This window comes from Oncorhynchus tshawytscha, linkage group LG31 (assembly GCF_018296145.1).
Source record: "Oncorhynchus tshawytscha isolate Ot180627B linkage group LG31, Otsh_v2.0, whole genome shotgun sequence".
NCBI lineage: Eukaryota > Metazoa > Chordata > Actinopteri > Salmoniformes > Salmonidae > Oncorhynchus > Oncorhynchus tshawytscha.
This window is the reverse complement of record NC_056459.1, coordinates 12,498,609-12,562,537: the sequence shown is the minus strand read 5'-3', so window position 1 is coordinate 12,562,537 and position 63,929 is coordinate 12,498,609. Positions and strand designations below refer to the sequence as shown.

General features: G+C 42.4%; 1 protein-coding gene across 1 annotated transcript; it reads left to right on the top strand.

Annotated features, from left to right (window-relative positions):
* The first annotated feature begins 4,840 nt into the window (after positions 1 to 4,840).
* Positions 4,841 to 41,051, top strand: LOC112229327 (immunoglobulin superfamily DCC subclass member 3-like). The gene is made up of 14 exons (XM_042309825.1): positions 4,841 to 4,952; positions 17,483 to 17,794; positions 20,232 to 20,376; positions 21,184 to 21,314; positions 23,525 to 23,662; positions 25,851 to 26,009; positions 35,417 to 35,582; positions 36,633 to 36,883; positions 37,134 to 37,298; positions 38,109 to 38,297; positions 39,299 to 39,409; positions 39,663 to 39,792; positions 40,050 to 40,185; positions 40,947 to 41,051. Exons 1-14 carry the CDS (start codon positions 4,841 to 4,843, stop codon positions 41,049 to 41,051), a joined length of 2,250 nt encoding a protein of 749 aa, XP_042165759.1.
* The last annotated feature ends 22,878 nt before the right edge of the window (positions 41,052 to 63,929 follow it).

The following is a 63,929-nucleotide window of genomic DNA, read 5'->3' as shown; positions in this document are numbered from 1 at the left end:
GTGGTGTGATGGGTCAAATCTGCAATGAAGAGAGGACATTCCTGAATAAACTGTGTGGAATCAGCTGGCTAAAATTATTTCCATGGTACTAGTTGAAGTTTGTCAGTTATACCTTAGATATGTCTACTGAAAAGAGCAACTTGCTCAGTACATACTTCTCATCCTTCTCCACCATTTTAGGACTTTCCAGAGGGCCCGCAACACATCAACATCCTGAGTTCTCTGGCTTTTTATGACACTTACTGTAAGCATAAAAATATGATAAAATACATTTGTGATTGGCATAATGTGGATATGCAAGACAGAACAGTAACGTACAGAAAAATATCTTGAACAGAATCTACAAAAAATATCTCATTGCCTCCCCCATTTCTCTAAAACAGGCTATATGCTAAATGTGCACCACCAACTCAGAACAGTAGGCTGAGTTATGAGGGGGAAAGGGATCCAATTATTAGGGTGAGGCACATGGGCTACTAACAGCTTACTACACAACATACACTTAGTATTACTTTCTTAGCTACAGTCTACATCTCTCTCTAGCATATCACATAATTTATGCATCATTATACAATACATTTTTGGACTCACATGGTTGTGCTGTGCTTACTTGAATAGGAATGTGGCACGCCGATCCTTTGGCCATGATTACTACAAGCTGGCTAGACAGCTTACCTAGCAATATAAAAAAAATGCTGACATGAGGTTGTGTATTCTACTATTCTATCTCTCAACAGTTAGTTGAGACCCCGACTGAGTTTTTTTTTTTAAATCAAGTTGGGGGCCCCCCTACCGGCCTCGGGGCCCTAAGCAGCCGTTTATGTCACTTATTGGTAGGGCTGGCCCTAGAAAAGATAATTACCAAAATATGACATTTATTCTAGATGGTTGTAAACTGGTAATCTGACGTCTCTGAAACACAAACAGCAAGATCATCGTCTTCAAAACAAATGTAAAATCGTTCCACCTCTTTAGCTGCGAAACCTGGATAACCACACAACCCCTAATCAATAAAATATAAGTCTTCATCAACTACTACCTACGTTACATACTGAGGATATGGTGGCAAGATAAATTAACCAACCATGACCTGGAAGAAAACGAAAAACAAGAGGCCATAAGCAGTCTGATCAGGAGAAGGAAATGGAGATGGATTGGACAAACACTCAGGAAAAACACAATGAAACTCACAAGGAAAACCCACAAAGGAAAAAGAAAAGTAAAGCGGGGATCTCCTGGTAAGAGGAAAAAGCCCTTGTACAGAAGAGAGTAATGTGGAGAGCCATGGTGGATGCCCTATGCTCCCAAGGGGGCCAAGAGGTTTAAGTAAGTAAGTCAATCTGACGTCTCTACAACCAAAAAATAAATTTACAACCAGAAATAACTTAATTATCATGTTCAATGGCATTTTTTACTGCTCTGTATACTGTAGCTGTCTGCACTGTACTTGACACTACTTGGGCTGTGTCACGAGAGAAGTGGGAGTTGGAGGAGGTACAAGGCAACTCGTCAATCATGCAAAAAAGACCAGCTCTAACAATGACTGAGGGTAACACCAGGAGGTCTTAGCCACATGTCACATGTCAATACCCATATTTTTGAATCGTTCTCCATTAAAATGGCGCGAGTGAAATGTCACCGTCCCTTTATTGTTTTGTTGCCATGTCTGGATGTGCCTGTCTTCATTGCACCCCCTCGGTTGATGAGCCACTATTGACCTGCAAAGGATTAGAGTTGTCCATGTCACTCTTGTCTGTCACTGTGTTCTCAATGTGTCCAGAGGTGCCATACAGAAACGCGGGGGTGCTAAGATTACACCCCTATATACATGTGATCTAAATGACTTAATGAGGGGACAACAGTCTTGGATATTAGATGGCTATAACATAGCTGTAGGTTTTAAATGTGTAAATATAACCGGCCGCAGCGTAATAGCTCGGCATATAGTGCTGCCTCAATTAACTTGCGTCTGACTGGGCTTGAACCAGTCAATACATGTGAACGCCCACTTGACAACATGCGAACCGATTGAGCTGTACAAAGAGATCCAATTGGATTACTCCATTGGCATTTAAAGCTAGCTGTGGAGTGAGTTTACAGTTAGATCTTAGCTCAGTTACATAAAGCTGTGTCTCGTGCTATTACAATATATTCAATGTGCTATTACAATGGAATTCAATTGTAGAGTTTAATATTTTTGTGCCACATAGTGGACTTGAACTTGAACCTGTCTTCCCCTAAAGTTATCTCAGTGATAGTCTGTGCTTGAAGTTACTGTGAATGAAAGGTGCCATGCCCATTGTCGTACCCCCTCACTTGAATCCACCTGTAGGATACACATGTACAAGATATAGGCTAGCTTATATAAGACATTGAATTTGAATGTATTGGTTGCAAATCTTTGCACTGTAGCTCTCTGACAATTCACCTGATGTGTTAGCTTGTATTTATATGAGATGCTTTTCATCATTGTATGAGTTATATTGTATTAAGTGTGTTTTATGAATAAACAAATGCAGTTACATTTTTCAACCTCTTTAAAACTTTGTTGAAAACTTTTCATTTTTTCACTCCTCTGAGCAGCCTCTTCTCGCCCTCTACTCTGCTCTGTTCTTCCTTCTCCTATTTCCTCTTCCTTCTCACCCTTCGCTCTTCTGTCCCTCAAGGCTCCTTCTCTCTTCTCTCTCTCCTACACTCCCTCTGTCCCTCACTGCTTTCTCTTTCCCCTCTTTTCCAATCTCTTGCCTCTCTCCCCTCCTCTCTCAATATTCTCTCTTCTCATTCAACCTCCTTTACCCTGTCATCTCTCTTCTCTCATTCAACCTCCTTTACCCTGTCATCTCTCTTCTCTCATTCAAGCTCCTTTACCCTGTCGTCTCTCTTCTCATTCAACCTCCTTTACCCTGTCATCTCTCTTCTCTCATTCAACCTCCTTTACCCTGTTGTCTCTCTCTTCTCTCATTCAACCTCCTTTACCCTGTCGTCTCTCTTCTCTCATTCAACCTCCTTTACCCTGTCATCTCTCTTCTCTCATTCAACCTCCTTTACCCTGTCGTCTCTCTTCTCTCATTCAACCTCCTTTACCCTGTCATCTCTCTTCTCTCATTCAACCTCCTTTACCCTGTCGTCTCTCTCTTCTCTCATTCAAGCTCCTTTATCCTGTCATCTCTTTGCTTCCCCTTTTACAGTTGTGTGCCTCTCTCCCCTCCTGGGCTTTTATGGTGGCCTGGGCTCCCTTCTTCGCTCTTCCTTCCCTCAATGCTCCTTCTTTCTCTTCTTGCTCACCTACACTACCCTTTTCCTTCCCCCTTTCTTTTTGCCTGTGTAGAATGCAGTCAACAGCTTGTGAAAGTGATAGTGTGAAATGCGCGTGGGGGCCTGCCGCCTGAATGCGAGCACGGATTAGAGCGCTGTGATCTTTAAATCAAATCAAATCACATTTTATTGGTTGCATACATATATTTAGCATATGTTATTGTGGGGGTGGCGGAAAGCTTGTGTTCCTAGCTCCAACAGTGCAGTAATATCTAACATTTCACAACAATACACACAAATCTAAAATTAAATGTCAGAAGTCGTTGCCTCTCCTTGTTCGGGCGGTGCTCGGCGGTCGACGTCACCGGTCTTCTAGCCATCATTGATCCATTTTTCATTTTCCATTGGTTTTGTCTTGTCTTCCCACACACCTGTTTTCAATCCTATTCATTACCTGTTGTGTATTTAACCCTCTGTTTCCCCTCATGTCTTTGTCAGAGATGGTTTATTGTCAGTGTTGTGTTTATTGTATAGGTGCGCGACGGGTCCTCGTACCCATGTTTGTTTATATTCTATTCTTATTAGTGTTATGGAGCATGTTATGTGGACATTCATTAAAAGACTCCATTTTACACTCCGTTTGACTCTCCTGCGCCTGATTTCCCTGCCACCTATACACATGACTCTGACATTAAAAGAATGGAATTAAGAAATATCTAAATATTAGGACGAGCAATGTTGGAGTGGCATTGACTAGAATACAGTATATACGTATGAAATTAGTAAAACGGTATGTAAACATTATTAAAGTGACCAGTGCTCCATTATTAAAGTGATCAGTGATTCCATGTCTATGTACATAGGGCAGCAGCATCTAAGGTGCAAGGTTGAGTAACCTGCTGGTAGCCGGCTAGTGACAGTGACTAAGTTCCCGGGCAGGGTACCCAGCTAGAAATGGCTATTTAACAGTCTGATGGCCTTGAGATAGAAGCTGTTTTTCAGTCTCTCTGTCCCAGCTTTGATACACCTGCACTGACCTCACCTTCTGGATGATAGCGGTGTGAACAGGCCGTGGCTCGGGTGGTTGATGTCCATGGGTAACCAGGCGGCCATTATGGAGCTAATGGGATAAGGGGAACCGGGGGCTCGTTTGGCGACGGCCATGGCCAAGGGCATTTAATGCAGCCTCCCGTCACTGCAAGGGAACCTATAAACAGCTCCATTACCACTAGCTCACAGCCAACTCAAACCCCTATTGAGAGGTCCTCGCTACTGTCCTTAGTACCTCTGTAGCGGAGGTCATTTGGAATCATGCTCTTGTGATGAGGTAGCCTTGTTTAAGACCAAATGTCACCCTCAAACATTGAGGATTTACTCTCTCTAATGGTTAACAGGTTGGGTTGGCAACCGGGAGACATGGTTTAATTCCCACCGGTTACACCTCCCACAGACTGCCTTACACAGCCCTCACACATTGTATAGCTTTTTCCCAAAAATATTTGTCTGGGTAAGTGCCACAGCCTTTTCCTTATTACTTTAACAGACTGATGTGGAGAGAGAGAGAGCTGTAACGTGGGCTCGATCCATGGATCCTGCGGTGCAGAGGCAACTCACATACACCATTCTACAGTACTACTCCCGACACATCATAAAAGCCCAGGCCAGGCCTCAGATGGAGGCAGTAGTACTCTCACACAGTACTCTCACATACACCATGCTGCATTACTCTGACCTTCGCTGAATCATGTACTGTACTAGTTGAATCAGCATGAAGAATCATATATGAAAGGTCAAGGCAACTAGTGCCCTGAATCTTTTCCTTGACATTTTCACCAACAGTCTAAGGGATTTTCATGAGGAGATCCCTCTCTGCTGAGGACAATGGCCTAAATTGATTCCATAAAATGTATCATTATGTTCTGTATATGGATTTCTGATCATCGTTAGCTCTCTGACAAAGTGCCACTCAGATTGACAGGCACTATAGTGCCTTGTCACTTGTTTTGGAACAGACGTGTTTTGAATAATCAAAAACTTAGTTGCTTTGCATTTTCTATTTAGGCTTAAATGTGTAACCTTTACCCTCAAGTTTAACATAGTGTGCTATAACTTGAGTGGTAAAACCGCCAACCCCAGAAAACACATATTCGTAAGACCAGGGTTCAGTTGGCATTTCTCCTCGCTAACAGAAATACTTCTCAGTTTCATCAGCTGTCCGGGTGGCTGGTCTCAGACGATCCTGCAGGTGAAGAAGTCGGATGTGGAGGTCCTGGGCTGGCGTGGTTACATGTGGTCTGCTCTTGTGAGGCCGGTTGGACATACTGCCAAATTCTCAAAATGTATGTTGCAGGAGGCTTATAGTAGAGAAATTTAATTAACATTAAATTCTATGGCAACAGTCAGCATACCAATTGCACGCTCCCTCAAAATGTGAGTCATCTGTGATATTATGCGTTGCGACAAAACTGCACAATTTAGAGTGGCTTTTTATTGTCCCCAGCACAAGGTGCAACTGTGTAATGATCAGCTTCTTGTTATGCCACACCTGTCAGGTGGATGGATTATCTTGGCAAAGGAGAAGTGTTCACTAACCGGGATATAAAAAAAATTGGTGCACAAAACTTTAGAGAAATAAGCTTTCATACATATGGAACATTTCTGGGATGTTTTATTTCAGCTCATGAAACATAGGACCAACACTTTACATGTTGCGTTTATATTTTTGTTCAGTATATTAGACTGCACTGTGTTCATCTCGCCTTTCATTACATAACACACAGTCATGAGATTTCTTGCCATAGGACACATGTCAGGATAAGGGTCTGTATGACTATTATGTCACAGGATCTGCTGAGAGAAGGACTTGGTTGTGGTCATATGGCTTATGGTTTGTGATGGCAATGCACAACATTAAAAGGATTATGTGAAAGGGCTCAATAAATATGCATCCTGCTGATATTGTTTTTCACAAATTAAAATAAACCTATGAGCTTCACCTTATTACATATTACAATATAGTCATATTCTAAGTGGTATTATGCATTATAACCACATCATTAATGTGTATCTGCAGGCTGAAAATATTGTCAAAAGACCTGTGCCACCAATATATCCTGAGGAAAACAGAGCGCATGACACCTCACTGCTCTCCAGGTTGGCCACAGCTGTCGGTGGTGATTCTGTTATGTGACATCAAGACAGAGCACCGGAGCGGAGCGGAGCAGAGAAGTGGCCAGGCCTCCATTCAAATGAATATCAATCATGCAAAACGCCCCTCCCCTCGAACGCCCCGCGGTCTGTGATTGGTTCAGTGGGGACCAACCTGCCAGCGCCGGCGAAAGCTGTTGTATCAATGTCCATTCACTGACCGTAGGTGTCAGCGGGGACAACAATAACGCTACATACCTAATGTCCGCTGTCCCTTCCGTGGTTCCTGAATAGACAAAATACTATTCTGAAAGTATCTTTGGACGTGACCAGTAGCCAGCTCCTGCCAATATGCTGGCCAAGGGATTTTAAAGAACAGTATAAATGTTTTAATTAAAGTGAATTCAATTTATTGCAACCTCTCCAAAGAGGATATCTCAGCAAATGCTTTGAAAGAAGACACATCTCAGCAATTGGAATATATATTTTTTTATGTTGGGGGGGCAGAAGACATTTTAGCAAAATACTTTTTTTTTTAAATTAAAAAATGAATCAGCCAGGGATGCTGCTCACATGTTTGGCGGCTTATATCTGTTTGAGTAAGTATGCATTTTATTATAATATGTATTCCGTTATATGGGTTTGTTGTTTTTGCACTACAACTTTGATGGAGTGGGGGACTGGGGACCTATTGATGGCCTACAATGGTTCAGCGGTTCATTCTTCTGTCTATGTGTTTAATAAATTAGGACGTAACAGTTGGCCTATAATTCATGGAAACGGCATAATTTCGAATCGAAATAATGTTTTGTTCATTGTTTAGCTTGTCTCATTGAACAACATCTGGTTATGCTGCTTAAATAGCCGTGTGTAAGCATATGCATTTTCTTTATGTCGGGCTCTACATTTTCACTCTTGATTTAAAATAAGATGCTATTACACGTAGATATAAAACATGATCTATTCATGTATGGTTAATCCTGTTACAACAATGTTGCTCTTTTCAGGATAAAATGTAATATGTTCCGTTTCAGAGAACATTGAACACACACGTGTGTGCTCCTTATTTTGGAGCTAAGGTAGGCCTATGTGATAATATGCAAACGTTTTCGATACAACCTTTCCCTCTCAGTTATAGGCCTACAAAATCATTTGATCGCTTCCCCTTCCATCCATTGCTGACGTAGAGTTCATCTTCCAACTCCAACTTCAAAAGAAGAGGCTATTTTTTGCTAGCTTTTTTCAAGTCAATCGATAAATATCGAGACCAAATCTGGTGATATCAAATTAGTTGAAGAGACCAAGGGTAGTTTGATTAGGCCCATATATAATTTGCCTAACACGTACACCACATTGGAATTACAGATAGGAACAACTCTCCTCAACCCTAAAATGTGATGATCAAATCAAAGTCAAGTTAATTTTGGCTCCTTTTAGAACAATACCAAAAAAATCATCTGCCTCTTAAAAATGTCCCCCCAAGTTTGTAACACAGAAACACATTAATAGGCCTAACAACTCATATGAAGACTTCATATAAAGAAACTAAGATATAGCATTTCATATGATTTAGAAAGTTAAGGCCTAACTTAAAATAGGCCCTAGGCCCAGTGTGTTGGGGTCCTTTGTATTGTAATCAAATCTGGCAACATATAGTATCCAGTCTAAACAACAACTCAGTGAAGGAGCCGAACAGAAGGTGTGTGGGAGAGTTGGACTAGAGAAAGGGGTTTAGGGAGGGACCTATGACCTTTTAGGGAGAAAGAGGGGGCTGTTGTGACCTAGGGTGGTGGGGTAGGGTGGGGGACTTAACCTTTGGGGTCCCCTTCTGGTCAATGGAGTGGTTGGTAATGGGGGAACAAGAAAAGCCAGGGAGACAATGGCCAGGCGCCTCACCCCGCCCCAGTAGTGACCTGACCCTCACACACCCTCATCTCCATAACACTGGCCCCACTCCCTCTCTGTGAGTCTGGCCCAGAGACCTTATTAAAAAGGGTGTGTGTGTGTGTGTGTGTGTGTCCATCAAGGGTAATCCTCCCACAGCTGCCTGGGACCATGTCCACATCACATATCCCCCCCACACACACACACACACCATCCAGAGGTACCTAGATATAGGGATAGGACCATAGGACCCCTCCAAGTCCAACAAGACACCCCATTGGTATAATCCACACAGGGACAATAACCCTGTGCTGGGCAACTGCTCCATCCCTCCATCCAGCATTAAAGGAGGGAAACATCTCTATCCTCTTTGGGCTTATGGTAATACATGGCAGATCTCCCCTGCTGAAGATACAATTATGGGGGCCAACGTGACAGGCCTATCGCAGCACAGATCTGACAGAGCTAATCCCACCCCATAACCCATGCATGCAGGGCGACTCGTGGGAAACCTGACACAGAGACACTGATAGCGTGCTGCCTGACACAGAGACACTGATAGCGTGCTGATGACATGGTGTGTGGGTTTTCTACCACTGTGTTGTGTAAAGCAGATGTAGAAACAAGTGTCACTAATCTCTTAAAGGGATGTTCCGCTCAAAATACAACCTACCGTTATTTTTAAGATCAATTCGGAATGGAAGTGGATGATATTAGCATATCGCAATCCATAAATATGTAGGATCTTAATTTGAGCCATTTTGCTACGGCATGAAAAGAATCCTGCAGGAACAGGAAATGTAGATTATAATCAATGGACATTGTTGTAGGGGTTGATACATTTTTCATTAGGGAAAATCAAGTCTGAAATTTCTAAATGGAAATCACAAACTTCAGAAACCTTTTTAAACCTTCAAATAAACTACAAGTTTTAAATGTCCTGAATTGCAGGAAAGTTTTCCTGCAACAGGGTGATCAAATCAATATCCTACATCTCTAGGTGCTTAAATAGTGTGAGTGTTTAATAGTGTGAGTTCACCTAGGCTACTAGGTCCTCAAACCTCCTCAGACGTTCACTCTACTCTTCCTGTGTAGCAGAGCGGCTCCCATTCATTGGCCGCTACATGAGCCTACTATAGTCTTCCCTATCACTGACATTCACTGATGGGATGATGGGGACAGAGAAGTCCTATGGAGACCCTGTCATGATCTGCTCAAATGTGTACTGCTCTTTCTAATTTCACAAGCAGTAAGCATCCTTGGGACATTCACTTCGCCTGCCGTTCAATGCTATTGTTATCCTTAAAGCTTTGCCATCCAAGCCATTATCTGACGAGAGTTATATGTTGTACCATTTGCTTTTGGTGTGCAATTAATGAGACCAAAACAGGTACTCTATACAGAACTACGAGACAAACAGTCAGTTGAAGTTGGTGACAAACACAGAACACACTCCAATGTTCCAGTTCAGCTTCTGTGTGTGTCTATCATCAAGGGCACCTGGGACATTAGACATCGCTCTTTGCCTGGGTTTTTATCATTTGTCGGCCAGACAATTAGCGGCCTGATCGAGCACCTGGTTAGTTAATTCTCTCTGGTATTAATGCTCAATGTTATTGTATATTTTTTGGTACTTTTTATCTCTTTTTTTTCTCCCCAATTTCATGATATCTAATTGGTAGTTACAGTCTTGTCCCATCGCTGCAACTCCCGTACGGACTCGGGAGAGGTGAAGGTCAAGAGCCGTACGTCCTCCAAAACACAACCCCGCCACGCCGCACTGCTTCTTGACACAATGCTCGCTTAACTTGGAAGCCAGCCGCACCAATGTGTCTTAGGAAACACTGTACAGCTGGCGTCCGAAGTCAGCGTGCATGCGCCCGGCTGCCACAAGGAGTCGCTAGACCGCAATGGGACAAGGACATCCTAGCCGGCCAAACCCTCCCCTAACCCGGACGACGCTGGGCCAATTGTGCGCCGCCTCATGGGACTCCCGGGTCAAACCCGGATCTACAGATCGAGTCCGAACCTGGATAGCAGTGTGATGCAGTGCCTTAGACCCCTGCGCCACTTGGGAGGCCAATGCTCAATGTTTAACCCGAGCGGCAGTGTATAGTACACACATCCGTTATTTTAATTAAAACACCCCGCGTGTGAGGTAACCTTTACAGAGGAGCTGGTGTTTTGAATTAAAAGGCTGCATCATTGTAGGTTTTCATTCAATCCCAACCCATCGTTTAGGTAAATAAAGCACAGACTTGTCAATGACATTTACCACGGTACATGGTACCTTGCTTGGTGCCATTTTCTGAAGCCATTTCCAGTGGTCGTGACTGTGGTATCAAATTCAAAATGGAAGACTTTGTACTCAAAATTACCTTAGAGGTTCTAGAAACTTTAGCCAGTGTTAAATTCAAACAGACACTCAGACATGGAAAAGGTGAAGAGAAGCATTAATGACCCAATCAATGAGCAGACAATAGTTTGCTAACTCTGGGCCGAACTTTCAGGGACTATCTGAACTTGTCGAGTAAGAAACGCTTGTTTTTGTTTTCCGTTGCAAAGCGTTTTGCTACAGTGTGCACAACTGAACACCACCCAGGTACTGCAGATATACCAGTAGATTGATTTATTGAAAGCCTTCAGGCCCAGTGTGGTAGGACCTTACAAGATAGCACCCTCTGTGTAGATTATTATGTTATGTCCTAGGAGGACCCACCATGGCCCACAATGCCTTTCTCTGTTTAGTGAGATTTCCTTGATACTAGGAATAAGCTGTGTCCCCTTCTGCTGGCCCACACCCAAGTGATTAAAAATGGGAGGGCAAGCAGTGAGGTCTCCAACCCCATCGCATTGGAGATTATTGTTTATTGATCCAACGAGGGGTCCAGAGTAGGCCGAAATTTGTCCAGGCCCTTTTAAGACCGGTGTGTTTGTCCATCCCCATCAGAAATAATCCAATCTCCAAATGCAGATGGTCATTTCTGCTCTTTGTCCTCTGGGGACCTTCTCTGGTGATATAAATAAGAACTGAGAGGATCAATAGTTCTAAAAAAGAGACAGTGCTGATTTCATGGCTCTTTGAGTTGAGGTGGAGATGTTTCAAATTGGGCCTGGATTATGTAGTTGATCCAAACACGCAAATAGCCTGAAATGTAAGGCTGTCAATTAAATGTGTTAATGTCTCCAGGCATGAAAACAAACCCATAGCTAAGAAAGCCAAGCTCTAAATTAGCTGATTCATTGTTTTCTTCTCCCAATGAATGGATAATATGTGTCCATTACAAACAAAATCAGTTCAGTAATTTGCATGCAGTGTTAGTTAATTTGCCCCATTTACATCTGTGAGGGAGGAGTCCAAACATGGTGGCACATGCTTAGCTTCCTCCTCAACATCGGAAACAGTGGTGTCGTGTTTACTCAACTTTGAACTTGGCATATGCCAGATAATGACGATACTCAAACAAAACACTTGGGCAATTTGGGTGCCCCCGCCTCGCAAGCCGGTAGCCCGCGACAATAGCATGTTTGCATAACCACTAAAAGGAGATGGGGATACGGAGCGAGGGAGAGAGTTTAACTCCCATTAGCGAGACAAAGGGGCTTGCCGCTGGGTACTGAGCCTCACACCTCCCAGCGATTCCCATTTCCACACCCCGTTCCTTCAGGATTTCTCCTCCTAGCTCCTGAGCTCTGCATTCAGGCATTGTTTACGCCGGCTCCCCCACTGCTGTAATGGATCTAATGGGGAGAAGGGAGGGGAGGGGAGGAATTTTTCAAGGTGCATAGAATACATTAGTAATCCCACACAAAAGCCCGGGTTTACTTTTTGGATAGGAAGGAAAGGGATAGTTTCAATAGCTATTCTCACTTTTTTCATCCTTTTTGGCCACAGAAATTGAAATGATAATCAGTTGTGGAGGATGAACAAAGTGGCCAAAGAAAGTAGTTACAATTCAGTCTTCGAACATATATATACAGTATATTTTGTTCTACTTTTCCCCCATAAGGTATTGCAAGACTTATTACCAGACATTATAAAAGCTCACAACAAGTTATATCAAGTTATAAAGCATTATGCCTGCAGGCTTTAAGTCATTATGCCTGCAGGTTTTAAGTCATTATGCCTGCAGGCTTTCAGTCATTATGTCTGCAGGCTTTCAGTCATTATGCCTGCAGGCTTTAAGTCGTTATGCCTGCAGGCTTTCAGTCATTATGCCTGCAGGCTTTAAGTCATTATGCCTGCAGGCTTTAAGTCATTATGCCTGCAGGCTTTAAGTCATTATGCCTGCAGGCTTTAAGTCATTATGCCTGCAGGCTTTAAGTCATTATGCCTGCAGGCTTTAAGTCATTATGCCTGCAGGCTTTAAGTCGTTATGCCTGCAGGCTTTCAGTCATTATGCCTGCAGGCTTTAAGTCATTATGCCTGCAGGCTTTAAGTCATTATGCCTGCAGGCTTTAAGTCATTATGCCTGCAGGCTTTAAGTCATTATGCCTGCAGGCTTTAAGTCATTATGCCTGCAGGCTTTAAGTCATTATGCCTGCAGGCTTTAAGTCATTATGCCTGCAAGCTTAAAAATGTGTTTTCTACTTTTAGACATTTTCAGCACAAGTGCAGCCTTCATTTGATGCACTACTGGTTATAACACTAAGGCCAATAGTCAGTGGATTTTTTTGATCAAATATGCCACCTGATTACGAATGTGAGACCAAATGTTCTCTCCTTGCCTCAAAACTTCATTGCACTGTTACAGCCCTGTAAAGCGTGAGTTTCTCAGCCAACCCCTCCATCCAAGTCCATTCAATAGAATGTTTATTGCCTTATTAAAGCCTGTGGTACTTTGTGCGGAAGGTTGGTCCAGGTCCCAGTTTTAATATACTGGTTCTTCAGTCATAGTCTAGCCGTAGCTGGCTGCCACTCAAACAGATATAGAGAGAGACAGGGAAGGCAATGCTAGAGGAAAGCATAACACAATCAATGAGGGGATTTGCGTATGTTTGCCTTATCCCGGCGCTCAGGACCCCCTTTCACTCTCTCTCCCTCTCTTTTTGGGGTGTGGGTGGCTGGCTAAGAAGATCACTGGTCCACGTTACAATAGCTTGTAAAGTTCAGGGCCAGCGGCCCAGGAGACATTGGTTACCGAGTGGGGGGTGGGGGAGGGGGGGGTGAATGTGACAGACCTGGTGGCCGGATCCAAGTGTCCCCTCTATCCCTCCATCCCCTCCTCCTCCCTTCCATAAACTCTTCTTCAACTCTCTCATGACCCCTGAAGGATTAGGGTCACAGCCTCCAGGGTGAGGACAGGGTGGGGGATCCCTGCTGCTCAGGAAAACCCCCCAAAAACTATTTTCGGACCCTGCACCTCTGAAATTGAATTCATCCTCTAATTTGAGCACTCCATCACACATCCATATAAGAACAGACCACATGGTAATAATGGATAAGTAGCATAGTTGGGTCAACATTTGACTGTTTTAGAGAGAGAGAGCACATGTGGGCTAACTTCAAAGGCCTTAATCTAGCACCCAATTTCTTGTCGCTAGCTAGCAATATGTAGCAGCCGTGGCCATAGTGATTGCATTGCTGCCTTGAAGGCATCACATCACCCAGATTAGAGCATTGTGAATACGTTTATCCGGACACAAAAGAAGGGGACCCTTGATCAATCTCTTTGTCGATGCGTATAGAGATGCATATTATTATGGTGGCTATTCAGTGCAAAGTTGGGCTGTGGCCTAGCAATTTGAACTGGGTTTAGAAAGCCATATATCTAAAATATGTTGGTCCATTATACTGACACAGTGCCTTCAGAAAATATTCATTACCCTTCACTTATTCCACATTTCTTTGAGTTACACCCTGAAATAAAAATGGATTGACACATTTTTTTCACCACCATCTACACACAATATCCCATAATGACATTGTGAAAACATGTTTTTTGAAATGTTTGAAAATGTATTGAAAATTAAATACAGAATTATCAAATTTACGTAAGCATTCACACCTCTGAGTAAATACATGTTAGAATCACCTTTGGCAGCAATTACAGCTGTGAGTCTTTCTGGGTAACTATCTAAGAGCTTTGTACAATATTTAAACATTATTATTTAAAAAATTCTTTAAGCTTTGTCAAGTTGGTTGTTGATCATTGTTGGACAGAATGCAAACAGAATGCAGGTTTGGGAATCATTTATTATGTACAGGCTTCCTTCTTTTCACTCAGTAATTTCTGTAGGTTAGTAATTGTGGAGTAGCTACAATGTTGTTGATCCATCCTCAGTTTTCTCCTATCACAGCCATTAAACTCTGTTTTAAAGTTACTATTGGCCTCATTGTGAAATCCCTGAGCGTGTTCCTTCTTCTTCGGCAACTGAGTTAGGAAGGAGGCCTGTATCTTTGTAGTGACAGGGTGTATTGATACACCATCGAAAGTGTAATTAATAACTTCACCATACTCAAATGGATATTCAATGTCTGCTGTTTTTACATTTACCCATCTACCAATAGGTGCCCTTCTTTGCGAGGCATTGGAAAACCTCCCTGGTCTTTGTTGTTGAATTTGTGTTTGAAATTCCCTACTCGACTGAAGGACCTTACAGATAATTGTATGTGTGGGATACAGATATGAAGTAGTCATTCAAAAATCACGTTAAACACTATTATTGCACACATAGTGAGTCCATGCAACTTATTTGACTTGTTAAGCACATTTCTACTCCTGAACTTATTTAGGCTTGCCATAACAAAGGGGTTGAATACTTGTTGACTCAAGACATTTCAGCTTTTAATTTTTAATTAATTTGTAAACATTTCTAAAAACACAATTCCACCTTGATATCATGGGGTATTGTGTGTCGGCCAGTGACACAACATCTCAATTTAGTCCATTTTAAATTAATGCGGTAGCATAACAAAATGTGGGAAAAGGGTGAATACCATACATGTTGTATTTATTTTTTATTTAATTTAACCTTTATTTAACAAGGCAAGTCAGTTAAGAACAAATTCTTATTTACAATGACGGCCTACCCTGGCCACACCCGGACGATGCTGTGTCAATTGTGCGCTGCCCTATGGGACTCCCAATCATGTCCGGATGTGATGCAGCCTGGATGTGATACATTATGTTGTTCTGAGCTGAACTTGGAACCTGACCTTACCACTTTGGGCCTGTAGAAGCTTAAATGGAAAATCCACTCAAAAACAATATTTTGAGGGCCTCCCGAGTGGAGCAGTGGTCTAAGGCACTGCATCGCAGTGCTAGCTGTGCCACTAGAGATTCTGTATTCAAGTCCAGGCTCTGTCGCAGCCGGCCGCAACAGGGAGGCCCATGGGGCCCAGCGTCGTCCAGGTTAGGGGAGGGTTTGGCCGGCAGGGATATCCTTGTCTCATTGCGCACTAGCGACTCCTGTGGCGGGCCGGGCGCAGTGCATGCTGACACGGTCGCCAGGTGTACGGTGTTTCCTCTGACACATTGGTGCGGCTGGCTTCTGGGTTGGATGGGCATTGTGTCAAGAAGCAGTGCGGCTTGGTTGGGTTGTGTTTCGGGGGACACATGGCTCTTGACCTTCGCCTCTCCCGAGTCCGTACAGGAGTTGCAGCGATGAGACAAGACTGTAACTACTACCAATTGGATACCACGAAATTGGGGAGAAAAAGGGGGTGAAATACAACAACAACAAAAAATATATATATTTTGGTATTTGTTTCATTAGTTAACTGTTGATACAGTCCCAAAAGGTTTTGCATGAAGCAAAGTATCACCAGCGACATCATCATGCTGATGCAAAATGAAAACCTTGACAGCTAGTGTTACATTTTTTTGTTTGGCTCTATCAACAGTGGACTAATGAAAAGTATTTTTTCTTTAAGGCTTGGCAAGGTACCCTTAGAAAACAGGTATCCTTCTGTGCAAAGTAGCGAGAGCTACACTCCCGTTCAACAGTTTGGGGTCACTTAGAAATGTCCTTGTTTTTGAAAGAAAAGCCTTTTTTTTGTCCATTACATAACATCAAATTGATCAGAAATACAGTGTAGACAGTTTTAATGGTGTGTATGACTATTCAGTTCAGATTAACAGATGCAAAAGTTATCCATTATTTTGATGGTGTGTCTTATCATGCAAGTTCAAGAGCAGTGGGCATTGAGGCTTTTCGGGTGTGTCACTCTCTGACTCCCTTTCCCTCCCCCACTTCAACAGCTGGGAGAAAGGGAACGGCCATCTTGAGGGGTCAAGGCGGGACAGCGGTTTTTGGGAAGACTTGCCATGTTGGTGGGGTCAACTTCAAGAGGCGAATGGGGTGATCCAGTGGCATGGGAAAGTCACCCCAGAGCCTTGGTGAAAGGGAGGCAGGGATGCAGGGGGAATAAGAGGGGCAGATGGCCCCCATAGGGGGTGGGGGTGTAGGTTTATGGTGATGGGACTTTCTAGGGGGTTGTCGGAAGGTAGGGTAAAAACAAGTGTAAGTGTCGTCACTGCGCCATTGTTGCCGGTCTGCGCTTGGTTCAATAGAAGTTCTCCTAACTTGACCCCACTAACCCTCTCTAGTCTTCTGCCTCCATCTCAGCCATTGTTCCTGCCCTCTTTGGCTCAATGACTCCCCGGCATTCAGCCCTATTATTGTGGCCGGTTTCAGTAAAAGTGTTTTGGACGCGGAACTAACACAGCCATCAATCAGTTGGCCAGTGTAGAGTGTCAAGGGCAGTTTTTGGGGTTGGACGAGTTCGTCACCTGGCGAACGTGACTGTCCATCTCTATACCGGTCACCTTCTGTGTTGTTGCATCTCAGACTTTGCTTGTAAACACAGATACATAGGGAATGGGATAGGAATCTTGGTGTATGAATGGATTAGAGACAGGCAAGGCTCCCGCCATGGCATGCTCAATGCCCAAGTAGAAAGTTCTGTGAGGTATAGTTTACAAATTCAGTTTGAAGTTTTTCCTTTAATGGATGGTCCCATAGGGTCAGAGTATCAATCTCCCTTACTGGTCCTCTTAACTGATCTTAAAGTGATTGGATGAACAGGTAAGCTACTATATATAGCCAACATTAAGATCCTTAGTGAATTCACTCATAGTGGGTGATTAGACACATGCAATAGCATCACCCCCACTGTACTGGTCTACAAAATGAACCAACACTGATATTCTCAACCTTAACAGCCAATGATCTTCTTCACGCCCCTTTCTAGATGTATGTGGTGCCAAGGAGCTGGCGATCCTATTGGAGCCCAGTGACGTCATCGCTGTGCGGGATCGGCCGCTGATGCTGGACTGCCGGGTAGAGGGCGAGGGTTCCATCTCGATCACGTGGCGCAAGAATGGGGTGCCCGTAGTTATGGGGGAGCGTGTACAGGTGCTGCCCAATGGGACCCTCTTCATCCAGAGCTTCCAGAAACGACTAGACAGAGTCGGAAGTGAGACGGATGTTGGAGAGTACGACTGCGCCGCTCAGAACCGCTTTGGCATGCTGGTCAGCCGCAAGGCCCGGGTTCAGCTGGCATGTGAGTTCACCTGCCTTACATACTGTTTTTTGGTTCACTAGTGTTATTTATGTAATGGTGACCTACGTAACAGTCACTTATGTAGAGGGCATATCTAACACTCAATACACATACAGTACAATAAACAGAAAACACTTCACCTATCTATCTATACACAACACAAGACACGATAGTATTGAGTATTAAAGGAAATGGTTAATTTACACTTTCTGGCATGGTTGCTCTCCACCAGCCAATCACTACTTTCACTTAGAAATACAGTAGCTAAATAACTCATTTTAAAGACTGTATCAATGCAAAGATTACCCATCTTAAGTCAGACCCTTTGCTATGAAATTGAGCTCAGGTGCATCCTGTTTCCATTGATCATCCTTTAGATGTTTCTACGAATTGATTGGAGTCCACCTATGGTAAATTCAATTGATTGGACATGATTTGGAAAGGCACACACCTGTATATAAAAAGGTCCCACAGTTGACAGAGCATGTCAGAGCAAAAACCAAGCCATGAGGTCGAAGGAATTGTCCGTAGAGCTCCGAGACAGGATTGTGGTGAAGGGTACCAAAAACTGTCTGAAGCATTGAAGGGCCCCAAGAGCACAGTGGCCTCCATCATTCTTAAATGGAAGAATGGTGGCGACTCTTCCAAGACTTGGCCGCCCGGCCAAACTGAGCAACCGGGGGAGAATGGACTTTGTCAGGGAGGTGACCAAGAACCCGATGGTCACTATGACAGAGCTCCAGAATTTCTCTGGGGAGTTGGGACAACTTCCAGAAGGACAACCATCTCTGCAGGACTCTACCAATCAGGCCTTTATGGTCTCTATGGTAGAGTGGCCAGAAGGAATCCACTCCTCAGTAAAAAGCACATGCTTTGAGTTTGCCAAAAGGCACCTAAAGGATTCTCAGACCATGAGAAACAAGATTCTCTGGTCTGATGAAACCAAGATTGAAGTCTTTGGCCTGAATGCCAAGCATCATGTCTGTAAGTAAACTGGCACCATCCCTACGGTGAAACATGGTGGTGGGAGCATCATGCTGTGGTGATATTTTCAGCTGCAGGGACTGGGAGACTAGTCGAGGGAAAGATGAATGGAACAAAGTACAGAGAGATCCTTGATGAAAACCTGCTCCAGAGCGCTCAGGACCTCACTGTAGCCAGCGACCTCCACCTAATAATTATAATTTAAAAAAACATCATTACAATCACAATAAACTTAAACGGGAGGCAACAGTCATATAATATAATGGGTAATTGTTTATATGTTTCTAGCTATCCCAGAAAGACATCACCGAAAACCAAATATTTTCACCATCTGCTGTGGTTTGGTAACTTTCTGTTCTTCAACGGACTCTGGCTGGATTGAAGGCGAAGCAAAGTTTGGAAAATGTCAAAGTATGCGGCGTCTCGCTCGCAACGGAGCCTTCAAACGCAAGGGGGGCGTTTCATTTTCCCTCCGTTGTGGACGTCCCCATTGAAATGCATGATATTCGTAACGGAGTGCTTATGGGTAATGTGAACAAGGCTTTACAATGAGTAACATGTTCAATGTGTAGCCTGGCTACACAAACACACAATTAGTCAATAATATTCCCCTCTGAATGTGATTTAGAAGAGAACCAGCAGTGAATGTTACCAGGTCCTCCCATTCACTCCAGTGTAATGCTACAGTCATTTTACCAGACATTATTTATATGTCCCTGCTTTAATCAGAAGTCATAAAAACAGTGGAGGCCAAACAATGGCTTTTGTCTTATCTATAGGAGATCACTACATGTAGTCCCCTTTCTGTCATAACAGGAGAGTCTGTTCTGTTCTCCATACTGCGAACACCATTGTCACATACCTGGCAACCCAAAACCCCATCGGAATCTATAGACTGTTATACATGATGCTCCAAACTGAGAACACCTTAATTGCATATCTGGCAACCCGAGACCACCTCATACTTTTCATCTCTTGTGTTTCTTTGTGACATTGTGGGTGATGAATGGTACACCCCACTAAGTGTACTGCCACACACAAAACACACACACACACAAAGCCTTGTGTTCAGACAAGATTTAAGATAAACACGTGCATTCTGTACAGACACGAACTGTCCTACGCATACTGTTCAACACCCAAATCCCAAAGCCCCCCATCTCTCTCGCTCTCTCCCTTTCCCTTCGCTGTCTCTCTTTCTAACACGCGCACGCGCACACACACACACACACACACACACACACACACACACACACACGTGACCGAATGAACGACTTTCATATGTTGTGCATATTAATTATATGTACATCTTATAGATATATATTTTTGTATAATATTGTTGGCTCTTGGACCAGGTCTCCTCTTGCAAAAGAGAGATTTTCTCTCAATTAGAATATCCCGTGTCAATAAATGTTAAATGGAGATATAACTTTTGTTGTTCTTTCTTCCTCAGCCCTCCCTAAGTTCCACACACACCCAGAGTCCATGTCAGTGGACGATGGCGGTGTGGCTCGCTTCAAGTGCCAGGTCAATAGTGTGCCAGAGGCCAACATCACTTGGGAAAGGGACAGAACCCCACTCACTACTACCGACAACAGGTAACATCATCATAATACACTGAATGTATAAAACATTTACGAACACCTTTCCATGACATAGAGTGACCAGGTGAATCCACAGTAAAGCTTATTAATGTCACCTGTTAAGTCCACTTCAATCAGTGTAGACGAAGGGGAGGAGACCGGTTAAAGAAGGATTTTTAAGCCTTAAGACAATTGAGACATGAATTGTGTATGTGTGCCATTCAGCGGGTGAATGGGCAAGACAAAAGATTTAAGTGCCTTTGAGTGGGATATGGCAGTAGGTGCCAGGTGCACTGGGTTGAGTGTGTCAAGAACTGCAACACTGCTGGGGTTTCCACGCTCAACAGTTTCCCTTGTGTTTCAAGAATGGTCCACCACCCAAAGAACATCCAGCCAACTTGACACAACTGTTGGAAGCTTCGGAGTCAACATGTGCCAGCATCCCTGTGGATTGATTTCAACACATTGTAGTCCAAACCTGACAAATTGAGGCTGTTCTGAGGGCAAAAGGGGCTGCAACTCAAAATTAGGAAGGGGTTTCTTATGTTTTGGACACTCAGTGTATATAGGCCTATACACTCCTACGCACGCACACACACACAGACACACACGGTTCCTAATGTTATTATTTTGGGATGATTGCTAATGAACTTGGCGCTTGGTGTCACCCTGCAAGATAAATTGCTACATTAGCGATGTAGCTACCATGCTGCAGACAGAGATTTTGAAAAAGTAGCTAACTTTTAAATTCTCAGCCGAACTATATGTCACATCTACCTGTGCACTCACACCTCTCTAAACCCCTCCCCTTCCCTTGTCCAGGTACACTCTCCTGCCAATGGGTATCCTCCAGGTGACTGGTGTGAGGCGGATTGATGCCGGGGTGTATCGTTGTAAGGCCTCCAACATCGCCAACACACGCTTCAGCCATGAGGCTGTGCTCAATGTAACCGGTGAGTGGTACTGACCCCACTCACATGAAGCCTTGTCCTGGACTAAAAAGCATGCTCAATGGCAACTCTCCATTGATAGCTCATCTTATTTCAGGACTAGTCTTAATCTGTTCCTGGGAAACCAGCCCTTACAGTATCAAATCAAATTTATTTATATAGCCCTTCGTACATCAGCTGATATCTCAAAGTGCTGTACAGAAACCCAGCCTAAAACCCCAAACAGCAAGCAATGCAGGTGTAGAAGCACAGTGGCTAGGAAAAACTCCCTAGAAAGGCCAAAACCTAGGAAGAAACCTAGAGAGGAACCAGGCTATGTGGGGTGGCCAGTCCTCTTCTGGCTGTGCCGGGTGGAGATTATAACAGAACATGGCCAAGATGTTCAAATGTTCATAAATGACCAGCATGGTCGTATAATAATAAGGCAGAACAGTTGAAACTGGAGCAGCAGCACAGTCAGATGGACTGGGGACAGCAAGGAGTCATCATGTCAGGTAGTCCTGGGGCATGGTCCTAGGGCTCAGGTCCTCCGAGAGAGAGAAAGAGAATTAGAGAGAGCATATGTGGGGTGGCCAGTCCTCTTCTGGCTGTGCCGGGTGGAGATTTTAACAGAACATGGCCAAGATGTTAAAATGTTCATAAATGACCAGCATGGTCGAATAATAATAAGGCAGAACAGTTGAAACTGGAGCAGCAGCACGGCCAGGTGGACTGGGGACAGCAAGGAGTCATCATGTCAGGTAGTCCTGGGGCATGGTCCTAGAGCTCAGATCCTCCGAGAGAGAGAAAGAAAGAGAGAAGGAGAGAACGCACACTTAGATTCACACAGGACACCGAATAGGACAGGAGAAGTACTCCAGATATAACAAACTGACCCTAGCCCCCCGACACATAAACTACTGCAGCATAAATACTGGAGGCTGAGACAGGAGGGGTCAGGAGACACTGTGGCCCCATCCGAGGACACCCCCGGACAGGGCCAAACAGGAAGGATATAACCCCACCCACTTTGCCAAAGCACAGCCCCCACACCACTAGAGGGATATCTTCAACCACCAACTTACCATCCTGAGACAAGGCTGAGTATAGCCCACAAAGATCTCTGCCATGGCACAACCCAAGGGGGGGCGCCAACCCAGACAGGATGACCACATCAGTGAATCAACCCACTCAGGTGACGGACCCCTTCCAGGGACGGCATGAGAGAGCCCCAGTAAGCCAGTGACTCAGCCCCTGTAATAGGGTTAGAGGCAGAGAATCCCAGTGGAAAGAGGGGAACCGGCCAGGCAGAGACAGCAAGGGCGGTTCGTTGCTCCAGAGCCTTTCCGTTCACCTTCCCACTCCTGGGCCAGACTACACTCAATCATATGACCCACTGAAGAGATGAGTCTTCAGTAAAGACTTAAAGGTTGAGACCGAGTTTGCGTCTCTGACATGGGTAGGCAGACCGTTCCATTAAAATGGAGCTCTATAGGAGAAAGCCCTGCCTCCAGCTGTTTGCTTAGAAATTCTAGGGACAATTAGGAGGCCTGCGTCTTGTGACCGTAGCGTACGTGTAGGTATGTACGGCAGGACCAAATCAGAGAGATAGGTAGGAGCAAGCCCATGTAATGCTTTGTAGGTTAGCAGTAAAACCTTGAAATCAGCCCTTGCTTTGACAGGAAGCCAGTGTAGAGAGGCTAGCACTGGAGTAATATGATAAATTTTTTTGGTTCTAGTCAGGATTCTAGCAGCCGTATTTAGCACCAACTGAAGTTTATTTAGTGCTTTATCCGGGTAGCCGGAAAGTAGAGCATTGCAGTAGTCTAACCTAGAAGTGACAAAAGCATGGATAAATTTTTCTGCATCATTTTTGGACAGAAAGTTTCTGATTTTTGCAATGTTACGTAGATGGAAAAAAGCTGTCCTTGAAATGGTCTTGATATGTTCTTCAAAAGAGAGATCAGGGTCCAGAGTAACGCCGAGGTCCTTTACAGTTTTATCTGAGACGACTGGGTTTGTTCATGTAGCTTTTCAATCTATATTTTAGTTGTTTTGGACAACTAAAGAATAGAATATTAAACTGGCCACGTTTATGCTAATCACAAATGTTGACAAAATCCCTATAGGCTAAAGCCAAAGTCCGAACATGGTCTGGTTCAGCCGACGAACCTGTTTAACAGTAGTGTCTTATCTTCTCTCTCTTTGTTCGTGTCCTTTTTCCCTCTCTACAGGTGAGGCTTCCAGGATCTACAAGGAGCCAGTTATCCTCTCTGGGCCCCAGAACCTGACCATCACCGTCCACCAGACAGCCATTTTGGAGTGCATTGCCACAGGGAACCCCCGGCCCATTGTGTCCTGGAGCAGGCTGGGTAACAACTGTTCTCATGCAATCAGAATGGCATACATTAGCCTTAATTTATACCACACTGAGTTAATGATAGTACAGTCGTGGCCAAAAGTTTTGAGAATGACACAAATATTAATTTCCACAAAGTGTGCTGCCTCAGTGTCTTTAGATATTTTTGTTAGATTTTACTATGGAATACTGAATGCATTTCATAAGTGTCAAAGGCTTTTATTGACAATGACATGAAGTTGATGCAAAGAGTCAATATTTGCAGTGTTGACCCTTCTTTTTCAAGACCTCTCCAATCCGCCCTGGCATGCTGTCAATTAACTTCTGAGCCACATGATGGCAGCCCATTCTTGCATAATCAATGCTTGGAGTTTGTCAGAATTTGTGGGGTTTTGTTTGTCCACCCGCCTCTTGAGGATTGACCACAAGTTCTCAATGGGATTAAGGTCTGGGGAGTTTCCTGGCCATGGACCCAAAATATCGATGTTTTGTTCCCCGAGCCATTTAGTTATCACTTTTGCCTTATGGCAAGGTGCTCCATCATGCTGGAAAAGGCATTGTTCATCACCAAACAGTTCCTGGATGGTTGGGAGAAGTTGCTCTCGGAGGATGTGTTGGTACCATTCTTTATTCATTGCTGTGTTCTTAGGCAAAATTGTGAGAGAGCCCACTCCCTTGGCTGAGAAGCAAACCCACACATCAACAGCCTTATTGTTGGTATGACACAGGACTGGTGGTAGCGCTCACCTTGTCTTCTCCAGACAAGCTTTTTCCCAGATGTCCTAAACAATCGGAAAGGGGATTCATCAGAGAAAATGACTTTACCCCAGTCCTCAGCAGTCCAATCCCTGTACCTTTTGCAGAATATTAGTCTGTCCCTGATGTTTTACCTGGAGAGAAAAATGTAGTGGAAACATTCTTCTTTGCTGCCCTTCTTGACACCAGGCCATCTTCCAAAAGTCTTTGCCTCACTGTGCGTGCAGATGCACTCACACCTGCCTGCTGGCATTCCTGAGAAAACTCTGTACTGGTGGTGCCTCGATCCTGCAGCTGAATCAACTTTAGGAGATGGTCCTGGTGCTTGCTGGACTTTCCTGGGCGCCCTGAAGCCTTCTTCACAGCAATTGAACCGCTCTCCTCTCCGATAAATGGTTGATTTAGGTGCAATCTTACTGGCAGCAATATCCTTGCCTGTGAAGCCCTTTTTGTTCAAAGCAATGATGACGGCACATGTTTCCTTGCAGGTATCATGGTTGACAGAGGAAGAACAATGATGCCAAGCACCACCCTCCTTTTGAAGCTTCCAGTCTGTTATTCGAACTCAATTAGCATGACAGAGTGATCTCCAGCCTTGTCCTCCTCAACACTCACACCTGTGTTAACGAGAGAATCACTGACATGATGTCAGCTGGTCCTTTTGTGGCAGGGTTGATAAATGCAGTGGAAATGTTTTTTTGGGATTCAGTTCATTTGCATGGCAAAGAGGGATTTTGCATTTAATTGCAATTCATCTGATCACTCTTCATAACATTTTGGAGTATATGCAAATTGACATCATACAAACTGAGGCAGCAGACTTTGTGAAAATTAATATTTGTGTCATTCTCAAAACTTTTGGCCACGACTGTAGCTAAACAATGAGTTGATCTCTGTATTAGCTATTCTGCGTATTATGCACTATATTGCTCTATAGGTGAGTGAGCTGAGAACGTCATAAAAACAATGTGCCCCCTTCAATGGGGCAGAAGGCTGTTGTTGTTGTGATTGTGGATGGCCAGATAGCTAGCAACAATGACAATAAACTGCCGTGCAGGGAATCGTAAGTGGCTCGTATTAGTTAGTTTTATCTTCTTCTTGATACCATACCTTGTTTTGAGGTGTTTTGACTGATGTCACGTCTATGCTAACATGGCAAAAATGTGCTAGCTAGCTAACCAACAACTGTAATGCTGTATTTGAGACAACAAGTGCTCATTGTACAACTTTATGTTTTTAATAAACATTGGAGATGAAATCTAGTTTACATGTTGTCAACAATCTAAGCCAAACCTGTTTTGCCCCATAGTTGTGCACGCGTTGATTTTGTTGCTAAACAACCAACCCTTCTATAAACTTAAGGTTTCAAACTTGATTTTCATTAAACCCTGTGTTTTTTTGTATTATGTTGGCCTATGTCTTATTCCTTTGTGTGCTCTCTCCAGATGGGCGCTCCATCGGGGTGGAGGGCATCCAGGTGTTGGGCACTGGAAACCTGATGATCTCGGACGTGTCACTGCAGCACTCGGGGGTGTACGTGTGCGCCGCCAACCGCCCCGGGACCAGGATGAGGCGTACTGCACTGGGAAGACTGGTGGTGCAAGGTGAGCTCCCTCCTAACCCTTTTCACACTACTATGCCGAAGTAACCCGAGCCAGGTTGTACTGAGCTGGCCTAGTTTCACAAATTGTTTACTCCATGTGTAACTCTGTGTTGTCTGTTCACACTGCTATGCTTTATCTTGGCCAGGTCGCAGTTGCAAATGAGAGCTTGTTCTCAACTAGCCTACCTGGTTAAATAAAGGTGAAATAAATAAAAAATATATATAAAAAAAATCCACCAATGTTGCTAGCACTGTGCTGAACATGACAATGTGAAAATAAAATATTAGAGCCAGGAGAGTACAGTTAAGGTCAACACAATAGTATGCAAACGGTAATACTGTACTTGCCTCACCTCACTAAGAGGCAGAGCCTGAGTCAAAGTAAAGTTTAAATGATTAATTAAGCATTTATACAGTAAGTGATATCCTCCAAGAATAGCTTTACAAGTCACAGAGTGAGCCTTAGCCAATGGTTCTATTGTTTTAACCCAGTGCTGCTGATCACATTGATAAAGCTTTATCCTGGGTCAGTAAATGACCATCAACTGACCATGACGCTGACAGATACACGTGATCACAGGAGCAGGATAGGGGATGGGGGGGGTCCATGTCCAGAAAGTGTGGTGGTGGTGATGGGGGTGGGGGTGTATGGGTGTAGGGTTTGAGCTTTGGGCTATTGGGACTTGCTGATGCCATCACATGAACCTGTATTGGCCATGACTTCTGCCAGGGAAGGGAAGGAAAATGGGTGAGTTTGGGAGAGAGGAGTCGATACCCAAGCTCCACCCTTTCACCTCACCTTTGGCCCCCTTAGAGCTTTGAAGGGAGGGGTGAGGTGCAGGTGGGGATGGGGGTTGGTCGTTTTTGGTGATACTATTGGTGCGAAAGAGACCCTGAGTTCCCACTTGTAATTAAACATTGACACTGGTCTCCAGCTGGACTTGTGTGTGTGTGTGTGTGTGTGTGTGTGTGTGTGTGTGTGTGTGTGTGTGTGTGTGTGTGTGTGTGTGTGTGTGTGTGTGTGTGTGTGTGTGTGTGTGTGTCCACTGCTACCAATACCTCATCCATCAGGCCCATCCATCACCCAGGAACTGTCCATATGTTCACCCTCCTCATATTTCACCCTCCCCCATTTTAATTGGCTATCCTAAGGGTTGACCAATATACTAAGGACCATCTCTGGGTAATGTGAGTGACCAACAACATAATAAGAAAAACATTGCCCTCCCATAAACAACTATGGATAGGATTACAGTGCATTTGGAAAGTATTCAAACCCCTTGACTTTTTCCACATTTTGTGACATTACAGCCTTATTAGAAAATGGATTAAAATGAATTCTCATTAATCTGCACATAATACCCCATAATGACAAAGTGAAAACCGTTTTTTTTGTAATTTTTGCAAATGTATTGAAATTGCTTATTTATATAAGTATTCAGACCCTTTACTATGAGACTCGAAGTTGAGCTCAGGTGCATCCTGGTTCCATTGATCATCCTTGAGATGTTTCTACAACTTGATTGGAGTCCATCTGTGGTAGATTCAATTGATTGGACAGGATTTGGAAAGGCACACACCTGTCTATTTAAGGTCCCACAGTTGACAGTGCATGTCAGAGCAAAAACCAAGCCATGAAGGAATTGTCCATAGAGCTCAGAGACTGACAAAGGTGCTTCAACAAAGTACAGAGTAAAGGGACTGAATACTTACGTAAATGTGATATTTCATTTTTTCATTTTTAATACATTTGCTAAAATGTTTAAAAAAACGGTTTTTCTTTGTCATTATGGGGTATTGTGTGTAGATTTATCAGAGGAAAAAAAAACAATTTAATCCATTTTAGAATAAGGCTGTAACGTAACAAAATCTGGAAAAAGTCAAGGGATCTGAGTACTTTCCGAATGTACTGTATATCAGAATGTAATCATGCGTTTTCTCCCCTGCCTCTCTAGAAGCAATAATTGCCACTGGATATGTAACTGATACTGTATATGCAATATATTGATGTTGATGTAATATATCTAATAATGCATTTGCACTTTCAAAGTCAATCAGTATATTACAATGTATTTAGCTTTTCCTTAATGATCTAGCCAAATATAGTTGTTTTGAAGGACTTATTACAACACCTAGTGACAATACCTGTGATAGGCTAGCGTCCTGCCCAGGGGGTGTACTTGTACATAAAGCTGCCTCAAGCTACAGAAACAGGAGATAGGCTCCTGCCCTTATGGACGTTCTGGTTTCGACAAGGATTGCTTGCTTAGTTACAATAGCTAGTAGTAAGCAAACTGTTACAATCCCTAGCTACCAACACCTTACATAATACCTAACAAAATGTAACCTATAGCTAGCAAAATGTTACCTGATACCAAGCTAGCAAAATATTACCTAGAAAGTAAAAAACTAAAAGAAGGTAGGCGTACATCTTAGTCATGTAACCTAGATATCCATATATCCCTTCACCCCCGTATTCCATTTAAATCACTCTACTTTGCACCCAGCTGTTAAGGCTCTCTCATATCCATGTTGTGTCAGCCTCTTTGACCTGGTCAATCAATAGTTCTCCCTATCAGTCTTTCACAAGTGGATTGGCCCTGGACGAGGTGGTCTTTAATGTATTAATTAATTAATCTATTTATTTATTTCTCTCTATTTGTTAAAGAAAAAAGAACAAAGAGCTTTTTAGGATGGTGGTCACATGAAATGGGTGAAATTATTGGTTCATGGACATTGTCAATGTCAAATGGAGGCCCAAAGTGACCTAAAATCTTAGTCCCTTTCAAAGTGTGATACTCGAGGTATATTCAGCTAGAATGTCCTCTCAATATTTTCTATGATACTTGATACTGTGGCTACAATCCACCACCATAGTATGGACTTAAAATTGCCATGCTGCACCCAATAATAATAATACAAACGTATTGGTTAGGCAAAAATCATATAGAATAGCAATGACCATGGGACTAATTCATTATTGAATTAATTCACTATTTTTAGCTCATTCATCTATTTGTTGTTCCCTATTCCTACCAACAAGGCAATACTGATAATATAGAATAATATGGAATACCCTGAGATATCATGCTGTTATTATGATGTCAGACTCCACACAAGTTGAAAGTCCTACTTTAAAGTTGGAAACCCTTAGCCATATGCACTGCTTAAAGGTTATTGGAGGGCATAGGGGTCTGCTTTTTCACACACACTGTCCTCATGACAGACAGTCCAATTCCCTCTCCCTTCTGCTCTTGAACCAGTCATGGTCATGGTCATGGACAGGACAGGAGGACAGCCAGGATAGGACAGGACAGATGCAAGGCCAGAGATTTGAACAATGGGAGAGAGGAGAGAAAGAATGAGGGAGAAAAAAGAAGGCGCAGAAGGTGAAGATGGTCATTGTGTGTGGGAGGGGAGGGGAGGGGAGGGATCACCTCTCATCCCTTACCCCTGTCCCTGTCCTGGAGGGCCTGCTATAGGAAAATCGTCAAAGTCAGGGAGGAGAGAGGACGGGACACCGTACCGGACTGGACAGATATGGAAGGAGAGAGAGAAGGGGGTGGGATTTTAGTTGGAGGAGGGTAAGACAGATGCATCCCCAAAGAGGGAGGAAGGTGACCACTCCCCCAGTCCCCACCCCCTGTCGTTCGTTACTGCGGTGTTTGGGTGGGGGTGGGGGGGGGCAGTTGTTCTTGTCACAGCTGGTGGTCAGGAGGTGGGGGACAGAGTTCAGGGGGACACACCGAGTGAGGGAGGACACAAAGGGTGCCAGGCCATTGTGTGATGACTGCTTTCTCTGAATGGAGCGCCAGTTATAACCATCCCCTCATCCATAGACTTTTTTTTGGGTAGAACATATTCATATGAAAAATGTGGAGAAGTTTGGAATCGTTTGAAATGCTTTAAAATGCATATCCCACAGCTGTCAGCTTACTGAGGGGGACTTGCTCATGTTAGATATGAGTGTCAGAACCAAACGGCATATTTGTCAGAAAGTAGAACATACATATTTGGAAATAGGGCATTATTTCATGAATGTGTCACTTAAGTGACAGAACACACCACATGGATTAGAAAAAAATAAACATCAGAATGTATAAAGTTAGAAACATCACCGTCATACTTTGTAAGCGGACTATAAAACACATGTTAGAAACATACCAAATCGTGTCCATTATGTAAATATGTAAAACATATTCCAAAACTCGATTTACAAAATAAATTGTGTTAGAACTAAATCAGTTACTTTTTGATGAACATACTTCACACAATGTATATGAAGTAACTGAGGCGAGGGCCATATTCAAGTCATACTGTATAAGGATCTCTATACAACTCTGATTCACACTATCTAGGAAACTATAACTAGTAACAACATAACCTACATGATATATATTTCAAAAATATACTCCTACCACAAAAGACAAAAAGCTAAACGAAGGAAGGTGATGAGGAATGCCCCTGGTGATGAAACTCAAGGTCAGGTCTAAGACTCTGCTAAAAGTCTAATTGATCAATACGTGCTATGGATTGACCTGATGTATGGACACTGAAACTGACGGTTAGATCTCAGCTGGAGAGACACAGTTGATCAGCTGAAGGGATGGACAGCAATTCTCTCCTTGGCTCCACCTCTATTGGGTTTTAATGTATTAATATATTAAAAAGAGTGAGAAAATTAGTTTTTCTACGTTCCCCTTAAACCAAATTTTTTTTTGCTGAAGTGTGAAGTGTACCTGGAGTCATGGCGAAAGAAGGCTATTTGGGTGTAGACTGATGACACAGTTACACACACACACATGTGCGCACATTCACCGCCACACATACACACGTGACACACACACACAAAAAACACCCCCTTTGTGCTTCAGACATCCATTCCAGTCGCCCCTCCCAACAATCGGCCCAATATTTATCCCTCACTAGTCCCCCCCTGCTGTCATCATCTCTCCTAACACAAACTCAACCCTTTCACAGAACAACAGCAGACTGGGTGTTTGAAACCAGTGCATGCTATCATCTCCAACATCTGAAATAAAATGATACATCATCAGGCTAGTGACATGACATAGTAGTGACATGATATAGTCACTCTCAATTTCAAGTTATTGTTCATCATCCATTAGAGCTCTGTGAGAATTCGGTGTGAAATATAATGGAAAAAACATAGTGTAGACATATTTGACGGCCATTAACCTAAATGCTACAGTGCTCAATGCTACAGCTGGCAATGCCTTAGATTTAATGACAAACTCAAACAGGCAGCTACAAGACAGGCTGAAGTGAACTTCAGATTAACTTCCAAGAGTTCTCTTGCAATTCAATTTCTTTTAATGTGTCTCTATGTCCTCACATCTCCCTCAACATTCCTCTTACCGATTAAACAAACAAGCAAAAGACAAAAGACACTTTGACGGCCATTGCTCAACAACAACTCCCTCCAAGCCTTTTATAGATCCTGGGGATCTGTATTGGTGTCCATATGTTTAAAGAAATTGGGGCCCATCAGAGGGAAAGCAGTTTGGGGAATATAAAATCTATGCCTCCATTGATTAATGGTCTTCTATTTTAATGGGTGTCTCTATGACCCTTGACCCCCCCCCCACACACACACACCCTCCAGTACTCACAACCTCATCTCTCAATTCCTCCCTTCCTCCATATTTCTCCCTTCTCTCTCGCACTCTCTCTCTGTCTTCTCTCATACTCTCCCTCCCTCCCTCTCTACCTCTCACTGGACCCTGTTTCTCTCTCTTCCCAGGCCCAGTCTCTCTGGGTCTCAGCCAGGGAGGGGTGAGGACAGGGGCTCAGGGGGTGTCAGTGTCAATAGATCAATTAGATGCTTAGGGGGAAAGGGGCTGGGGGTCTCTACATATATGCATGTCCCATTGTGTGCTATTGAGCTTGGTGTCAGGCGGGACGACGAACCCTGCATCTGTCCCGGGGACACCAGAGGGCCAGGCAGGGTCAAAATGGGGATAGAGAAGTGGGGACTGGGGTTAGGGTTAGATTAGGCTAGGCTGTCCTCTGGAAGTCTAGGCTCTCCATATGTTAAGTTCAAGCTCCGGGAAGAGGAGGGGAAATCATTGGGAATATTTTTATCGATCTGTTGTGGTAGATGTAGGGATGTTTGTATGTATTGATACACATTGAAGTATATGTAATGTGGGTAGTATGCTATAGGCTACTATAACTAAGGACAAAGTGTTTCCTGGTCAGGTCACATGGTCAGGACAAACTCAGGGAACTACTGTATATTTAGATAGTTAGATTTGAGAGCTGTGTTTCTAGCAAGTTAGAGGAAACTGTATAAAACTATAGGGTCTAGAGATATGATCAAATCACATTCACTTCTCAAGGTCCTTACTATAAGGACTGCAATGATCATAACCACCTTTATATGATAGTACAGCTGCCCCAAAACATGATCAGTACTGCCCTCTATAGTTCATTGTGAGACTGACAGCACATAGAACTCAATGCTCTCCCCCAAAAGGCCTTGTCATTCTAATCGATGCCGTTTTCCCTCTCTCTACTTTCACCCTCAATCTTTCCTCTATTGTCATCCTCCTCTGTTATTCTGCCTTCTTCCTATCTTTTCTCCAAACAACCTTTTCATCGCTCCACATCACTAACCTGCTTACTCTCCGTTTGTCTCCTCTCCTCTCTTCTCCTCTCCTATTGGCCTCCTCCCATTTTCCCCATATCATCCACCTCCCCTCTTGACTTTTTGAAAGTGCTAGTCCTATATTTTACTTTCATGCAAAGTTACATAGTATCACAAGCAAATGCAATTGATACAAAGATGAATCAATACACTTACATACACAATACACTTACAACAAATAAACTCAGCCAAAAAAAAGAAACGTCCCTGTCTTTCAAAGATAATTTGTAAAAATCCAAACAACTTCACAGATCTTCATTGTAAAGGGTTTAAACACTGTTTCCTATGCTTGTTCAATGAACCATAAACAATTAATGAACATGGACCTGTGGAACGGTCACTAACAGCTTACAGATGGTAGGTAATTAAGGTCACAGTTATGAAAACTTAGGACACTAAAGAGGCCTTTCTACTGAATCTGAAAAACACCAAAAGAAAGATGCCCAGGGTCCCTGCTCATCTGTGTGAACGTGCCTTAGGCATGCTGCAAGGAAGCATGAGGACTGTAGATGTGGCCAGGGCAATAAATTGCAATGTCCGTACTGTGAGACTCCTAAGACAGCGCTAAAAGGAGACAGCACGGACAGCTGATCGTCCTCGCAGTGACAGCACCTGCACAGGATTGGTATCTGAACATCACACCTGCGGGACAGGTACAGGATGGCAACTACAGGACAGGTACAAGATGGCAACAACAACTACCCGAGTTACACCAGGAACACACAATCCCTCCATCAGTTCTCAGACTGTCTGCAATAGGATGAGAGAGGCTGGACTGAGGGCTTGTAGGCATGTTGTAAGGCAGGTTCTCACCAGACATCAAATCAAATCAAATTTTATTTGTCACATACACATGGTTAGCAGATGTTAATGCGAGTGTAGCGAAATGCTTGTGCTTCTAGTTCCGACAATGCAGTAATAACCAACAAGTAATCTAACTAACAATTCCAAAACTACTGTCTTATACACAGTGTAAGGGGATAAAGAATATGTACATAAGGATATATGAATGAGTGATGGTACAGAGCAGCATAGGCAAGATACAGTAGCTGATATCGAGTACAGTATATACATATGAGATGAGTATGTAAACAAAGTGGCATAGTTAAAGTGGCTAGTGATACATGTATTACATAAGGATGCAGTCGATGATATAGAGTACAGTGTATACGTATGCATATGAGATGAATAATGTAGGGTAAGTAACATTATATAAGGTAGCATTGTTTAAAGTGGCTAGTGATATATTTACATCATTTCCCATCAATTCCCATTATTAAAGTGGCTGGAGTTGAGTCAGTGTCAGTGTGTTGGCAGCAGCCACTCAATGTTAGTGGTGGCTGTTTAACAGTCTGATGGCCTTGAGATAGAAGCTGTTTTTCAGTCTCTCGGTCCCGGCTTTGATGCACCTGTACTGACCTCGCCTTCTGGATGATAGCGGGGTGAACAGGCAGTGGCTCGGGTGGTTGATGTCCTTGATGATCTTTATGGCCTTCCTGTAACATCGGGTGGTGTAGGTGTCCTGGAGGGCAGGTAGTTTGCCCCCGGTGATGCGTTGTGCAGACCTCACAACCCTCTGGAGAGCCTTACGGTTGAGGGCGGAGCAGTTGCCGTACCAGGCGGTGATACAGCCCGCCAGAATGCTCTCGATTGTGCATCTGTAGAAGTTTGTGAGTGCTTTTGGTGACAAGCCGAATTTCTTCAGCCTCCTGAGGTTGAAGAGGCGCTGCTGCGCCTTCTTCACGATGCTGTCTGTGTGAGTGGACCAATTCAGTTTGTCTGTGATGTGTATGCCGAGGAACTTAAAACCTGCTACCCTCTACACTACTGTTCCATCGATGTGGATAGGGGTGTTCCCTCTGCTGTTTCTGCCCGACTCCCCCTGGCAACAACATCGCCTATGGGCACAAACCTGGACTAGACAGGACTGGCAAAAAGTGCTCTTCACTGACGAGTCGTGGTTTTGTCTCACCAGGGGTGATGGTTGGATTTATTGTTGAAGGAATGAGCGTTACATTGAGGCCTGTACTCTGGAGCGGGATCAATTTGAAGGTGGAGGGTCCGTCATGGTCTGGGGCGGTGTGTCACAGCATCATGGGACTGAGCTTGTTGTCATTACAGGCAATCTCTATGCTGAACTTTACAGGGAAGACATCCTCTTCCCTCATGTGGTACCCTTCCTGCAGGCTCATCCTGACATGACCCTCCAGCATGACAATGCCACCAGCCAAACGGCTCGTTCTGTGCGTGATTTCCTGCAAGACAGGAATGTCACTGTTCTGCCATGGCCAGCGAAGAGCCCGGATCTCAATCCCATTGAGCACGTCTGGGACCTGTTGAATCAGAAGGTGAGGGCTAGGGCCATTCCCCCCAGAAATGTCCGGGAACTTGCAGGTGCCTTGGTGGAAGAGTGGGGTAACATCTCTGGTGAGGTAACACCAGAAAATCTGGTGCAGTCCTTGAGTAGGAAATGCACTGCAGTATTTAATTAAACTGGTGGCCACACCAGATACTGACTGTTCATTTTGATTTTGACCCCCTGCCCCTTTGTTCAGGGACACATTATTCAATTTCTGTTAGTCCCATGTCTGTGGAACTTGTTCAGTTTATGTCTCAGTTGTTGAATCTTGTTAAGTTCATACAAATATTTACATGTTAAGTTTGCTGAAAATAAGCACAGTCGACAGTGAGAGGACATTTCTTTTTTTGCTGAATTTACATCATTCTCTTCCCACCAGCTCCCCCTGAGTTCATGCAGTGGCCGCAGTCTGTCTCAAAACCAGCGGGAGGCAGTGCTGTGTTCACCTGTGTGGCCCAGGGCGTCCCCGAGCCTCACCTCATCTGGCTGAAGAATGGCAAGATCCTGATGCCCGGTGACAATGTCAAGCTCACCAACAACAACAGGTACTGTACACCAGAGGTGTATTCATTACGCCGATTCTGTTGCAAAACATTTCTTAAACGGAAGCAAACTGAATGAAACGGGGAGGGGCCTTCCTGAATTTGTACAATAGAAACTCTTGTTTTGTTGTGTTTGCTTCCGTTCTTAAACGGTAAGCAGGTTATATAATGAATACACCCCTGGGTTTACATGTATGTTTTTTTTTGTCATTTAGTCTTATCTATAGTGAATTAGGCCTACAGTCAGTGCATTCAGCTTAAGTATGTAAAACAAACACATATCACAATCATTGCAAGTAAAACGTTTGTCGACAATAGACGCTAAATCTGTAAAATCAGCGTTTCCCCTAGATTTTTTTCCAAGGGGAATCGTAAAGACCCCCAAATCAACATCCAGATTCTCTGGAACCAAGGTTGTCCACTGAAAGCAGAAACAAACTACTTTTGTTGGGCAGCAATAGAGATGATATTGTTATTCCCACATACTAGCAGTTGATTTAGGCTAAAGTCCATGATCAGAAATGGTGAAATATGTGTAAAATCTCATTTGAAATAATGTTGATCTTTCCATTATTCTGTGTTTAATGTTTTTGCCTTGACATATCCGAGACATTATTTATGAATTACCAATTTAACTGAATGATGTGTACGCTTTGGGACCATGGTCCCATCCTCTCAATTGATATAAATCAGTTAGTGCTGGTATGATATCATTCTCATCAAGACTGGTCAGACCTACAGAAGAGCAGTTCATATATTCCACCTCAAGGTGGCACTGTTCGACAGTGGCTGACATCTCTCTCTGTTAAGTAGACTGAAGTTCTGCATTTGCACTGAACACGAGAGGATGGGATTCATTAGCTGCCTGATTATGTTTTGAATCACAAATAATTCCGTTGTATATCTGAATATTTGTTTGAATGCATATTCATACAACCAACCAACCCATCTGTTAGAAATGAACCCTTGTTGTTTACCCAATATACCAATGTTTTAATATGTCCTAACTCAAATAAATGATGAAAAAAATCATCTTTAATCTCCATCCTCCAGCACCCTGGCCGTGACGCGCATCACCTCGGAGGACGAGGCCATCTACCAGTGCATCGCTGAGAACATGGCCGGCACCAACCAGGCTAGCGCCCGTCTGGCCGTGTCCCTGGCCAAGGATCTGCCCGACTCCCCCCAGGGCCTCACGGCCACCGCCCTCTCCTCCAGCGCCCTGCAGCTCGCTTGGATCCAGCCGCCCGTAGAGATCACCGACGGCATCATCGGCTATGTGCTCCACATCCGCAAGATCAGCGGTGAGTGAGAGTCTTTATGTGATACTCTGTCAGCGTTCAAAGCAAAGCTAGCCTCTTGTCCTCCATTGTGCTGATGTAAAAGACCTGGCCAGGTGAAAGCCAGCCTAATGATATGTTTACTAAGGACAGATGTTTAAGCAATTGAGATAGTATTTTGTTTTCTTTTAAATACTGTAGCTGCACTTGACTGAGTGTGCCTGCTGAAATGGAACCTAACCCTAATGATAACACTGCTTGTTGTTCCCCCCAGAGCCAGACAGTAGAGAGCTGCAGGAGGCAGTCAGTAAAACCACCTTCCAGCATGACTTCACCAACCTGGAGCCAGCCACCACCTACTCCATCTACCTCAAGGCCTACTCCCCACTGGGTGCCAGCCAGCAGTCCAGCACTGTGGTGGCCACAACACTAGGGGGCGGTAGGTCACCAGTAACATGCTTTTGCTACGATCAGTTACACTTTATAATTATTTTCAACAATAACCATTTATAAACAGTGTATGATTATACCTATAGTGTACATATACTATTAATAAATTAGTATTTTATTATTTGTAAACATTTGAAAACATGTACTCACATTTATAAGCATTCCTAAACATAGATAATATTATATTATTAATAATTAAACATCTATTATATTATGGGAGAAAATGTCAAACTGTACTTCCCCCTACCCCAAATACAGTAGCTCCATGTATATTGCACAAAGCGGACAGCAGAGTGCTTAGGATGATGTAGCTAGACTAGTATAAGATTTAGAATATGGCTGGGGTAAGATTGAGATTTTTTTTAAATGGTTCTACGGTCTGATAGTCTGCCTGGTTATTTACAACCTGTGATCGATCAAAGGTGCTCATCGCCTCTTCCCTCTCTTTATGTAATTTCATAAATTTTACATCTCACATCCCACTTTTCTCATCTGTTCTCTCCATGTCTGTGCACTTATTTCATTTCCCATATACTATTCCAATCATCCACGGTCACTGATAAACACTCCCTTGTTTTTCCTCCCTGTCTTACTATCTCTTTGAGTTCTATCATCATTTCATCCTCACCCCTCTCTTTTTCTCTCTCTCCATATGAATTTAATTACTACACAATCTCTCATTCATACTGCTTCTCTAACCATCTCTATAGTCTTTCGATCTTTCCACTGACCTTTTCAATCATTCATTCATTTCTATTTTTCACATCCAATGTTCTAATCTTCATCTGTCCTCCTGTAGTGCCCTCTCCCCCTACCTTCTTCACCAAGGTGGTGAACTCCACTGCAGTCCAGGTGCTATGGGAGCTCCCCAGCAAGCCTGGCAAGGCAGAGGGCTTCAGGCTCACCTACCGCAGGGTCCCCCATGCCGACTTCCAGGGGCCAGTTCAGTTCCCTTGCCACGTCAATGCCCACACCATCTCCCGCCTTGGTGAGTGAGAGTGAGAGAGTGAGAGTGAGAGAGAGAGAGATTACATTTATTATATTTGATGGTATAAAATAATAATATATTAAATAAAATAAAAAAGTGTTACAATTAAATTATTTTTAAAGACTTCATCATTCAAATAAGTTGAACTTACACCTGGTGTAATACAGCAGTTTTAATTTCTTTCCCCTCCCTCATAGCAGTCTTCTTAACCAACCATCTGGGGTCCAATCTTTCATGTGTGGACCTTGAGTCACTCCTATACTCCTGCACTGCCGCCACATGTTTTTTTCCTATAACTGAATGTCAGAAAATTTTGAAGAAGATGAAATGTGATATTGATTTTCCAATGAGGTTATCTTCAGGCCAGTGCTGGATTTAAAAGGTTGTAGTGGTGCCGAGAATAACAATTACCCCATATTTGAATGATCATGTGACAGCGAGTTAATTACCATGCGCATGGAAGATATACGTAATATCCTTTCACAAAATGTGAAAAGGAGACCTTCGAATGTTCCTTTAGTTTCTTCTTCTGACATGTTTTGCTGTATCTGTAAAAAAAAAAACAAAGGTTAAATGTAAAGCCACCAAGTGGAAAATGACTGCATGGGTTGGTGTCAGCTACTGATCGGCATCATTGCATTCAGAGCATAAGCTTTCTCATACTGTAGCAATGACTAAATCTATATCGAGAGATTAAAAGAGGGAGACATGGGAGGATGTTGGAGATATCAAGATAGAGATGACAGAGTGAGAGGAAAGACAGTTGTAAGTGGGTTAGGGAGGGAGGCATTAGGGGAAAGGAACAGTCCAGGGAAGAGTGAAAAACTACATGCTCCCAAAATTCAATCTCTTTCAATCGCCAAATCAATAGCTTGGCTTATTTCGCGCAAGCAGTCAATAAAGCTCGTTCAATTTCTCCCCATTTAAAAAAAATATGACCTTCGAAATTGTCGAAGGGATTTTATAATGTGGCACTGTCGCCTTATGACTTGTTCTTGCAGAAACCGGCGCGGTGTATGAAGTCAAACTAGTGGCCTATAACGGGAACGGCGAGAGCGACTGCTCCAAGAGGCTGGTGTCACTGGCAGAAGAAGGCAGCAGTGCCAAAACCAGTGGTGAGTTTCCAATAAATATTAGAGTCGAGTCAGTACTGCGTAATAAACACTATTTTCAAGACAAGTATTAATTATTTGGTAATCTTCTGCACTTTTTGCTTCAAGTTTATTTTGGGGTGAATCTATTAGTTAGACTTGTGTTTGGCATTGCCACAAGGATAGAATATGTTTTCTCATAATGTTTCTGACTCTGTATTTGTGCGGGCTAATGAATGTATGGATGTACTCATCATGTGTTTCTTGGTTGCAGGTGGGGAGAACCAGTGTACCTGTAGACAGGAGAGCGAGGGCTCGATGGGTGGTATAGTGGTGGGCATTCATATCGGCATGGCCTGCATCATCTTCTGTGTACTCTTCCTCATGTTTGGGTACCGTCACAGGTAAGGAGGGGCCCTACGTTTTGGGAACCACTAGGTGTTGCTTTGCTTCTAGTACTGTACTTTCATTATAAGATTGGGTTTTTAAGGCCAGGTAAACTTTAGATATATCCTGATCGCCTATGATTTATCTTGTCAGTGTGAGATTGTGAACGTCAACTTTGGTACATTACATGTTAGTTGTATTTGTGAAGCCGTGTGTGTTGTTTTTTAGAGTGGACTTGTATGCATGTAATATTGAAATGTATTAATGTCCCCAGTTTGTTCTGCAGTAAAGGGACTCAGTACAGCTGGTCTGTTCCAAGAGGGGAGGACCGGGGACAGCTGGGACAAAACGGGATCCCCAAAGAGGGGGTCAGTCGTCCTGTAGAAGTCACCCTGGAGTTAGTGCCTCAGGTAGGAGGGCCGGTGCGCTGAGACATTGGCATACTGACTCATTCACTGCACAGCAAACACTAAGCTAACCTCTCACTCAATGTGGCCATTCGTTTTGTTCGCCCACAGTTCTATTGGCTATTTTCATCCCTGTAACAGATTGGAGGTGGCTAAATAGAGGTCGCAGTCTTATAATTGAATCATCGATGACATCAGAGCTGCAGGATATGGGTTGCCAGGACACATGCATTGACGTCACAGTAGTTTGGCCTCCAGTTATAACTCAGTTTCTAAAACAAAGTTGACACCTTCAGGACATCCGATATCTCAGGATGAATTGATCTATCATGCTCGCACTCCCATCTCTCTGTTGTCACAAGCTCATCCAACTATTCGATCTGAGATCTAGATCTCATCCGTCTGTGATTTCTGACCCCATGATAGATTACAAGCCTCCGGGCTCTAGTCAATCAAGCCTGGATTTGTTACCACTGAACGAAACATTGTTACCACGTCAAGGAAAAAATATATTACTTCAAGGTGTTCTAGAGACTAGGGTGTGTTTTTCAAAAGGTTTGGGGCTAACGTGGCACTTCGTTTTTTTATTTGATTGAATTGGATCCCCAGAGCTGTGTTGAACAATATCGATGTTACTAAGTCCAGGAGTAGAAATTGTGAACAAGATGATTGGTCAACAACAATGCAGAAGCAATCATCATTGGACAAAAGGAGGAATAAATGATAGACTGACACTCTGTCTTTTGTCTTTCTTTCTTTTCCAGAGTCGTGACACCACCTGTCATGGGGGGGGTCCGGTGCGTCCGGCCCAATGCCAGGTCCTCATCGAGCAGCACTCGTCTGGTCTGCCTGGCATGGGCACAGGCTAACATTGGCCAATAACCCCCCAAACCCTTACCTACCCTCCATCCCAACAGTTTGCCTCTCGATGGATACTCCACCTCGCCTGCCCAACCAAATCCCCATTCACACGCCACCCTAGTGTCCTGTGACGCCAGGGGTCCGCCATAGTTCTATCCATCCACCAACAAACCTGCTGCTGCTAACAAAAAAAGGCTCCATGTTTCCACTGTACTCTCTCGCCTTCCCTCCTCTTAAACCAAAGTCTGTTCTGTGCACGTGCACATGTGAATTCAGAATGCTAGCCTTGAGAAATGCCTCCTCCTACAGATGCCGTCCTATTATGTTGGGCTTTCTTATCTTGCCAAGGGGAGCAGATATAACCAAAACGTTCTGTTTCAATGATGTCCCCTTGGTAACAGTACATGCATTCGCACTGTGCTAATAAGGCCCCAGCTGATGCCAAATATAATGACTTACTGGGGCCCTTTAGGATCTCTATATACGTTCCGGTCCACTTAGGAAATCTTTGCACTAAGTGTACTAAACTCCACTGAGAATTCCTGCTAACTTCTTGTCAGGGAACATTACATTATCTTTAATTAGCCTTAGCTCTGCAATACTTAACAGACACAAGTGACGACGCGGCCTTGCTAATAGCCTTATTGAGTTGATTGTCTTTATCACCATACTAGCCTCAATGTCTGGAGGAACCATTTAAGGCAACCACAACCCTCCCCCACATTTACCCAAACCACTCTAACCAAAATCTACCTCCAAAGATAGCTACCTCAGTCTGATGTGATTGTCCGAGTCACAGTTGAGGCTAACGTTAGCCTGATGGATGCTGCTTGAGCAAGCCTACCTCAGAACCCCAAAATAAATCCTATACCCTTGATCCCCCCCTTCCCCCTCACTTCTTGTGCCAATGCCAGAGTCCCGTGCCAGCCACTGCCCAGCATCAGGGTGCCCACCTGAATGACTGCCATGGAGAGCCAAACTGTGGCAGTGTCTGAGCGTTACCATCCCCACACCCTGTCCACTTGCCTTAGCCAAACCCACTCCATCCTTTGTCACGAGCACAAGCCTTTGTCCTTACCAGGGACCTGCTGAGACAGAACTCCGTCCGGTTCAAAGCCTGAGGGGGTCCAACAGGTTTGGTAATTTTCCGGCAATTTCCTTCAAGATGTAGGCATGCCGTTTTGGTGATCATACCTGCGACAACACCTCCTATGTTGTACGAATGTCCATCTCCAAAGATGTATTTGTGATTGGATGGTACCTTATGGAAAACATGGACCCAAAAGAATGTATCTACGATCCTTTGCCCCGTTATGAAAGGAAATTAGATATGCTCTGGCCTTTTTCATAGAGTCCTCCAAAAAAAACAAGAGGTGGTCATCCTTAAAAAAAGGGTAAATTCACTTGCTTGTTTTGTCCACACAAACCCGATGGAATTTCGAAAGGTCTCCGACACAAAGCCAAACAGGTGATTGTTCTAGGCCATACTGATTGGTTGGCTCTCCAGATGCCAAATCGGTTGCCATGGGAACTTGTGGGTGCTTTGAGCCGACTGCTGAAAATGTTGTTTCCAGGGAGTTTAATGGAGATACTGACCTGGAACGCATGGACATGGCACTAGTTTCCACTATAGAACACCTCGTCAGCCTATCCCAAAAAGTTTTTATATGAAAACCAAGCTGAATGATGTCCAAAGATGTAAAATTTGTAATGGTTTTCATTTTTTTCCTTCATAACCTTCCTTTAAGAGATAAACTACGCCATTGTTTTCAGATTTTTGTTGTTCCTGTATTAAGGGGTAGCCAGTATGAAGAGTGCTTTATCTGAACCTAAGCCAAAAACGTTCTTTTTGATTTAATTGCCATTATAGGATACGTGAATTAGCCTTGTTTAATAGAAGAATAGTCCTTTTGTATGGCTTTCTTGGCTTGCCCCTTTTGACATGAAACTATCACATTTTGTTGAATATAACTTTTAACCTTTAAAGAGTAACCAAATGAAAATGGGATATATTTTCAAGGAGATGTTCTATGTTGATACAAAAATGAGTACTTACTTTCTATTTCTAATAGTACAGTTGAAATTGCCAAATAACTAGCTGTCTTATGAAAAATACTATTGTGACCAAATACCTTTTTACATATTTTAACATTCATAGTCTTTACCTTTGATGACATTTACTCATGACCAAAGCACAGGATCATCCGTGTATGTATGAAAGTATGTATGTATATGTGTGTACTCTATGACAGTTTGTGAACCTTGAGGGCAAAATATGCCAACAGGAATCATCTAAAACAGCTTTAAATTGTTAACAGAAGATAACGGGATAAACCAAAGAACATAACTATTTTAGGTCCAAGTATCAGACAAGTGCTTGTTACTCGCACTTGGTTGTATTAAACATGTAACTGAACTGTTATTAAAGTCTTTAACAGGGTATATTGGTACAAAATAAAATCGGTTGTATAGGCCCACAGTGGCTCCCATATTCCAAGGAAAAGGACCAAAAGAAGTGGTTTCCTAATAAAGCTCTACAGTCCTCAAGGTTCATGTCAATGAGTGTTAAAGGTTTAGCAAAAACACTGCAGTATAAAAGTCTGACAAAGACTTTTACTCCAGGTCTCGTTTCTTATTTTAGAATTGAAAGGGGTGAAACAAATGTGATACCAAAAGAAAGAAAACAAAGTGTTGTGATCTGGGAGATGTTTTAAACTGTTTTTCTCTTTAGTTTGAAGCCATTTAGCGTCAGAACTAGATTTCTCATTAATACAAATCTTTGCTGGTTCTTCTTTTAAAAATTGTATTTATCCTCCTCAACATGTTGTTCTTACTGCTGTAGACAGGAAAAGTTACCAAAACTGAGACTTTATGTGAATTTAAAAAAAAAATGTTTTTTATCGTAACCCCTTTCTCATTTTTTGGTTTGTAGAAATGTAAGGATGATGTAAAACAATTTGTTAGAAATTAAGAAAAAAAACACGGACACGTGTTGGGTTTTGGGCAAGAAGGTGGGATTTTGGTGAGAAAACATAATACTTTAAAGATAACGTGTACCCTAACAGAGCATTTAAACAAATTCAAGTTTTTCTTGGCAAAGCCTTACAAAGTGATACTCATCTGCCCACAAGGCCCATCAGATAGAAACAAATCAAAACAAATGTAGAGAACTAGAAACTGATTGCTAGGATCCATGAGAAAAAACAATGCTTTAAAGTTGATTTCCTTTGCTTTCCGAAACCATACCTCTGGTGAGGATATAACATGAAACTGTAATACGACACTGTTTAGAGACGATGATGTGTCCTTGTCTCAGGGCCAAGAAAGAAAGTAAGTGACTAACATAATGTGTTTGAAAGCTGTAGCCATAGACGGAGACCGAGCCGTCTCATTTTCTGCATGTCTTTGTGTTGATCATTTCACAGGCCGTGTGGTACAAAAAGCAAACGTCATTACAGATGTATTTATTTAATTATTTCAAGACACAGAATTACATAAATCAACTCAAGAATGCCGTGCTTCTGTCACCATATTCACACAGAAGTTAAATTAATTGAGCTGTCTGGCTCATTATCTCTTAACCTTGTAAAAATAGAACAAGTCGGCCATCTTGGTGACACAATGTTTTCTTGAGACTATTTAGTACATAACACTCAAGAAAAAAAAAACATACAACAAGTTTCACACAATATTGTACTCACTCAGGCACTCTTACACTTCCTGCTTTACCCTCATTGGTATTCTGGTCATCCATGGTGGATGAAAGAAATACAAAGTGTCCAGGTGCTCAATTGCCCGATACATTTTAAGAGGCATCAGAGTGTGTCAACTCTTGCTCATTCATTCTAAGGCTGCTATCTGCTCGCACACATACTTGAAATATGAAAGCTCCTATTTTTCCTCTTCCCCCTGGTAGGTTACAACTGAATAGAAGTCTTGCTATCCATGGCTGCTTATAAGATTTCTATTTTCTCAGGGTTAAACTCATACATTTCTGTACAAACCTCTGGAATTATCACATGGGATAATACAGCTTAGTCTCTACATATGGTGATGTATTTGTTTAAAAGGCTTTTAATATGTCTGTACCTCTACTCTTTTCTTCCATGCTCAGATTCCAATGCCTAAACCAAATAAACCTATTTGTGTCCAGTCATTTTCTTTGTCTTTTTCACGTGGATGCAATTTTATTTTAATTATATCGTTTTTTTTATAACATCAGTCATGCTGACTCATACTGACATTAACATTAACTTGCTCCCTCTTCCCATATTATAGGCTAGTACAGGGAAGGGCAACTTTGATGGAGGTGTCCGACTGATGCGGAAGGCCAACACAGGCAGATGTGGTGGATTGAGACACAGCCCTTGCAAAAAAACATAATATCTCTAGCTTAAACTCACAGATTTTGATGTGGATTTTTGTATTATGTTACTTAGACTGACACACTGGTTTATCAATAGTGAGACTGACTAACAAAATCAATGGCCCCCCCCAGCTGTTAATTCGACCATGATAACAAGTTTAGATAGCTGGCCGCTAAACTAACTTAGCAATAAAAAGAAATTAGCTGACCTGGGCTAATTGACTGACTACCAGTGACTGACAGAGTAAAACTGCTTATGCAAAACCAAATGTTGAAGTTGCACCATGTGTATTCTACTAATTCTAACTCGCAACAGTAAGTTGAGACCCCAACTGGAGTTCCTACATTTTGTGTTTACATTTTGGGGAAATTGATCTGAAGGGGGTGCTAATATAACAAATGTACCATTGGAACCCCATGCACCATATGAACACAATTATGTTCCAATTTTTGTCACGCCCTGATCTGTTTCACCTGTCCTTGTGCTTGTCTCCACCCCCTCCAGGTGTCGCCCATCTTCCCCACTTATCCTCTGGGTATTTATACCTGTGTTTTCTGTCTGTCTGTGCCAGTTCGTCTTAGTTGTCAAGCTTACCAGCGTTCGTCCTGTCAGCGCCTGTATTGTCCTACTGGTTTTTGACCCTGTGCCTGTCCGCTCTGCCCGTCCCTGAGCCTGCCTGCTGTCCTGTACCTTTGCTCCCCCTCTGGATTATCGACCCCTGCCTGCCTTGACCTGTCATTTGCCTGCCCCTGTGGTTACAATAAGCATTGTAACTTCACACAGTCTGCACTTGGGTCTTACCTTGATTCCTGATCATTTTCTTATACTGAAAGATTTTTTTGTTTCAAGCATTTGGTACTTGCAGCCAAGCTTTCCCATATGATTGATTTGATTAATAGCCTTTCAAAATGGGAGCAACCTACCTTGGAATAATACAGATGATGAACTGCTGGTCATGGTCCATTTGATTGTTCATACTGATTGAATGTGCTCAAAAAATGTAGTGCTTAAACCCCCTTTTGGGTCTTAGTGACCCAAAACATCACCCCTTAGGAAAAACATCAAAGCTATTTTCATTTTCTTTTATAAGTTCATTGCCTTTTTTCCTTAGAGGGACCAATGGACAGCTAGAATGTTATCTAGTCAAACCATCAATGACCTGAAATGACTTTCAAGTTACCCTAATCATTACTATGCTACTAATTAAACTACATTATAAGCAACAACAATACTGCAAACAAACTTAGAACTTAATCTATTTCTACTTTTGAAAAATAAACAAAAGAAAAGCTCTGACAAAGGCCAATAAATAAACCGAATAAAAGAGCAGTGTGCGAGTTTCTATTTTGATATCAATTATTCCCACGCACCTGCAACAGGCCTACTCCGATGTGCAAATGATTTTCCTCCTTTGAAAAGTCAAATGTTTTTCAATGCCAGAGTAAAAGTGTTGCGGTTGTTCTCTTTGATCAGCAAACTGTAAATAAAGTTTGCTTAACATACCTGGCACATATATCACCCAAATCACTTGCACAAGCCAAGTCCTGGATATGGTTGACATAGGCCTACTCACGGTTGGCAGACGGTTGGATGTTGTTTTTTACTCGGTCGGAGACCATGCAGGCCCACTGCCAACTGAAAAAAGGATCAAGGTGAAAGCAACATCAGCACGATGGAGAGCCGACGACAAAACCCATCAATTAATGCCTCAGACTAGGCTACTGCCGAGTCAGCGTGGGACCTTAGAGAGCCAGGTGAGCGCAATGCAGGTGCTCTAGTGCTTGCCTGTGTGAGACTTGTGGAATTTTGTCTATGAAATAGTGTTATGGTGTTCCAAACTTACCTATCCTAAACCATATCCAACACAATCTCTTATGTATCCCATAGGCCCACTGCATCATCTTTTTTATTATGATATCATTTCAATAAAGCCTATATGCTCTGAGGGCTTCTAAATACAGAGAAATCAAGCCACACATTTTAGTGGTATTTAATAAACACCCTAAGTGGAAAGTAAAGTGGTGGTCTGTGATTCATGTGAAAATGCTTAGTGTTACATTAGCAGCTCCTAATTGCATGAGAAATTGTGTTTTGTGCCAAGAGAAACATTGTGGAGAATTCATCTCTCTCAGGAGCAGATAGTCACTCTCAAGCTTATTTGAGTAGGGGCGTGTTTGCAAGGGGTTACGAGGTTATCAAATGATGAGACATTTTAAACACCATGTAAGTAAAAAAGGCAGCATTTTTAATGCCAATGACTAATATCCAATACTTCCTATCTCTCATTGATATTTCATCTTCGGGGGCTGTGTAAATCTATTTTCATTGCACTGGGAAACATGGACATTGTGTATTCTGTGCATTCCTTTGAGATGATTAAAAATTGGACTGTGTAAAGTGCAAAGGAAACATCAACGAGAGCAAGCAATGCAAGAGCAGTACGTTTTATGGATTGGTGTTGCGGTGAGCTAGGGATGTAATTTAATTGGACCACCAGTCATGTTTGGTTCATTTCCATCCATACCTTGCTTCCCTCTGAGTGCATAATCCATGAGCTGTGCATCCAGGGGCATCATTAATAAACGTTTTAGATTTGGTCTTGGTTTGTAAAATTTGATCGATTTACAAACCAAGAACTTGATTTGAAAGTTTGCCAATTCGTTTTTGCATGAAATGTTTTATATGCAAAGTGACACCTGTGTAATATATACATCTTTCTTCATGTCCATAGACATTTGAGATATTGTGCTTCCTCAAACCTTATCGTACACATGAATTTAGTGTACAAACAAGTCAACTTTGTTTCAACTCACTGCCTTCATCCCCAGCACTCCCCATAATCAAAGGTGCAGGAGTTTAATTTCCTTTCCTGGTAAAAATCTGTGAGACCAGAAAAGTGAGATTACTTCCTACCAGTGACACCTATACAGCCACTCTCCACCGGTTGGAATGGTTGGTCCCTGATAGTTAGCCTATTTGCCAATGTTCTTGCCCATATACGGTATCTCAATCAAACTTGCTCAATCACAGATACCTGGCTAATGTTGTCACTGACACAAAGCAGGTTCTATACTGCACCAGAATACCTGACATTCCAGACCTACATCAGCATGGGGGAGAGTTCCAGTGGTCTGCATTGATCCAGCACCAGCTTATAACCTGGCTAAAGGTTAGCTGAAGGACGTTGTTAACAGGTCATTAAGGTTGACAGTAATGAGGGCCTGTGAAGAGTCTTCGACAGTGAGTCATTGCAGTGTCTCTAGGTGATTCCAATTACAGTTCCTATGTAAGGCGATAAATATTATTTGGGACCATCCGTTATTAATACGGGGGGCTTAATCGGGGCCGGGGGACCGATAATGACACAAGGGCTCATAGAGAGCCCTTGTAAAAGAGCAGACACACTCAAACATGTCTATCGCTTATCGTGAGTCACTGCAGAGCTGTCAAATAGGTATTTCAAAAATTGCCCTTTGGGACTATTCCATTGGCTCTGTGGTGCCGCACAAGCATTTGCATTCGCTCTCTTTCTCGCTCTCTCATATACAGGCATTTGCTTGAGACGAGCTTAATCTTTGAACTATATATAGGCTTATATGGCTATTTCTTACCTACATGTAATAGAGCATAACACACACACACGCATCCAACACAGTGAACATGCAAACATTACCATGACATGGACATTGTGTTACTATGGACACAGTGGCCTTTGAGGGGTGTTGACATAGTAGTCTCCAACTCTGTCTCCCACTGTGTCCAGTGGTGGTCCCACAATCAGTAAGGAGTCAGAAAACATGAAGTCTCTAGCAAGGAAAGGAGAAAACGGGCCATCTTCAAACTATCAAGTGCAAGCTATTCCTCCAGCTTTCTGCACTTTGCGTCATAGATCTTTGAGTGCCTTCAGTGTCATAAAAACAAAACAAAACACTGACCACAATTTCAGATTTAAAAAATTAGGAGAATCTGAAGTTATTTATCTGTGCACTTTTATATCTCTTTCATGTTTGTGCACTTTTATGTCTCTTTCATGTCCCCTGCCCTTGATTTACATCAATCTGATGCCAGTTTGTTTATTCATGGTAGATTTGGAATGTTTTCATATTGCCATTGGTCTTCTATCTTCTGAATCTCTCAGTCCCTTGCCATACCGCTCTATCCATCCTCTGTTCAATCAAACAAAAAGAGGGTGGTGTATGCTGCTGCAGTGCTGCAGTATGGAGCAGACGCAGCAGCACATCTATTGGCTATGGCAGCAGGAGGTATGAGAACTACAATAGCGCCACATTTCTCCACATGTTCTTTGAATTTGATACTACAGCACTCTCCTTGCCTCATCTTTCCTTCAGCCAAAGCACTGCATACCACTCTTATAGAGACATACATTTGAAGTCGGAAGTTTACATACACTTAGGTTGGAGTCATTAAAACTCGTTTTTCAACCACTACACAAATTTCTTGTTAACAAACTAGTTTTGGCAATTCGGTTAAGACATCTACTTTGTGCATGACACAAGTCATTTTTCCAACAATTGTTTACAGACAGATTATTTCACTTATAATTCACTGTGTCACAGTTCTAGTGGGTCAGAAGTATACATACACTAAGTTGACTGTGCCTTTAAACAGCTTGGAAAATTCCAGAAAAGAATGTCATGGCTTTAGAAGCTTCTAATAGGCTAATTGACATCATTTGAGTCCATTGGAGGTGTACCTGTGGATGTATTTCAAGGCCTACCTTCAAACTCAGTGCCTCTTCGCTTGACAACAAAAAAAAATCAGCCAAGACCTCAGAAAAAAATTGTAGACCTCCACAAGTCTGCTTCATCCTTAGGAGCAATTTCTAAACACCTGAAGGTACCACGTTCATCTGTACAAACAATAGTACGCAAGTATAAACATCATGGGATCACGCAGCCGTCATAACATGCATTCATTCCAAGAATAGGCTGCACACTCTTTTCCACGATCACCAGCTGTGTTTTGAACTGTTTTCCTTTGACTGGTAAGTTCTCCCCAGTATAACCAGTAACCTTGATTTTCACCGGGTGTATTTTGAACTGTTTTCCTTTGACTGGTACGTTCTCCCCAGTATAACCAGTAACCTTGATTTTCACCGGGTGTATTTTGAACTGTTTTCCTTTGACTGGTACGTTCTCCCCAGTATAACCAGTAACCTTGATTTTCACCGGGTGTATTTTGAACTGTTTTCCTTTGACTGGTACGTTCTCCCCAGTATAACCAGTAACCTTGATTTTCACTGGGTGTATTTTGAACTGTTTTCCTTTGACTGGTACGTTCTCCCCAGTATAACCAGTAACCTTGATTTTCACCAGGTGTATTTTGCTCTTCACCTTCAGTGTTTTGTAGTCATCCAGCGACAACAGGTTTACCTGAGCTCCAGTATCACGCTTGAATGGTATTATAGTTTCATTCAGTCAATGGCACAATCCATTCAGCCTTTACTGCATTGCATATTTCCACAGAATTCTTCCATCTCCTCGACTGTGTGAACCTTTTTCTTTGCAGCCTCAACTTTGCAACATTTTGAGAAATTATTTTTCCCACAGTTGTTACATGATTTGCCATATGCAGGGCATTTTTTTGGCTTGTGGATAAATCCACATTTCCCACATGTAGTGTTGCTTTCTCTCTTTTGCTTGTTTTTGTTTTGTAAGGAATTGTGTGCTCCTCTCTTTTTATTGCACTGACGTCTCATCCCTGTGCAGCTCTTTAGCTTGTGCTCTGGTGGTTTCAGCTGCTCGACACATATTCACTGCTTTATCCAAAGTTAAATCTTACTCACACAGCAATCTCTCCTTGAGTACATTATCAAGTATACCACAGACTATCCTGTCTTTCACTAGTGAGACGTTTTGCTCAGTATTCAGCTCAGTCTGGTCAAAACGGACTCCCTGTTTCTTATCTTGAGAGAGAAACGTGACGTTCTGGCTTGGTACAAAGTACTCATCAAATTTTGCCATTAGCACAGTCAATGTCCAGTTTGCCTCATCTAGCTGAAAGCTATTGTAAATGTCCAATGCATACTCTCCAATAACATGCAGAAAAATGAAATTTGTCATCTCCCCTGCTCCACCGGCTGCTAGGTAGATATTTCATCTCTGCTTGAAACGTTTCCAATTGTCAGATAGCTTGCCTGTTAACTACATAGGAGGACTAAGCCTATCCATGTCGGGAAACGGGTAGAGTGTCAATTTCTCTTAATACGGTATGTAGCTCATCAGCATGCCCGTCAACAGATTCCAATGCAGACTCGCTCTCGCTGCTGTCACTCTCACTGCTGCAGCTCGTTGCCATCGCTCTTGTGGTAGAATGTTTCATTTTCGTCGCGGAAATTTGCAGAGTTACTACTTAATTTTCTGTCTCGTCATAGCGACTACCAATCGGACAAAATGTTATGTTTGCTCCTTGTATAATGACAAACCAGGGCGTAGGTGTAACTACTTTTTAATGAACATATACTTCAACTAAACTCCTTGCTTAGCCATGCAAGACATTCTTCAACCACCTGTCCCCCGCGTAGCCTGCTGGATAACGTAGACTTAATTTGATTTAAACAACTTAACGTTTATTTATTTTTAAAAATTAGGGGGTGGCTACGATTTAATATTGCAACTAGATTGTGGCTTATTTTAAATAGAAACTACAGTTTAAAAGTTTAGGTTCACTTAGAAATATCCTTGTGTTTGAAAGAAAAGCAAATGTTTTAATTAAAATAGCATCAAATTGCTCAAATACAGTGTAGACATTGTTAATGTTGTAAATGACTATTGTAGCTGGAAATGGCAGCTTTTTAATGGAATATCTACAGTGGGGAGAACAAGTATTTGATACACTGCCGAGTTTGCAGGTTTTCCTACTTACAAAGCATGTAGAGGTCTGTAATTTTTATCATAGGTACACTTCCACTGTGAGAGACAATCTAAAACAAAAACCCAGAAAATCACATTATGATTTTTAAGTAAATAATTTGCATTTTATTGCATGACATAAGTATTTGATACATCAGAAAAGCAGAACTTCATATTTGGTACAGAAACCTTTGTTTGCAATTACAGAGATCATACATTTCCTGTAGTTCTTGACCAGGTTTGCACACACTGCAGCAGGGATTTTGGCCCACTCCTCCATACAGACCTTCTCCAGATCCTTCAGGTTTCGGGGCTGTCTCTGGGCAATACGGACTTTCAGCTCCCCTCCAAAGATTTTCTATTGGGTTCAGGTCTGGAGACTGGCTAGGCCACTCCAGGACCTTGAGATGCTTCTTACGGAGCCACTCCTTAGTTGCCCTGGCTGTGAGTTTCGGGTCATTGTTATGCTGGAAGACCCAGCCACGACCCATCTTCAATGCTCTTACTGAGGGAAGGAGGTTGTTGGCCAAGATCTCACGATACATGGCCCCATCCATCATCCCCTCAATACGGTGCAGTCGTCCTGTCCCCTTTGCAGAAAAGCATCCCCAAAGAATGATGTTTCCACCTCCAAGCTTCATGGTTGGGATGGTGTTCTTGGGGTTGTACTCATCCTTCTTCCTCCAAACACGGCGAGTGGAGTTCAGACCAAAAAGCTATCTTTTTGTCTCATCAGACCACATGACCTTCTCCCATTCCTCCTCTGGATCATCCAGATGGTCATTGGCAAACTTCAGACGAGCCTGGACATGCGCTGGCTTGAGCAGGGGGACCTTGCGTGCGCTGCAGGATTTTAATCCATGACGGCGTAGTGTGTTTCTAATGGTTTTATTTGAGACTGTGGTCCCAGCTCTCTTCAGGTCATTGACCAGGTCCTGCCGTGTAGTTCTGAGCTGATCCCTCACCATCATGATCATTGATGCCCCAAGAGGTGAGATCTTGCATGGATCCCCAGACCGAGGATGTTTGACCGTCATCTTGAACTACTTCCATTTTCTAATAATTGAATTCACAGTTGAAGTGTACCTATGATAAAATTACAGACCTCTACATGCTTTGTAAGTAGGAAACACTGCCAATTTTGCAGGTTATCAAATACTTGTTCTCCCCACTGTACATAGGCATGCAGAGGCCCATTTTCAGCAGCCATCACTCCTGTGTTCCAATGGTACCTTGTGTTAGCCTTTTAAAATTATAAACTTGGATTAGCTAATTTATCAGTAGAAAACCCTTTTGCAATTATGTTAGCACAGCTGAAAACTGTTGTCCTGATTAAAGAAGGCTGGTTTTAATGCTTCTTTAGGCTAGTTGAGTATCTGGAGCATCAGCATTTGTGGGTTCGATTACAGGCTCAAAATGACCAGAAACAAATAACTTTCTTTTGAAACTCGTCAGTCTATTCTTGTTCTGAGAAATTAAGGCTATTCCATGGGAGAAATTGTGAAAGAAACTGAAGATCTCATACAACGCTGTGTACTACTCCCTTCACAGAACAGCACAAACTGGCTCAAACCAGAATAGAAAGAGGAATGGGAGGCCCAAGTGCACAACTGAGCAAGAAGAAAAGTACACTAGTGTTTAGTTTGTGAAACAGACGCCTCACAAGTCCTCAACTGGCCGACTCTAAGTACCCGTAAAACGCCAGTCTCAACAGTGAAGGGGCGACTCCGGAATGCTGTCTTTCTGGTGCTTTGACAAATGAAGAACATCAGCGACAGTGCAACGGGTGTCTTTTATTAGCATATCACTAAAACCTATTACCTTAAGCGCCATTGTTTGTACAATGTGTCCTTATCAGAGATATTAAAATTACAGAAAGATTTTGATTGGGAGGGTGTTTAATCAAGCGGTTGGCTAGCGGTTGTTAAGGCAGAACTGAACAGATGTCAACATAAAGCTTCCTTCATGTCTAGCTTTTATCCCAGTAACCTCATAGCAAAAGTGGTGCTTTGTTTATTTTGACCAACCATGAATAACCAATGGATAGTGGCATATGTCTGGACCGTTGAGGTAAATGACAAAGTGCTACAAAGCTTTTAAAGAAGCAAAAAATATGAGTGGTTAGCATACAAAAGTACATTTTTTTTTGTAAAAAAAAAGAGCTTTTTACAGCAGGCAGAGGATGAAAAATTTGTACAGACCTTTTGGTTTGTTTGTCACCTTCCTCCGTGTTTTGAGAAACTTACCCACAACTAAGTCAGTTGTGTGAGGATGAGGAAATTCTAACTTTGTGCACATGTCTCAACTACTAGAAGCCAATCCAAAGTGAGATAAACCCTGTATGTAAAAGTAATGCTTTTACAGTGCCTTGTGAAAGTATTCCCATCCCTTGACTTTTTAAACATTTTGTTGCATTACAGCCTGAGTTCAAAATGGGTTAAACTGAAATGGTGATGTAATCAAGTAGAAAATGATATGCTATTCTTTAATAGAACCTCAAAAGCATTTCCCTACACCCGCAATAACAGCTGCTATATGTGTAATTGTGTTTCAATACTTGGTTACCTCATCCCAGTCTCCTCTTCCGAGTCTGTTCTTGGGTTCCACTTTGTGTGATATAACATGGTTAATCCTCTTTTGTATGTCTGCCATTTGATACTATAATTATAGTATGCACCATAACAGGCAAGTAAACATATTATCAAAGCATTGGCCGTATTCTTTTTACCTCATTTAAAAAAATATTTTTACCAGAGATGATCAATACGGAAATAATGTCACTCGAGCATGCACGTCCAAAAACAAAAGGCTTTATTTAAGGAATAAGACCCGAGGGGTTGTGGTATAAGCACAACCCGGAGTTACCAAAGTAATAAGAGCAGTAAAAATGTTTTGTCATACCTGTGGTATACATTGTTATACCAACGCTGTCAGCCAGTCAGCATTCTGGGCTCGAACTACCCAGTTTATATTTGACCTTTTTTTTCCATTTTGTCCTTTACGAATGAGATGATGCTGTACATTTTATATACAGAGAATAAACACTAAGCTAACAAAGCAATGACAAAGCCTACACAACTACAATGTACACCACATTCAGTTAATTCGTTCTTGTCGATCAGGCCACATGTTTTCATCTACATCACACTGCATGTTGATAACTCTGCAGTGGTTGCCAGTCAACTGGCATTCATTGCGTCTAGGAGGGACATCTGGTCATGTGGGCGGTAATCATCAACACCTCCACCCATCTGAATCCCTCTTCCTCTACGGGCCCCTTGACCTCTACTTTTTCCTCGCCCTCTTACTTGGTCCATTGTTGCAAACAGCAACTCAAAGGTGACAACTTTAATTCATGAATAAGGACTGATAACTGATTGGACAATAGGGAAAATAAGTTTTGCACACATGCAGAAGAGGTTCACATTATGGGAGTAATTTGTATCAGTTGTGACCATGTTCATTTTGTTTGACATTATTTACTTAACTGAGTTGTGCGTCTTTTGTGGAGAGTGGTTTACGGTTTTGCTAAAATGCACTTAGCATTTTCATTGTGTGTGTGTGTGAAAGCAATGAGAAATTACTTTCTGTTCTGTGAATAAATAATACTGCTGTGCTCATTAGGTTATGATGGCGATCAAGTGGACCCCAGTTTCGTTAAATGTGTCTTAGCAATCGAGAGTGCGCCCAAAAAGGAAATTCGGACACAATGTTGACACATTGTTTAAATGCACTGAACTGTGATCGAAATGTGATAGGTTCCTCTTATGAAAGCTGCATTTAAATGTTAGGTGTAGACAAGCCGCCTTGTGTCCTGTTTCTCCAAACCTACTCAACGATATTGCATTGCTTGTACTGAGGCCGGAATTCAATCAAAGGTGTGTTGTCGACAAGTGCACTGCGATGTGCCTTAAAAAGACAATGCTGCGGAAGTCATCTAAAATGTAAATGACCTTAAGTCAAGTGCAGTGCGCTTGTCGACAATGCGCCTTGGACTTAATCCCTGCCCAAATCTCTGATATTGAAGCCTGTACTTAAGAGTGCTGCTGCACCGCAAGTCTTCTTCTTACTGATTATGTCAATCATAGATATATATATATATATATATGACTCATTCACAGTTTTCTTTTCTTATGCATTTTTAATAGGGTGCAATAGTGAACAATAGCCAAAGAAGACATAAAATGTATTTTGGCAAAATATTGGTTCACTGCAGCTCAAGGACTCAAAGCATTGGTGAAATTAGGAGATGGCAATGTACTCAGCCCTGAAGCCCTGAATATGGCATTGGAAGGCCTCAAAGCTGTAAATTATTGAACAACATCCATGACTTTCCAGTCCTCAAATCCATCAATGTGGATAAATCATAGGACTACCGCCTTGTCCATACATCACCTTTCTTTGAATCTTCTTAATGTGGCAACAAGGTTGTACTACCTGTTGAAATGTTAAATGTGCTAATATCAAACATATGTATTTATGTTGTCCTGTTGAATGTAATGTATGTAGTTTTGGAATCTAATCGCAGCCCTTCTACTTTAGTAACGATGGTTTCTTGCTCTGGGAAATATTTATAATTCAGTTTCTGAATATATGTCACTGAGAATATAGATTTGAAATCATGGTTTTCATTCAGTTTGTGTGGCACCACAAAGTATTTTGGTTCCATTTTACACACGCAAACCAAAACTGAACTGCAGAAAATACTGAAATGCCACTACACAACTGTAACAATTTCATAATATATACAGTTTTTCTTAGAACTGGTCCAGCAATGTAACCTAGGGGCATAACGCACTGTCCACCTTATACACCACACCATTGCCTCCCCTGCTTCACGGGTTGCAGTATCTCTTCAATCTCAGTTGTCTTTCTCCTCTGTCAATAATCTGTGGTCTTAAAATAGGATCAAGCCTGAGTCAGAGATCAGGCACAACATTATTGCATCTGGCAGTTATTGTTGACAGTGTGGCCAGGAAAAGAAACACCGCCACAAAGAAAGACAGTGAAGTACACAGTACACACAATAACCTGCAGTTATTTATGGTGGCTGTGAATTCACTGTGAGACCATTAGGCATCTGTGCACTGACACATTCTGTAGATGAGTCTGCTTCACCACTCTGTCAAGAGAGATAGAATGCACCAATGGTGGAGGGAGCTGTCGTACAGTGAGTTATTTGTTACAAATCACATCTGCAGGTGTGGAAAATAATACTGGATGAAATCATAATGGGGATTGTCAGAGATCACAGGAAGGAATATCTTAAAAGCGGTCATCATTCATTTTAAAATATTTAGCCTTTTTCCTTCATCACAAATCTTATTAACAGCTGAAATAACAGACGTTATATGGCAATGGGTGGAAATAATGGACGGATTTGTTAACTCTATGAAGGAATGAGGGCATCATTAATGGTCTTAAGTGTGGAAGCAGGCTATAATAAGACACTAATGTGTGATTCTATACTGTTCCATTCAACAGGGGAGTCCTTGCACATCTCCATTTTCCTTGCCTCCATACTTCATTACAGTCCTTTGCCTCCTTCCCTCTGTCAATTCCCACTGTATATTTAAATGCTGTTGCAAGTAGATTGTATGCAGCTTCTGTAAAGTATTGTGATGCAGTCTTGGCCCTTCCTCCCTCCCCTTTTCTGTTTATTGTTCTCTCCTCTCCCTATCCCCACTTCACTCCCAGATCAGTGGCGCATGTCCACAGTGAAACTGCTATTTAATTACCAACATTTACACAGGGATTCACCCAGGTATGGCAATCAAGACTATCAATACAATCCTTTTTTCAATAGCTATGTTAGAGCAAGTACACCCATTCCTAATGTTGTTTTCATCTGCCTCCAAGCTAAATTTGTTTTGCCATTTTCCATCATTCATCCGACATAGCAATTTTCTTATGAGTTTATCATCTTTCTCTGTTTGCTAGTTCACTCCTCATTGGCATTGCCATCCCTCAACTTTGCCTGGCTTTGACAGAGAGGATTTGGAGATGGCTGTGTCCTGAAAAGAACATGTGTCTCCATTGCCATAGTCAAGGAAATCCAGAAGCTGTTTTGAATAACTTTGGTCCTGAGGCATGCAACATTCACAGCACATGGAGGGGAATGACTACTTGCAATTGATGGGGGAAAAAATGTAAATTCAAGGTTTTTCCAGGACACCAACTTTATGCACAATGGTCATTTTAGGAGGAATGTGCTGAAATGGGCACTGTACATAAAGTTTGTGTCCTGGAAAAACCTTGTAGGAAAGCAGAAGGCTATAGGGAAGAAACAGTGCAGATATTTTTAAGACAAAAAGGGTAACAAAATTACAGTCATGGCCATTGACAATACTACTCATAGATTTTGACCACAGATCTGCTGTTGATAAACGTTGTATGCAAACATTGCATATGTCATGTGCATTTGATAGCAGAGTTAATATGTGCCAGAATCATAGCTATTGTCTGTAGCAGTTGCACCTGAGATAAATCAGAGAACCCCAAGGAGTTTAATGGCCTCCTCAAGTGCCAGAATTTACATCTGAGGCAATGTTGAAAACACCTCCATAGCTTTTGACAGCATTGGACCCCATGAAGAGTAGCTGCTGCCTTGGCAACAGCCAATGGGGAACCTAATAAAATACACACAAAAATTGCATTGGACAGGGTGTCAGGTGAAGCTGCAAACAAGTTCTTACCAGAGCTACAGAACTTGATGAGACCCCGGGCTGATCATCTTACAATTATCCATCTGAATAGCTGGTGTCTCACACGTATTCTTCCCCCACCTGGTCCTTCCCCATATTTTATTTATATTACATTTTTTTGGGAAGCCAGGGGCCTCCCTTGAAGTAATCATATCTGAATTGGTTGGATTGGGGAAGCAATTGAGTGGCAACCTTACGTTCACCTATCTAGTCACTTTTGATCTGTGATTACCTCAAGGAAGCAAATGTTTAAGCATTCATAGTTTTTTTAAAGTATTTGAACAGGACCGTAGTGACCGATGTCCAGCCTTGAAACAAGCTGTCCACTATGTCAAAGAATCATTATAACATCTCTCTGATGTTTGAGCGTTCTCCTCAATTCATTTGTCTTTATCAACTTTATGTATCAAGGTAAAACCGAGATGCAGACCGTGTCGAGGTAACAATGTTTATTACAGCAACAGGGGCAAAGGTACAGGATGGCAGGCAGGCTCAGGGTCAGGTCAGGCAGAGGTCGGTAATCCAGAGGTGGGGACAAAGGTACAGGACGGAAAGCAGGGTCAGGGGCAGGCAGAGTAATCAGGCGGGTGGGTACCGGGTCAGGACAGGCAAGGCAAGGGTCAAAAACCAGGAGGACAAGAAAAGCGACTGGGGCAAAGCAGGCGCTGACACTAAAATGCTGGTTGTCTTGACAAACAAGACGAACTGGCAACAGGCAAACTGAGAACAAAGGTATAAATACACCGGGGATAATGGGGAATATGGGCGACACCTGGAGGGGGGTGGAGACAATCACAAAGACAGGTGAAACACATCAGGGTGTGACAGTACTGTGACAACTAGAAGATACCAACATAAATTTAGTCCAATCAACGTAAGCTAAATATGATGTGGCTGTCTATGGTTCTGACGTGTGTCTGTTCGTGCAAGTAGAAAAAACATGTTGACTCACCCCAACTTGTAGAGGAACATCAATGCGGAACATCAATGCCTCTCACTCTGTCATATAGTACACTTTTATTTTTTGTCCTAGGCTACCTGGATAAAATGCTTGCTGGCTAGCCTAACTTCATTTCATGGGCAACATTTGCTAGTTAGCATTAGTCTTCTACATCTAGCTACATATTGAACTTTCATCCTCTCAGGACAGGGGCACAATGTATGAATTAATGGTTGGATCCGAATCACCGTTATAATCATTGGCCAGTACGGAGAATTAAGTAAAACCAAAGTCCAAGTCCCAAGCTTCCCTTGACACTTTTTTGTTGTTGTTGGTGAGCCAAGACCATTCACAGTTTAGCTCAATACTGATTTTACACTTTTTATCAATGGAGGCCAAATGCTTGCTGGCTTCCATTGCGTTCAATGTTACGGGTGGCACCGATGTCAAACTCTTTGGGACAAGACAGCATCAGAAACAGAGACAGGAGTGTGGTTTCGCTTGCTCGGATGCTTTTCCGCCTCTTGTGAATTGAAGGAAAAGTATGAGACACAGAATGAAGAAAGATACATTATTTTATTTGTGGTAAATTTGGCATCCATGAATACACGTCACTGGAACAACCACTCAATTAAGTAAAACACCCTAAACAAAGCAGTGAAAGCTGAATAATGTCAAACTAAAAAAATCTAATCTAATCAAATTTTATTGGCCACATGTAAAGGTACTACAGTGTCTTAGCTCTGCTTGATCACAGCCAAACACACACACAGTAGAATAAGTCTCTATGTATTGCTATCCACACTTCGTATTCCTATCTCGCCACAAATGTGAAACCGGGTGACTTGAGTCGTGAATGCCTGGAGACAATAGTTATGTTGATTTGAGTCTATTCCTCATCCAATTGCTAGCCACAGAGTGTTTCTGCTGTTGTGAGTCTCCCATCATGGGTAGGGGTTACTGGGGGCAATTATATATTTGTTGGGTCTTTTACACTATTGCTCAGAGACCACTTGAACTAAGCCAGTCATTTCTTTGATATAGAAAACATACATCTGTCTCCTAACCATTCATAACATTTTATAGGTCTGTACATAAAAACAGTTGGATCACAATTGTACAAATAGACCAAATAAACTCACTTAACTTCAAAAAGTGAATGTTTATGAATTATCATAGACATATGTAATGATTTTGCAAGACATGCACTACCGGTCAAACGTTTTAGAACACCTACTCATTCAAGGGTTTTTCTTTATTTTTACTATTTTCTACATTGTAGAAAAATAGCGACGACCAACTATGAAATAACACATATGGAATCATGTAATAACCAAAAAAGTGATAAACAAGCTAATTATATTTTATATTCTTCAAAGTAGCCACCCTTTGCCTTGATGACAGGTTTGCACACTCGGCATTCTCTCAACCAGCTTCATTAGGTAGTCACCTGGAATGCATTTCAATTAACAGGTGTGCCTTAAGTTCATTTGTGGAATTTATTTCCTTCTTAATGTGTTTGAGCCAATCAGTTGTGTTGTGACAAGGTAAGGGTGGTATACAGAAGATAGCCCTATTTGGTAAAGACCAAGTCCATATTATGGCAAGAACAGCTCAAATAAGCAAAGAGAAATTCAAGTCCATCATTACTTTAAGACATGAAGGTCATTCAATATGGAACATTTCAAAAACTTCAAGTTTCTTCAAGTGCAGTCGCAAAAACCATCAAGCTCTATGATGAAACTGGCTCTCATGAGGACCGCCACAGGAACGCATGACGTAGAGTTACCTCTGCTGCAGAGGTAGAGTTCATTAGTTACCAGCCTCAGAAACTGCAGCCCAAATAAATGCTTCACAGAGTTCAAGTAACAGACACATCTCAACATTAACTGTTCAGAGGAGATTGTATGAATTAGGCCTTCATGGTCGAATTGCTGCAAAGAAACCTCTAATAAAAGACATCAATAATAAGAAGAGACTTGCTTGGGCCAAAAAACATGAGCAATGGACATTAGACCGGTGGAAATTTGTCCTTTGGTCTAGAGTCCAAATTGGAGATTTTTTTTGTTCAAACCGCCGTGTCTTTGTGAGACGTGGTGCGGGTGAACAGATTATCTCCGTGTGTGTATTTCCCACTGTAAAGCATGGAGGAGGAGGTGTTATGGTGTGGGGGTGCTTTGCTGGTGACACTGTCTGTGATTGATTTAGAATTCAAGGCACACTTAACCAGCATGGCTACCACATCATTATGCAGCGATACGCTATCCCATTTGGTTTGGCCTTAGCTTAGTGGGAATATGTTTTTCAACAGGGCAATGACCCAACACACCTCCAGGCTGTGTAAGGGCTATTTTACCAAGAAGGAGAGTGATGTAGTGTTGCATCAGATGACCTTGCATCCACAATCCCCTGAACTCAAACAAATTGAGATGTTTTGGGATGAAAAGCAGCCAACAAGTGCTCAGCATATGTGGGAACTCCTTCAAGACTGTTGGAAAAGCATTCCAGGTGAAGCTGGTTGAGAGAATGCCAAGAATGTGCAAAGCTGTCATCAAGGCAAATGGTGGTTATTTGAAGAATTTCGAATATAAAATATATTTTGATTTGTTTAACACTTTTTTTGGTTCCTACATGATTCCATATGTGTTATTTCCTAGTTTTGATGTCTTTACTATTATTCTACAATGTAGAAAATAGTCGAAATAGAGAACACCTACTCATTCAAGGGTTTTTCTAAAACTTTTGACTGGTAGTGTATAATAATCTTTATGTACTTAACCAATATTTACAGTAACACCCTTGTTTGTGAATGGCCATTTGGTTCCTCTCAAAAGCATCTAGAATAGTCTGATCATATCTGTTTACAACCCATTTGGCCTTCTACAGGACACCAAGGCTATTTAAAGTTAGTAGTTGTATAATTAATGTAGAATTCATACAATCTTAAAGTTAAAATCACTTATTTTCATAATTTGTCTGCTTGGCTCAGTGTCATTTTAACACTGCCTTACAATTGCCCCCAACCCAAGCCTAGCAGCCATGACAAAACCTCATGTGCCTAGCAAGAGACAATAATAGTGTCATATGTCAATCATATCAATATTTATCCAACATATAGGGATGAAATTTATGCTAGTTTAAATTCTTGGACAGAATAAAAAAATATACTAACAGTACAAAAAATACTTTCAGCCCTAAAAAAAAGCAATTGCCCTTTCAAGCAGGGAGAGAACCTAAATTGGCATGTACTGAGTGAGTTTCATCACTCTAGCTCTAGGCTTGTTTATTTTTGGAGAAATTCAAGGTGTTACAATTTCCCCCTGTTACGATTGATCCCGGTCTTTCCTACTCCTCTCGTTAGTTTTGGTGTAAGTAATGCAATGTAAACAATGCTACACTGCCAATTTGCGGATGATGTAGAATGTCACCCAGACAGAATTATTCGGCTATGTGTGGATCCAATTGCCTGCAAATGGGTTTAGTGGTCTGTCACCAGCAAATAGCAGGCATTAATATATTGGCTGAGAGAAAGGCCAGCCGACAACATTTGTTGATATATTAATTGTCCAATCAGTGAACCTGAAAGCCCCTTTTCAAGCTGTCAGAGACTGAGACATGGCATGGCAAAGAAGAGCTATTTTGACACAATATTTGTCTAGTTGTGATGCTACTCCTGCACCCTGGATGAAACAATAGAGCATTAAGCATTGATCACCAACTAGACATACTTGTTTTAAATAAGCATGCTGTCATTTTGTTTTACTTGCTTTTAGCTATTCAGCCTTAGTTTATCTAGACTAGATGCTGGATGGAATTAAGAAGTAAACTTTCCATAGCAACTCTGTAAGAAGAATTTCAAAGAATATAAGAATAGATTGGCATAGAATTTCAACATAGCATTGCTACCATTATTTCTCATTAAAAGAAGGCATTTATTGTCATGGTAATGCAAGGGTGGTGTGAACAGGTCAGTTCTAATGGACTGGCATTGAACTAGCGACAT

What these genes read in the sequence shown, in the direction of transcription:
- LOC112229327 (XM_042309825.1), top strand. Translation starts at nt 4,841, where the DNA reads ATGGATCCTGCGGTGCAGAGGCAACTCACATACACCATTCTACAGTAC. An exon ending in GGCTGTGCTCAATGTAACCG is followed by an intron (nt 21,315 to 23,524) that starts GTGAGTGGTACT and finishes CCCTCTCTACAG; the next exon opens with GTGAGGCTTCCAGGATCTAC. An exon ending in ATGTTTGGGTACCGTCACAG is followed by an intron (nt 39,793 to 40,049) that starts GTAAGGAGGGGC and finishes TAATGTCCCCAG; the next exon opens with TTTGTTCTGCAGTAAAGGGA.